Source organism: Dioscorea cayenensis, chromosome 19 (assembly GCF_009730915.1).
Source record: "Dioscorea cayenensis subsp. rotundata cultivar TDr96_F1 chromosome 19, TDr96_F1_v2_PseudoChromosome.rev07_lg8_w22 25.fasta, whole genome shotgun sequence".
NCBI lineage: Eukaryota > Viridiplantae > Streptophyta > Magnoliopsida > Dioscoreales > Dioscoreaceae > Dioscorea > Dioscorea cayenensis.
In genome coordinates, this window is record NC_052489.1 from 7,339,408 (window position 1) to 7,411,496 (window position 72,089).

At 33.8% G+C, this 72,089-nt stretch overlaps 2 protein-coding genes, 1 long non-coding RNA gene and 1 other non-coding gene across 5 annotated transcripts; 1 reads left to right on the forward strand and 3 right to left on the reverse strand.

Moving 5' to 3' along the window:
* Window positions 1-17,626: 17,626 nt before the first annotated feature.
* Window positions 17,627-21,706, reverse strand: LOC120283657. Of its 2 annotated transcripts, none has more exons than XR_005543307.1 (5): window positions 21,594-21,706; window positions 21,178-21,503; window positions 18,581-18,690; window positions 18,002-18,048; window positions 17,627-17,892 (listed from the first exon to the last, which is right to left on the reverse strand). It is a non-coding gene; the product is annotated as an uncharacterized LOC120283657 (long non-coding RNA). The 2 variants fall into 2 exon arrangements; XR_005543306.1 differs by having other exon boundaries at window positions 17,707-17,892; window positions 18,581-18,643.
* Window positions 21,707-23,822: 2,116 nt separating this feature from the next.
* LOC120250578 (putative ripening-related protein 1) lies at window positions 23,823-24,592 on the forward strand. The gene has a single exon (XM_039259406.1). It carries the CDS (start codon window positions 23,861-23,863, stop codon window positions 24,434-24,436), a length of 576 nt encoding a protein of 191 aa, XP_039115340.1. The 5' UTR covers window positions 23,823-23,860; the 3' UTR covers window positions 24,437-24,592.
* Window positions 24,593-40,147: 15,555 nt separating this feature from the next.
* Window positions 40,148-40,253, reverse strand: LOC120250955. The gene has a single exon (XR_005533283.1). It is a non-coding gene; the product is annotated as a small nucleolar RNA R71 (small nucleolar RNA).
* Window positions 40,254-60,736: 20,483 nt separating this feature from the next.
* LOC120284019 (secreted RxLR effector protein 161-like) lies at window positions 60,737-61,318 on the reverse strand. The gene has a single exon (XM_039290846.1). The coding sequence runs from the start codon at window positions 61,316-61,318 to the stop codon at window positions 60,737-60,739; it is 582 nt and encodes a 193-aa protein (XP_039146780.1).
* Between the last annotated feature and the right edge of the window lie 10,771 nt (window positions 61,319-72,089).

Genomic DNA, 72,089 nt, shown 5'->3' on the forward strand with positions numbered 1-72,089 from the left:
ACTCTTTTATCTATGTATTAGCTAGATGAGAAGGATCGGCTCAGATTCTATAGTATTGCATGATAAAAATAATCAAGTAAAATGATTTTGAAAGTCGCAATTGATATGTAAATAATCAATATTCATTGTGTATAATTTGTCTATTAAAAATTTTTGGAAATCCTAATATTAAATCGATTATAACATGTTTAGGTTCATATTATCTTGTTGATGGTGGTTACACAAATATGGATGGTTTTCCGCCCTGTGATAGAGTGTAGATGGTACCATATTCAAGATTGGGTCACCAGAGATCCTAGCCTCCAAATCATGAAGAGTTATTCAATTATAAGTATGCTCAAGTAAAACTGCTAGTAGAGATGGTTCGGGGCTTTTGAAGAAAATGATGGGGTATACTAGAAGTCCTTCATTTTCCCGGTGCGAGAACACAAATTCAAAATGATTTGTAGCATGTTGTTTACTACTACGTAGTTTTTATTCTATATTAACATGGTGGTAAATTGTATAAAAACTAAATAAATATATTTTTATATCTACATCCCCCTGAATTATAGGATATTATTTTTCATTGACATATCATATATATATTAGTGAACTCAAATAAAATAATTATTACCAGTACATGCACACACGTATCATCAATCTATATAAGTTCAAATTACCTATTTGTAAACAACTTAGTTAGTTTGTCACAATATGTATATATTTTTATTCTTCATTTTGCCAATTAGTTCTATAATATTTTCTTTTAGTAGATGGTTGAGATTGACGATTAACATTGTATATTTTTATCTTGCCTAGAGATTGACAACATGATGACAATATATACAACTATTTTCTAACTTTGAGTGAGGAGGGATAGTGAGAGAATAGCTATGAAGGAGAGAGTTTTGGCTAGATACAGTCATGCAAAAAGATGTAATAGGTTCCTATTAAGTCAAGTGATAATAATTGTATATGATAATTAAGAATGTGCACAAACACATTTTTGCATATCTTTGTGGAGGGGTACTTTTGAGTACACGGAGGCTTTGGTGCAACTTGGTAGAGTTACAATCGAGACAAGTTAATGTTTTAAAAATATACTAGCACACCACGTAATAGGAGTCTCCAAATAAGGTTCTCTTAGATCAGGCCAAACTATTAGTAGATATCATTATAGGGTCTTACGTGTTGTTATAATGTTACAAGATGAATTATTTGTCAAGCCATAACCAATTCAAAAATAGCAGTGAATTCAAAATAGAAATGAGTTCATGTATACTTTATTTGAGCAATGTAAAATATAAATTAGATGGCACCCTATAATAGTAGCACCAAATGTAGCAAATAGAACTAGGTATCGAACAAGGAAAGGTAGACATGCAACAAATGTCTTAGAAGTTTATACCAAGGATATGTACTCTTTTATCTATGTATTAGCTAGATGAGAAGGATCGGCTTCAGATTCTATAGTATTGCATGATAAAATAATCAAGTAAAATGATTTTGAAGCTCCAATTGATATGTAAATAATCAATATTCATTGTGTATAATTTGCTATTAAAAGTTTTTGGAAATCCTAATATTAAATCGATTATAACATGTTTAGGTTCATATTATCTTGTTGATGGTGGTTACACAAATATGGATGGTTTTCCTGCCCCGTATAGATGTAGATGGTACCATATTCAAGATTGGGTCACCTGTAGATGCTAGCCTCCAAATCATGAAGAGTTATTCAATTATAAGTATGCTCAAGTAAAAACTGTCGTAGAGAGATGGTTCAGGCTTTTGAAGAAATGATGGGGTATACTTAGAAGTTCTTCATTTTCCCCCATGAGAACACAAATTCAAATGATTTTAGCATGTTGTTTACTACACGGTTTTATTCATATTAACATGGTGGTAAATGCAGAGGAATTTGCTCCAATTATAGATAATGAGATGCCAATAGGAAAGGAACCATTAGTAAAGACTGTTGAGCCAAGCAATGAGTGGGCTGAAAAGAAAGATAATCTTGTGGAAGAAATGTGGAATGACTTTAATCCTAGGCATGATCAATAGTGTTCGATGAGTCAACTAATGATTGTAACTTTTGTTATGTGATAACCTTGTTGTGAATGTTGCTTAATTAGTGTAACCTTTTTTATATGTTTGAGCTACACTTGTTTGGCAATATCCATAATCATACTTAATTTTGTACTTTTATTTTTGCATTGTATAATATGGAGTTCCAAATGATTATATGAATGCCATGTTTATTGTTAAATTCGAAATCCATATTTGCTGACAGTGATTATTGTTTACTCTAAAATTTCCTCATGCAGAAGTTACAGGAAAACACTTGTTATTAGGTTGTTTCAACGGCATTTATTTTTTATTATTTTTTGCAACCACTCATCACATTCCTCCATAGGTTTGTCCTACTCTCATGCTTCTCTTTTTTGAAAGTTTGTTATAATGGTTGCATACTATTGCAATCTTATAAATGTCAATCCTCTGAAACTTCTTAATATTAAGCTTGGTTCAATAGTTCTATATATGTATATATATAGCTATGTTATCATAAAGTGTTTAGTACTTTAAATTCATTAAAAAGGTTATTAATTTTTTCAAGATAGTTAAAAATGGAGAATAAAGGCACTAGTAACATAGATATAAATAATGCGTTGACAAATGAAAAGAAATTGGACAAAGAATGAGGAAAATACCTTACTATCAATTTTGGAAGAATTAGTGTTGGCCGAATACAAGGGACATAATGGGATATTCAAGACCGGCACACATGAGAAGGCTACAAAAGAAATGACAGCTAGCTGTTGCACATACAAATTTCATTGTTATCTCATGCATTTAGCTAAATATCATGCATTTTTCCTAGTTTTTATACTGATTTCCCCTCTCTTTTGGTACAAACTACTCTCTCTAGTTGTTTTGATTTCAGAAAGCAAGAATTGGTTAAGAAACCCTGGAGACTAGGAAGAAAAACAACCTATCTGTGGTATGCGAGAAGTACTTGTGGTCTATAAATTGACTGGGGCCCAGCTTCCACCTTTGGCTATAAAAGGACAAGAAATGGGCTTTAGGGAAAGAGAAAGGAGGGACAAAAGGGGTGGCGACTGAAAAAAAAAGAAAAGGAAGTTCTGAAGGCTGAAAAGAAGCTGAAGAAGAAGAGAAGGGCTGGGAGACTGAAGATCGGATCCTTGTAGCCATTATAGGAGTCTTCTAAGCCCTGTTGTGCTGTGTCTGGCATACTCTTGTTCTTCCTATTTTCACTTTGTAACTGAGACAATGTGTGTGTAGAATTCTTCTTAGGTTTGGAATTAACCCAAGGTGGTATTTGTTTGATGTGTTGATACATTTTGTATGGATCTTTTATGCTTAAAGGTAGATTTCTTGAGTTGAGTTCTGATTTGAGTACACAGTTTGTAATTATGAAAGCATTACTTGCCTACCTTAGAGATCTAGGTTAACTGAAAGGATAACCTGGGTCTTGGAACCTCATTAATCACCCTGAACTTACTGAAAAGTAATTCTTGAGGATCTTTTGCTTAATCACCATGCTTATTCAGGTTTTGAAAGAGTTTATCTACCACGAAAGTAGGAGATGGCCCTACCAAGACCTAACTTGTTATCTCTTGAAAGAGAGTGACAAGTAGCTTAGGATTAATGCCCTTCAAGATATCTATCCACATCTAGTCCAGATCCAACACATTATTCATATTACACCTTGTGGTGGGTTCCCAAACCAAAGTCTATTTTAACTTGAAGTGTAATCGACAGCCCTATGTTTCTGCAGCCTTGATTGTGTTTTATTCCCTGCTTCTTGTTGTTCCCAATTCCCACCCTTTTTTATTGTCTAGATAACCCCTTGTTGCAATATGTTGGTAATCATACTTGGTCCTCGTGGGATCGATACTTATTTACTACTTGGCAAAACCGTGCGCTTGCGGTTGTGCAACACTAGCATCCATGGTTTAATTATTGCTATCAAGAAAGTGCTTTGATGATAAGCTAATAATGAATTTTAATAGCAATCTTTATGTTCAAATATGATACAATTTAAATATATTTATCTAGATGGAATTTGGATGGGGTAAATATATATATATATATACATGTGTGTGTGTGTGTGTGTGCAATATTTGTATATATATATATATATGTGTGTGTGTGTGTGTGTGTGTTTTCTTAGAATCTAGTATATGATAACCTTCTTTTTATCTAACAATCATCATAGACCATTGAAGTTTGAATTTTGAAAAAAATTCCTGGTCAGTTATACTTTACTTTTTTTAAAAAAATAGTTATAGTGCATCCCTAAGGTAGCAAACTTGACAACTTTGGGTTCCATCTCTTTAATAGACATTCAATGATGTACAACCACCACAAGAAAAGAACGGTTAACCAATGAAAAATTACCCACGGACATGTTCCTTGGAAATTACCTAGGAAAACCCATAAAATAACTAGGAAATATTAAAATCAAGATAGATCAAATTTACCTTGGAAACAAACACGGATTTACCCACAACTGTACCCAGGGATGTATACTTCCTAGGTAATCCATGGGTAAATAACATGGGTAGTTCCCGCCTCAAAAATACCTTCAGATTAAATAGGGAAAATTTACGTGGGTAAAAGTTCTATGGGTAATCCTTGGGTAAACAGGATGCATATAATATATCCATTAATTACCCAAGGAAAATTGTTTGTGGGTACTACTGTTATGGCTAATCCGTGGGTAATTTGAATGTTGAATTTGACTCTATAAAGCCACCCTCGAATTGCCCAGATATATTATCCATATGTAACATGTCCGTGGGGAATCCGTGGGTATTCAGAAATATAAATTTTGTTCCAAAAATGTATATAGGGAATCCCTAGGTAATATTTGTATGAAATTTAGAAATTTAGATTTTATTAATTTTCCAAATGGTATGATTATGATTCATGAGTAATTAATTTGAGAATAATTCGTGTAATGAAAGAAAAGAAAATTCTTATTAATTGAATAGATCAAGTTTAATTACGAATTTTAATTGATGTATATGCATTATGAACATAAACTTTGCTAGCTTTGCAATCTCATTTGGGATCCTTTGCTACTAGAAACCTTAGCACCGTTCTCTACTTTAAGTTACAAAAGAATCACTTTACCATGTTTGGTAGAGTATTTTCACTGGAAAGTAACATTGCCATGGGAGAGCAATTCCATCAAATTGAGGGAGAGTGATTCCCTCAATATATGGTGGGAAAATCATATTCTCATGGGAAAGGAAAGTGAAATTATTTTTTTTTTACTAAAACACCCTCAAACTTTTTCAAAATTACTTTCCCACCCAAATAAATATTTAAATAAAAATAATTAAATTTAAAAAAATTAAATTTTTAATCTTATAAAAATATATTATTGTTTTTTTAATAATTAATTTTTAAAAATATATTCTTGTTATTATTTTTATTTTAATAATTAATTTTTAAATTTATATTAATGTTATTTTAAAAATAAATATTTATATAAAAATATATTATTGTTACTATAATAATTAATTTGAATATTTAAATAAAAATTATTTAAATATTTAAATAAAAATATTTAAATATTTAAATAAAAAATATTTAATCTTATAAAAATATATTCAAAATTAATTTTTTAAAATTATTTTATATATTTGAAAACATATCATTGTTATTTTAATAATTAAAAATTGATTAACAAATTGTGTATAAGTAAAATAACACAAGGGCATTTATGTCATTATGCCAACAGATTCCCAAGGATATCTTCCAATACCAAACACAGAAATATTACTTTTCCATCAATTTAATCAAACTTTCCAATGCATACCAAACAAAGAAATAATATTTTCCCAGGAATTACTTTCCCATCAATCAAATTCCATCAAAACATTCCCTAAGTAAAGCACCAAACGCCAGGTGCCTACATGTTAGTGCCAACATGTGGCCCCTCTCGAGCAGACACGACATGGCCCGTAAAGTTTTTTTTATAATTTTGTTAATATTTCGTTTAGTATTTTTTTTGAAAGAGATATTTGTTTTTCATATTTTATAAATAAATCATAAAATTTTTTAACATAATATGCTGTAGACTTGTCAACAACTCAAACTAATCCACGACTTTCTTGTGGCTCTTCAATCACTGAACCAAGGATACCAGATTAAGTTGGCTTTCCCTTGTTCATAAATCAATGCTTAGGAGGTTGACATTTCAGTTGATTAAGTTCACATTAATTGCAGACTTGGAAACAAATCAACCATATCATAAAACCATGAATGTCAAACGGTTATTTTTTTATAATATTTACCTAAATTGGAAGAGATCAAATAACAATTACATGATCAACAAATTAACACTACATTAGGCATATAAATATAACTACTAATTATCACGCTCTAGTCATAACATACAACAAACTCTCAAGGATACAACAAACCATCCTCTCAAACATAACATATATAAATATCATTTTATGATTGTTGAGGGTTGTCACTGTAAATTCGTCTTCAAGGTTGCCAACCCTAGTAAAACACATCTCTCTCTCTCTCTCTCTCTCTCTCTCTCTCTCTCTCTCTCTCTCTCGCGTTGTGCCTCCATTGTGATTCTCAGGCGCCACTTAACATTGTTGTTTACAGGCCCGCTAAACACGGTTTGCCTCTTCATTTCCCTCTTCATCTCCTACAGTCGTTCTACTGCCGACACCAAGAACTCCATTTGATCTCTGTCAAGGCTCCACCCCTCTTTCTTTCCGTGTTTTTCCCTATTTTCTTGATTCTCCCCCCAATTTTTTTTGTATTTTTTTAAGAACACCCTGAAAATTTTTCTCAAATCTCTTGATTCTTTTTTTGAGGTCATTTTCTGAATTTTGTATGTCGGTGAATGCTGATCTTGATGATAATATGAATGGAGGTTTCTTGAAGATCTTATTTATTTATTTATTTATTTTTTGGAATTAAGGGCATTCTTCTGATTTGGTTGTTAGATGATAGGTGTTTGATATTTGATTCTGTTTGTTCTTCTTAAGATCATTATTGAAATCATCAGAGGTGTCGCTTGTTATCTTTGGCTTAGCAATGAGGATTTGGAAATAACCTAACAGCCCACCCAAAAAGCAGTAGAACATGTGTCCATAAAGCCTCACCGACATCTAATCAATAAATGGTAGGGGAAAGTGGTCCTTTCGAGTGGCATCATTTAATCACCTATAGTCAATACATACCCTCCAACCAGTAATAGTACAAGTCAGGATCAATTCATTCCTTTCGTTGGTGACTACAGTCATACCTCCTTTCTTTGGCACAACTTGGATGGGGCTAACACATGCACTATTAGAGATTAGGTAAATGACTCCTGCATCATATAGCTTGATCACTTCCACTTTTACAACTTCATTCATATTCAGATTTAGCCTCCTTTGAGGTTGTACAACTGGTTTGAAGATCTCCTCCATTTGGATCTTGTGGGTACAAAAAGATGGATTAATCCCCATATTGTTGGTGCCACCAATCTCCCTTTCTTATCGCTAGATAAATTTGAGGAAATAGTAACTGAAAGTCTAGCACCCTCAGGCAGAAACATGTACTCTAAATGATCGGGCAACTTCTTCAAATCAAGATCTGGTAGTTCCTCTATTGACATTTTCAATTTCTTATTCTGAACATTGATCTCTATCCCAGTATCTTGCTATCCCAAATCTAATAATTGTGCTTTGTCATCACTCCCTTGACATTTCTCTTCATTTTTTGCCAATACTGACATAATACTCTGTATATCTGAAACTTATAAAATTAGACTCACCCTTGTGTTTTGCTCTTCTTTCATTATATGCTCTCCTAGAGAACTGATGAAGTTATCAAGGGCTAAGGACCTTCCGCGAACGCCGCCAAGCTAGTTTTCACAACTACAATTTCTCCTCTTCAAGATGGTTGGGTTGAATCTCCCTCTAAAATCACTTCAAAAGCCCTGGAAATTCATCCCTCTTCTTTCCTTTGCATTACCTCACAAATAAAACAAAAGATGCCCTACAAATTCTCATCAAAACTATTTATACTGTGCCACTTACGGGCTGCTTACAGGAGTAAGGAAATGGCCATAAGGAGTTGGGGATGATGGGTCACAAGTCTTACAGGATCAATTACGGCCGTAAGGCTCATCCATAAGGTTTTATGTCTTGTGTTACGGTCCAGTTTACAGCCATAAGTGCAGGACCATAAACTTATTTGTGTAACCCTTGCGAGCACCCTTACGAGTATAAGTTGTGCTCGTAAATTCCTCTGGATCATCCTTCGGTCAAATTTACGCGTGTAAGCCCTGCCCATAAGGTACTTTAATTTGTCTTTATACTGCTCCTTCTGTGCATAAACATGCCCGCAAGGTTCTTTAGAAGAGGCTTACGGCCGTAGTAAGGTGCCCGTAAACAATCTTGTTTGCCTTGTCCTTCTTTCATTGCCGCTGAAAGAGTTCCATCTTCATCGTTTTGGCTCTATAACACTTCTTTTGGCTCTCTCTCTCTTTCTCATCTTTAAGTGTTTCCCAAAGGTTGAGAATGAAAAAACACACTATGTTTAGCATCGGATTTCACAATATACCTCTAATACATGCCTAATGAGTGTACAAAATGATATAAAATTATAAAGGCACAAATCAAAAGAATCCCCCAAAATAGTGAAATTGTCTACGAATGCCTCCATTATGTCTTCTACCAAATCATCAAAAATACCAGTCATATATACATCTCGGGAAAGTGGCAAGAACATTACACAAATTAAGTGGCATACAGCCGTATGGAAAAGTGCCACAGGGATAAGTAAAAGTGGTTATCTCTTGATCCTCTAGAGCAATTGGAGTCACAAAGCAGCTTGTCAAACTATCAAAAAAGCAAAATACATATGTTCTGATAATATTTCTAACATCTAAGCAATAAATGGAAGAAGAAAATGATCTTTTCTACTAGCATCACTCAATTGTCTATAATCTATGCACACTCTTTCTTAAGTGATGGTCCTTGTTAGAATAACTTCACTTTTCTCATTCTTGACCATTGTCATACCTCTTTTCTTCGGCACCACTTGAACATGACTAACCCAAGAACTATCATATATCGGATATATCACACAGGCATCAATTAATTTTATAACTTCTACCTTGACCACCTCTTTCATGTATACGCTTAATCTTCTTTGCTATTGAACTACTAGTTTGAAGTTTTCTTCTATTAGGATTTTATGAGTGTAGAAAGAGGGGTTGATTCTTTTGATATCAACGATCCTCCAAGTGAATTACTCCCTTATACTGCTTGAGTACATCCACTTGTTTCCTTTTTTGCTCAACTAATAAACTTGATGAAATAATCACCGAAAGCTTGGAATCTTTAGCTAAGAGCATGCTCTAAATGATCTAGTAATTTCTTGATTTCAAGCTCTGGAGGCTGCATAATGGATGGCTTCAGTTTTTTTATCCCCGCTATGAATCTCTATTCTGATGTCTTGTTGTGGTTGCCCCGAGTTTATTCTCTATTCTATACTTTTTTTTTTCCTTAACTAGATAAATCTTATCAAAGAATGTAGGGGAGTATACACTGTCACCACATAGGCTAATTGTATCCTGAACCAATAATAACATCACATACTGTAATTCCAAGTAAGATAAAGTGTGAGTTTCCCCCATTTGTTCAACTGGTCTTGTGTCACTCATACAAGGGATTTCACAAAATAATTGAGTGCTTCCTTTAAAGTAAGGTGGGCTTCACTCTGAGGATGTCTTGGCTCTAACTGAAACAATTATTCTAGTAGGGCGTTCATAGTCTTCATTTCAAATGCAATGCATGTGTCTTCTCAACTATTCTACCATATTAATTGATTGGATCTCCTCCAGTACTCCTACTGAGTAATAGTATCCATCTTATCATTCATAACTTCCAATTGGTGTGTCCATGCTCTAAACATGAACGACATGGCATGATTTCTATCCTTGATGACTTACTCCTTCATATACACTTAAAATAAGCAAGAGAACTTGAGTCAAAATAAATAAAAGAAGAAAAGAAAGAATCAAGAAAGAAAAAGAAAAGAAATGGCTAATATGATGGAATAAAAGAAATATTCCTAATATCTCTAAGATATTCTAGCAACGGTGCCAAAAACTTAATAGAGAAATGAAGTCACCTACTATATGCAAGTGTATGTGCCTCCCAAATAATACATAGTGTTGTGAAGCAGAGTTGTCGATCCGTACGGAACTAGATAATACTATTACTAACTCTAAACCAGAAAATTAACCTAATAAAAAAGTGGAGTGTAAATTTGAAGTAAAAGCTATAAACCAGACACACAGATAGAAAATACACCAAAACAAGCATAAATAAAAGGTGTACATGCATAGACTTCCCCTAGGTTTGTTAGGTCCTGGACAATGGCTGTGCAAAATCTTACAATCTAGTTGAACTGAGAAAGTTCCTAATACAAACTACTTCCTTTCGCAAAGTAAATAGTAATTGGTCCCATGTGATGTTCATGTAGACTAATTCATGACTGCAATACACTCTATGATTTTTTTCTAGAGATTGGTCCCATGAACTTTTTGTAGTAAAATAAGAATATCTTCATGAATCTTACTCCCCATAATTGCATTACGCATGGAATCCTATGCTAACTCACACAGAAGATTTATGGGAGGAGAAATCTCAACTACAAAGTGCCCTATTTATAGGTGGACTCATAATCTTCTTCAATTATGGTATATCTATACTAGGTGGATCTTTCGATTCATCACATATGTACAACAATCATGAATTCTAAGCTTTTTCTACAATAGAATGCAAGACAATTGAAACACATAATTAAATTCAACAACAAATAGATTACAATCAATCAATTAATCAATATAAAATCATCCAAAATCTACAACCAATATCAATCAAAATATAAACCCTTATTTCCATTTATGCCCAAACACCAAGAAGTTTGTTCTCCATTAGAGGAGAACACTCATACAATCAATTAGTTGAGAGGAAAATAAATGAAACCACGAAAAATCCCTATTCTCTCTTCACTGCCTTAGAATGCCAATGAACTTCCCACTTATCTTCCAGAAGCATAACTGAGAATGCTCCTCAATGGCTCCAATGGTTCCCTAGATGGTGGATAAGCCTCTCTCCCTTATTAGATTGTTGGAAAAACCTCTGAGAACCTCTCTTTCTTTTTATCTTTGCTTGGCCATCAAAACATGCCTCCAAAACCATCAATAAAATCTCTTATACCCAACCTTTTACAAGCTAATTATGCGCATAAGAACAAGGCCATAAGGAGTTGAAAATGATGGATTGCATGCCTTATAGGTATCTTACGTTCGTAAGTTCCATCTGTAAGGTATACTGTAGTGGTGTTATGGTCCAGCTTATAGTCGTAAGTGCTAGACTATAAATTTCTCTGAATGATGCTTACAAAATTCTTTATGAAATTATTTTGCTCCCATAAACTCTTTTAGATGAGACTTACAGCTTGGATTGTGGGTGTAAGTCCCTCTCTCTAGTAGTTATACTCCTCCTTAAGGGTATAAGCTTGCCAACAAAGTTCTCTAGATGAGGCTTATGGCCAAAAGTGTGGCTATAAAGGGGTCGTAAAGTGCTCTGTCTAGCTTGTTCCCTTGTTCTTGATATCGAGAGAGCTCGATCTTCTTCGTTTTGGCTCAATTGGTTTAATTGGTTTTATTCATGTTACTATACCAGTTTTACTGTAGTAGTTTACTGTAGCATTAGGGCTAGTCCTAGTTTGAGTATCGTCCCTGATTAGAGATTTTCCCACTTTTAATACGATTGTAGGAGAATTTGGTCAGAAGAAATTTTGTATCAATACTTGTATTAGATTAAGGGTCAATTGTCGTGACCATCCGATTGACCTATCCTAGGAATCTCTTGGTCAAAACCATCAGTTGCATGGTCTTAGCATCCTTCTCACTTTAGTAGCCCCAGGGAAACCACATTCGTAACCATTTTCACCCCTTGATTTTCACCCTCTTTCACTGTAGCAGGAAGGAGTTAGGAACAGGCCAAAAACTTAGTGTGAATTGCTACAGTGCCCGGGCTCTAAAACATCATTTTTGGTGTTGATTTCTTCCTCAATTGTGTCATTAAGCTCACTTGGGATTCCTTAAGGCCGGTAACATGAATAAAACCAATTAAACCACAAAAATGACATCAATTTATCAATTGATACATGAATAGTAATATATATATATATATATATATATATATATATATATATATATATCTATATATGTATAAAATACACACATTTAGGTATTTATCATGCACCAACTCAAACAATATATACCTACATGTAATATATCCTCCGCTAGTAGCCATGAACCTCGGATACTCTTTTATAACAATTTTCATTTCAGTTGATGCCATTAGGTAGTAATATAGTTTCTAGTATCATTTTATTTTAACAAATTTTATTATTTTGTTAAGTAATATAAATTGTACATGTTGTACCAAGTTTCTTCTTATTAGTTTTAGTAACTAATTTTTAATAATTACAGGGACAATGATCATATACTTTTAGTTTACTTCATCCTAAATAATGAAGATTACTTGTTTTGTATTAACTTTAGAATTGTTTTGAATTAACTAGTCTTCTATTTTAATTTCTATGTTATTGAATGTTTTTGTAAATTTTAATATTCATCCTACTCTAAGTGTGTGTTTGGATCAAGGTTTTGATTACCCAAGAATGGGAATGGGCATATATCCCAAGAGAAGCACATGTTTGGGGAAGTTAGGGAATGGGAATGGATTCCCAGGTCAAAGCAATAGAGGGATAGTCTTCATTACCCCCAAATGTGGGGATAATGGATGGGAATTAAAGGGAATTAACATCAATACCCTTCTCATATACATTTAATAACAACATATTTAACATACATAACATACATATTTAATTACAATTATTAAAATGGACAATAATATCTAAATATTTATAATACATATTTGCAGTAAGTAATTTAAATAATAATACTAATAATAAATATTTAATTAATATATGATAATAAAAAATAAATATAGTATTCAAAATATTTCACTAATAAGAATTTTGACATAAGTAATGTTTCAATATTATTCATTTGCACTAAGGGCAAAATGGTAACTTTACCACATACTTCTTTTTTCTTCTTCCCATTCCCAATGAAATTTTTTACCAACCAAACACAGTTCTCATTCTCATTACCATCCATTACCATTACCATTTTTTTTATTCTCATTCCCATTTCGGGATCCAAACGGCCCTATTATATTTTAGGATAATGCTTGCTATTGTTATAATTTTATGGAATTGAATTATTGAAATTATTATTTGTAAAATTGTACAGGTTTCATGCCCCAAACCTGGCTCGCCAGACCTAGTGCTTCAACAAACGGCTGCATACCCATAGGGTGAAACCCAATAAGCATGCAAGGCCTCAGAACTATTCTCAAAATAGAGAAATATAACCCCAAAATTATAACTTTTAAATATAAACTCAATATAAGATGTGTGAATATAAAGAGGCTTTCTAAAACAAAGTTCACATACTATTAAAAATATAACGACAACTAATTTAAAGGGGATCACAAGCTCTCATTGCCTGCCAAACTATTCACTCCTCATCTGAAAAAAAAATTAGCAACCAAATTATGAGCTTACAACCCAATAAGTAACACACTAAAAATATTGGGATCATGTGCAATTTCAATAAGTAAGCCACTAAAAACATCATATAGAACAAATATTTATCCAAAATATAGTTCATAAAACCAAAGTGGTTCACCAAATTACAATTTAATAACAAATAAAAATATATGTCTCCAAATCACTATGGCTAAAACAAAATTTTAGAAATCAATTGTTTACCCTCAGTGACTTAAGCCAGAATATCAGAGCTCATTTATTTACCCTCGGTGATCTGAGCCAAAATATCAGAGCTCATTAGTTTATACTCAATAACCCGAGCTAGAATATCAAAGATAGCTATTCTTCACAGACGGAACGGTGCAAAACTATAATTTTTTAACAGAGTCAGAGTTTCATGTGGACATGGTCAGTTTTTAACCCCGAGATAGGGTTAGTGTCTAGTTAAATAGAGACTAAACGTATTTATATCAAAATAACTTTGTTATCTGAAAAGAAAACATAATTTTAGAATTTCAGATAGCTTAGGATTTGTAGAACAAGATTTACAGGATAATTTGTCATGCAAACAAACAAACATATGCATGATCCCATCTCTTTATAGCATAATAATCCAGTTATTCAAAAAATAATACACTTGTTAAATCAATAATTAATTAACAAATATTTATATAATTTAATTAGTAAAACAAAATAAATGAGTAAATAATTAAATCAACATAGCTAACATAAGCTAATAATTAATCTGATAACTGAATAAGTAAATGCATAAATAAAATTTATAATTTATGAGTATAATGAACAAAAATTGGCATTGAATTCAAAACCCAAACATTCAAATAGTATATGAATAGTTTTAAAACAAAACCAAAATAATTAAAAAATTGCCGATAACCCAAAATTTTGCATATACATATATACAGATTTATATGTGGTGTTACTTACCTAATTAATGCCCAAAAAATACTCCTAAATCTTAAACCAAATCAAGGCTTTTGGCATGTCCTATATTTGGAAAGAGATTCTGTTAGTTTCAATAACAATATCTGATGATGCTACAAAGCTTAAGAGGCTAATAAGAAATTGTATTACAAAATGAGATTTTTAAAAGGGTACAAATGCAAAAAGTTCAATACACTCCCAAATATTGATTATTGCGAGGGTATAATAGCAATTACGCACTCTAAAGCATATGAACAATTCTATCATGACCATTGAGTACGAAATCCCTCATAACTTCACATATATTTTTTAGAATAATAAATTTCAAGATTCTAAAAAATGTAAATGCCTAAGACTATGACATATCCAAAATTCATAAAATTTAGAGTACTACTCAAATTATAGCATTCAATTTAATCTCAGCTATTTCTTCAAACTTATAATTCAGACATACCACTGTCAAACATGCATATCTCTCAGCCTATAATTATTAAATTAGTAATATTTTACTGACAACTAGAAAACCTAGTAAGGAGCAAGCTTTCTATTTTTCACCTTACCCAATTCAATCTTCATGACCATCAACAATACCCTTCAATCTTCATATTATGGACAAAATTCCATTTGAGACAGTTATACTAATAGGGTTATATCTCACAAACTACACATGTATAAAATCTAAACTTTCGTAAGTACTTAGGCAACATGAAAATCCACAAGTTTTATATATAATTCTATATCTAATTCAAAAGCTAAAGTCATGAAAAAGTCAATAACACTTCAATGTCTCCAGAGAAGTCTTATCCGAGGCTCCTGAATTAAAAGGCTATAACGTACAGAATACACATGAAAAAAATTTGAAATTTTGCAGTAAGCGAGCTAAGATTATGATCCAAAAATTTTAAATTTTGATCTCCCAAAATTAAAGAGGCAACTCTGCTATCCTAACAACAAATATCTGAATCTTATCCTCCAATAAATCCAATTCTTAACATAAGAAGCATGGATGGTTTTCCAAGTTGATATCAATTAAAATGATTAGAACAAAAGAAGATATCAAAGAATTTCTATTAGATTAACCTAACTATGAGAGCAATAGGGTTAGAATAAGGTTCTCACCAAACCCTAACCGTAACTAGTATCACTTCACAAACAATCAAGAAGGAGCAGAAACAAAAGAAATCAAAACCTTACATCAAGCACTCGCAATCGAGCACCCACGAAGATGAGCTCCTCGTCTTCGCCACTAGAACCACGTTGTGACGAGGGAAAGATGTGGTTCTAGATCTCACTTTTCTTAAACAATGATACTTGGTAAGAGAAGGGGTGAAGAGCGTGAGATCGAGGGAGGAGACGTGTCTAGGGTTTCAAAAAACTGAAAATATAAAATCAATAGCGAGGATTAAATATAACATCAATGGCTAGGATTAAATTAACAGGGATGGGATTCACAACAGGATTACAAAAACTACAACACTAGAATTTATTAATTGTTGCAATAATATTCTAAACTTTGCAATAAATATTATGAATCACTAGAACAGATATATAAATCTCTATAATAGATACCATGAAACTACTGCAATAGTTTTTACACAACCGCTATCATAGGTTTTACACAACCACTGCAACATATATTACCAATCCACTGCAAAAATATTATAACATTGTTGCAATAGATATTACAAAACCACTGCAATAGGTATTACAACACCGCTGCAATAGATATTATAAAATCAATGCAATAGGTATTAAAAAAACAACTACAATAGATTTTGTGAAGCCATTGCCCTATATAAAATAACCATTGCAAAATAAACTACTGCAATATATGAAGCAACTATTACAAAAGTAAAAATAGCTTTAAAAACTAGCTAATGCCAATTGGAACGTTTTAAGCAATGGTGTAAAACTAGTGCAGTAACCTATTACAGTTAGAGCAAATACAGCTTCTGCCAAATTGCTACAATAAGTCCTTATGTAAACGGTCTTAAGGCCTTTTGCAATGGTTCATAACCGCTGCAAATAAGCATTTATGTAGTAGTCTCTTCCACTACAAGAAATATAGGAATAGGCAACGGATTTTTCCGTCGCTAAGAACTACATTTCCGTTGCTATAAATATTTAGCAACGGAATTAGCAACGGAATCATTCCGACGGCTATTCCCAAGTCGCTATTCAAATTCCGTCGGTATGATAAAATTCCATCGTTATTTCTTATGTTGTTCTGATGGATAATTCCGTTGCCAAACACAAGAACTCCGTCGTTATTAAAATAATAAAATATTTATTCTTTTATGGTTCACAAAAATTCCGTTGCTATATTTCCGTCGCTAGTGTTGCCTAACAACGGACTATTCCGTTACAATTATTGTTATAGCTATGGAAAATTTTAGTTTAGCAACAATATTTTTCGTATTTTAGCAAGGGAATATCAGTCGCTATTATCTTATTTCTAATGAAATCCGTTGCTATGCCCTCATTAACTACAAAATTCATTATATTTCCGTTGCAATTGTTTTTGTAGCAACGGAATTTTGGTTGTTATTTTCTTATTAGCAACGAAATTCATTTTTGTTCCGTTGCTATTTCTCTTGTAGCAACGGAAGTTCGGTGGTTATTTTTCTTATTAGCAACGGAATTTTTTTCCATTGTTAATTTTCTTGTAGCAACAGAATTACAGTTGTTGTTTTTTTCTTAGCAACGGATTTTTCTTTTTTTTCGTTGCTAGTTTTTGTAGCAACGGAATTTTGGTTGTTGTTTTCTTATACAATTACAATATATGTATTAGCAACAGAATTTCTGATGCTATTTTTTATTTACAACAGAATTTCCATTATCATTTGTTATTTTGCAACAGAAAATCCGTTACTATTCTTTGTTATTAATTATCATAACTATTAGCTACTAAATTTGTTTTTCACACAACTTGCACAATTTATTGCACAAATAAAAAAATTACCCATACAAATACAAATAATACAAATGATTCACAAAAAAAAATCTCATCAAGTATCCATAATCCATCTTTTCAATCATACCAAAAATACCAAAATACAATTAATCCACACAAATGATCCAACATTCAATTCATAACAAAAATACAAATTATCCATACAAATGATCCAACACTCCATCACAACCATAAATCCATCATCAACAATTCTCTAATCCATCAATACACTTGTCACCAACAAACAAAGTGAAATAAGAAGTCATCATGAACATACATTGAATTACCTTGGATTTCTTTGTTCCCTCTTCTTGGCCATTGTCTTCCTTTATTAAAATCATAAAAATTTAAAATCCATCAAATAAAATTGCTATAAAAGTACAATTGTGAACAATAAACAAAGTAAAAGTAATATATGAAGGTATATTTAATTACCTTGAGTTTTTTTTTTGTTGCTCTCTTCTTGCCTCCAAGATCTTCCTCTATGAAAATTATGAAATTTTAAAATCCATCAATTTAAATTGCAAGTAGAAATTTATATGTAAAGCACTAAAACTTAAGAGAAGTAAGATTCAATTTATACCTAAAATCATTTACTTGTTGGTGGAGGAATAAATATATATATATATGATTAGTACTAAAGTGATCAACCATATTTACTCTAACTAGTATATCATGCAAAGTATAATCACTTTTAATTTTCATAAACACATTAAGTCACCATAAACAATAAATAAATACAATCAACTCAAATCAAAACATTAAAAATTAAAATAAAAGATGCAACACACACAGAGACAAACATGAAAACTTCAGTTGGCCACCAACAAAGAGAATCACTACCCATTCATCAACTTCCACAACATGAGATTTGTTTTATTCTTGGCATCATGCATGTTGAAAGCATATAAACATATATATTGTGATTATTATGGCCATGCATTTACTTTACTTATAAAATAAATAAATACATAAATAAATAAATGCAAGAAAATGAAGGCAATTTCAACTTACCAAATATGGTTTCCCTTCAATTGTTCGAGTAATGATGACTTTGTGCAAAAGAAATTCCAAAATCTTCACTCACACCAAAGAAATAGAAGATGTCTTCAGTGAACCCTTCTCTTATAGATGAGAAAATAGAAGATGAAAATTGAAATTTCAAACAAAATTAAATAAAATTTACAAAAGACATGCAGTGAAAATAAATATAAACTAGGGGCCAATGAGTTTTTCTTTTTAAACTACCCAATACCAATATAATACCAATAAAATGTATATAAATATAAATACTCTTTTTTATCTAAAAATAATTATAATCTTAAAATAAAAACAATTCTTTCAGTTTAGTAATAATCAAGTTCATATATATAATCCCTATTACAATATCTTTTATTTATTATAATATGTATAGTAATATTCATTTAATTTATGAAAAAAAAGGAAGAGAACATAACTAAAAAATATTTATAAACACTACAGAAACAATACATTAACTTCACTGCAAAAATAATATATTAACTTAATTAGAAAGACAAAGTCAAAGAAATTCCAAACTCCATATATAAAATAAATAATTTATAATAAAAAAATATTCTAATGAAAAATTGACCCCTATTTCAATAAAAATTGACTTTCTTTTTTTAATTATTTTTTTAATCTGATAAAAAAAGGTGCATTGTTCACCGCATATATGGGATTACTCTGATTTTTAAACAAAAGTCCACATTGTGTATATCATAAAATTAGCAAAAGGGCTGGAATTACAGGTGATTACCTGAGTAAAATAAAAATAATCGATTAAAAAAAAAGAACCCACCAACGAGCAGGTCCTATGCATAACCGCAAATAGTCCGTGTGGCCACCGGTTTACTAATTAAAAACTGTAGTTACTAATATTATATATATTTATATATAATATTTATAAAAATATCACAATTAAAACATTGTAAATTAACTTATACCCTATGAAATAGAAAAAAAAATCCAATTCTTTTATATGTTTATCTACAAACAGATAATCTTAATAAAATTAAGAAACACAAATATATCTATAAATATAAATATATATAATATATATATAATTGGATACGCATGCAATGTATATCAGTAAGTTTCTTCAAATCAATCTAATTTGAAAATTTAGTAAAATTTCACAGCATCAATTTGAATGTTTGTGAAAATTTTAATATTGGCTCTGACCTGCCTGTACAAGTTAACTAAACAAGGTAACAGAAAAAAAAACATGAAGATTCCACATTGAGACCTGGTAATCATATTAGATCTATGATTTAGCATTCATATCATATCTTCATCCACTTGGTTCTGTACATCATGCTTTTTATAATTACATCAATTTCGATTCTTCATACATCTATTAATTGTACTTTCTTGTTGATTCAATTTATGTATAGTCAAATTATCATATACTGCTGTAATAGCTACAATTTAGCAGTGATGATACTCTATAGTATAAGAGGAACATCAATCTCAATACTAGTACAATTATACTTCTGTTTACTTTACATTCTTCTTGGTTTTACTTGTTAATTATATATAATTTATCATCTAACAATCATACATTGCTCTTAAGAGCTGTAATTTAGTAGTGGCGCGCTTCCTGACTTTGCAGTTAGATCTATAATTCTATACCTGTTCTATTTCTTCATATGTTTTTGTCTGGAAAACTCAAGTTCATATAAACACTAACCCACATGGTTTCAAAAGTCTACAAAGTTAATGTTTATTACTAATCTTAAATTGATACAACTATAATATGGTGTTATATAGTTCAGGTACCAAATAAAGTTTGAATGTTGATTGGAACAAAATTCCATCTTATTCAACTTTAACTTATTAATTAATGATGTTTGTTAAAAATTATAACTAAAACAATTTCAAGAGAAAGTAAAGTTATTAACATAACAATGAAAGACATAATTACTGTTTTACATGAAACTAAACAGCCATCTAATAAATGATAAAACAAGAACATTTCAAAAGTAGCACCAATAAAGCTCTATGGTCTTCTGTTAAGATACACAAGGAAATAGTGAAGCTAGCTTAGGCAAAAATTTTACAACTTAGCATACCTACATTAAGACCATTGATGATTTAAACTTTGCAATTGAAAGCACAACTCATTTTAACCCCCTGAAACTAACAAACTCAAAGTATGACTCAAAAATTTCTCACTAAGAAAAGATTATACAAAATTTTCCACCCGATTTATCTCCTCTGATGCAAACTCTTCTGTTTGACTCAATATGGTTCTTTTTCATGTGACAACTCATATTTTCAGATGGATCATGGATACCAAAGAGAACATAAATAGAAATGACAACTTGCATGAGAAGTTAAGCTAGCTTCACCCCCACACAAGTGCCATCTCTGCTCATTCAATGTATTAGAAAACAAACTTATAGATTTTATAGATTTGGCACAGTCCAATGGCAAAATCTAATAAAAAACTCAGTAAATCTACAAATGGCACACAACACTTTGATGAACTTCTTGAATTAGAAAATAAAAATATTAAACGCAACTATACATGAAAATCAAAATAGATTTCTTTCATGTGGTGATAAAAGGACTAAAGGAAGGCATGGTACCAACGGGGAAGCGCTCGTCGGTGTTGCGTCTCGCCGGAGATCAGAACGCCCACTCCAAACCCGATGAATAATAGCCCCAACCCAAGCAAGCACACGGCACCCAGGAGTCCCCGATGTAGGCCCCCCAAGCACGCACTCCGATCGTTGCACTCACAAACCCCTGAGCACAGTGACAGCGAGGACGAGAAAGAGAGAAGAGCTCTAGAAACCAAGACCGTGGCGCTGCGATTAGGGAGTTGAGTGGGTGGAACTTCACGAGGATGTGCTGGAGGACGCTAATGGCGGCGGAGTTGTTGATTGGCGCGCACTGGAGTTGTAGATCAGCACTGCGATTAGGATTAGGGTTGGGTATTAAACAATAACGAAGAGATTGAAGTTGGATCAAGGTGAAAGGAAATGGAGATAGAAGCAATTACCGAGAGGATGAGGGATGAGAAGCTGAGAGACGGAGAAGGGAAGCTCGTGGATCTCACACCGAAGCCGACGAGAAGAGGAGAGAAGAGCACGGGAAGAGGGAAAGGACAACGATGCAACAGGGTTAAAAAGATGTTAATTTTAAGGTTTTTTTTAAAAAAATTTTAATTAAGAAACTAATTTCAAATTTTAATTAAGAAACTAATTTCAGATTTTATTAATTATTGTTTGATTAGAAATTAAGTTCAAATAATTTTTAATGCACATCAATTTAATGGCCAAGCCAACTTCTTTTAATTTGATTTTTTTAATATCCGATGATATAGAAATTCAAAATAAAATATATAATAAATTTGGATTAAAATCTAAGGCTAGGAGTGAGCATTGAAAAGGCAAGATTTAACTGCTTTCATGCCCATTTATAGTTTATCAATTTCAGAAAATCTTGACAAAAATACAATAATTCAATTAATCATCCATAGGACTATTTTTAGATATAAATAACACTCAATATTTTACACATAAAAGTATCACTAATAATATTCTACCAATTTTCTATAACCCCTAATAATTATTAACTTTTAATATTTTAAATATTTAATCATGTACAATCAAACAAATATATTAATTAATTAATATTATTTTTTTATAAAAAATAAACAAATTACATCAGGGCATTCATTAATATGAAATTAATATTTTTTTAATATATTTATATCATCAACTACACTCGAGATTGAAATATACTGTTTATTACTTATTTATTATTAAATTTAAAATTTATTAAATATTTATTTTTTTAAGAAATAAATATATATATATATATATAATTTTTTTTTAACAAAAAAGGGATAAACCTAATCAAACCTTTCATACCCTCTCTCTTTGTGACCCTTTATTTATTTCTTTCTTTCCTTGAAATTAATTATTGTTTGAAAAAAATCCAAAGAATAAAGGTTTATTCTTATTTTTATTATTATATAGAAAAACAAACTCAATTTGAGACTTAAGTTTTTTTTCTTCCTTTTCATTTATAATATATATATATATATATATATATATATATATATATATATATATATATATATATATATATATAAGTTTGGAATAGATACGGTCTTATTCCGTTGCTATTAATCTAAATTCCGTCGCAATATTTTAAAATTCCGTCGGTAATGTAATAGAAATAAGTTGAACTTCTGAAGCTTTATTCCGTCGGTAATCTAATGCTGATTCCGTTTCCAATACTTACAAATAGCGACGGAATGAATCCGTAGCAATTTATTAGCAACGGAAATATGCGGGAAAATTAGGGCGCGTAAGCTCTAGCAACGGAATAGCAACGGACTTATTTTGTTGCTACATTTCCGTTGTTATTAATCACACTTTCGTTGCTATATTATACAATTCCGATGGTAATGTAATAAAAACAAGTTGAACTTCTAAAGTTTCATTTCGTCGGTAATCCGACGACGCTAATTCCGTCGCTAATGTTTACAAATAGCAACGAAATAAATCCGTAGCAATATTTCCGTTGCCTATTCCTGTATTTCTTGTAGTGTTCCAAGTGATCGAGCACCATGTCAAAAGCCACCATCTAGGTTCAACTTGACTCAAGAAAACTAAATGTCCTTTTTGTGATCTATTTAACAACCTTGAACACGCTATAGGGCATCTTACGTATCATAAAACTCATATTTCGAGAGAGTATTGATTCAGTGCTATTATCTACCATTTTATTTAATCATATTACTTATTTCATGTACAATAAATTATTTCATTTCCTTCGAGCAAAAAGCTGATATCTTGTTGTCAACCATGCATGAGAAATACTTCCTTTTAAATTATATTACAATTCCTATCTTAACTTTTAATTTTCGACATAAAACAAAGGGCACAACAAACGCAAACATCAAGCAGCACCAAAAAACAGAACACATGTCATGGTTAACATTCTTTTACAGTTTGGAAACAAGCGAAAGGCAATCGCCACGTTACAGTGTACACATCCAAAAATAATTAGAAATTTGTGAAACAACTTAACCTCAAGGCACGTCCAAATTAATGCATGCATCGTGCAAGAGACGTTAATCTAACACTACTGCTTTAATCCCATGCATACGTTGATAATGAGAGGTGGACAAGTGCTTGTACTACTACTCAACTCGCGCGTGTATCATAATATATATAAATACCCCACCTTGGTATCTCAAATGGTACACCACCTTTAACAAGTACATTTGGTACCAATTTTTCTCTTATTGTAGCAATGGCGAGTGCAACTCTTAAGTGGAGTATGTTTGTGATGTTCTTGGCTGCTGTTACTTTTGAGTATGGTGATTGTTTCCACCACATTTCTGTGTTAAGCGCATGCTCTCCTAGTGGATATTTGCACGGCAAAACTGGGCATTGCAACACCGAACATGATTCTGATTGTTGTAAGGCTGGTGAATTATACCCACAATACCGATGTTCCCCACCTATAACTGGAGATACACAGGCAACCATGACTATTAATAGCTTTGCAAAAGGAGGTGACGGTGGCGGCCCATCAGAGTGTGACAACAGTTACCATAGTGACGATGAAATGGTTGTCGCTTTGTCTTCCGGCTGGTATAATCATGGTAGCCGTTGCCTGAAGAGCATAAGGATCAATGCTAATGGAAAGTCTGTCTTGGCGAAGGTGGTTGACGAGTGTGACTCTGTCAATGGTTGTGACAAGGATCATGATTTTCAGCCTCCTTGTCCTAATAATATAGTTGATGCTTCACCTGCGGTATGGAATGCATTGGGGATCCATGGTTCAGAAGTTGGTGACTATGACATTACTTGGTCCGACGAATGAAATGTAAACATGTGATGCCAACCACATATGCTATATTACCTTGGCTACCATATTATATCATCCCACTCATCATACGCCAAAATATATCACTTGATCGTACTCATGTTAAAGTATGATTTTCTAAATATTCAACATGAATGATAAAGTATATATTACTATTAATTTCAAACATGCATTTTTTTTTTCTTTTTTCTTTTTTTTCTTAAAAAAAAACAATAACGAAAAGTGCGAGAAGACTTATGCATACTAGGAAGACCCAGGAAGGCCCAAGAAACTGAAGCAAATGAAGGGATGAAGTCAGTAACAGATGCAAATTAAAGCTATTAGGGGAAAAAGTATTAAAAACTGGAATACTAAACATAACTATGATTCGCCACAATTCCAACTCCTGCCTCAGAAGTATTGAAGTACTAAAGTGATATTTTACGCCTAGTTTTGTTTAGGTGCAAGAGTGGAACAAGTGCATATATAAAACCCTATGCTAGCTGAAACCTGCAAGAACCATCCGGTTTAATTTAGTTCAGCTTATACAAATGGACTTTTTTAGCCAATATATATAATCACGATGTGCACCGTGACCCAGAGCAGTGCGGGGCTGGGATCTGCCGCCCGCAGGCCGGGCTGGGCTATCATTAAAGTAGGTGGCCCATGCATGCTACTCTTGCACAATCACCACGTAGGCTGTGCCGGTCCAGTTATGGGTCAATGATTTTATAACCTGTGGCCCGAACCCAAGAGCTGTGTCTAACAAAAGAGAGTCCATTCACATGAGCTACGAAACTTTGGTTATAGTATTAGGAATATTTATATTTAAATATATAGATAATAATAAATGTGTATAAACTTCAATGTGAATTATCGCAAGGTAATAAAAATTTATTCTCTTAAATATTGAAACACAAGGTTTCATGAATAATTAGAAACATGCTTAAATTCGATAACAAAAAGTAGAGTAATCAAATCCTGAAGTTAGTGATTATTTTTCACTAACAACGTGATAAATTAGGCCCGATTTTAATAAAAATGAGACATAGACAAAAATCATAATAATTTTTTAAAAATTAATTTTATTAAATAATAAATTATATAATAAAAAATAAAAATATATAAATCATTATTAATAATTACAATAAATAAAATATTGATCATATGAACATTTAGAGATTTGAAATCTATCTTTAATTCTTTGTTTAATTTCATGCTAATGATAATTAATATAAGATTATGTGGATAACATAATAGTAAATAAAAATTTAAAATATTATTTTTTAAAAAGATCAGGGATTGTCCATGGCAACTTTGATTTAAAGTAGAAGAAATACATAGATTTTAATTTCTCTTATATTAGAAAAATACACAAACAATTTAATTTAATTAGCTTTGATTTGGAAACAATTTAAGTGCAAGCTTTTTAATTTATTTTTTTAATTATTATAAATTATCTTGATTCGTCTCAAAAGTTATTAAGATTTTTTTAAAATTATTTAACAAAATAATATAGTAAAGCTTTTAATAACTATTCATTATGAAAAAAATTATTAAACAAACCCCAACTTGTTTGAAAAACAACAAAATAAAGTAAGGGTATTTAAAGACAAAGTTAAACGGCACCCTTTATATTATTTTAGTATTATTTCAAATCATTTTTAAAATTTTTTTTATTATTCCCATATATATACCCCTTTACCACTAATGACTAATCTCTCTCTTCTATTAAAAACTCCTCCAATTGAAAATTACTAAGGTTAAATTTTTATTTTTATTCTTTAATGAATTAAATTTGCATGCTAATAATTATTTTATTTAGTAAATTCATCCAACTACTTCAATTTTATTATATTAGTTAGTAGTTAATTTATGTCTATTTTACTTACCATGATTAATTATTTTAGTTTTTAGTTATTCTAGAGTAATTTAATGCAATTTTTTTCCTAATTTCCTTGTTATTTCGATTTAGTGTTAATTTACTTTGTTTACTAGTATTTTTTTATTAAATTTTATGTTTAATAAATGATGTTTAAAGTTTAAATTATTTTTTGTTTGATATTTAATTTTTCTTATGTTTAATTAGCCTTATTTAAAATTTTTGAAGTTATATATATTTAATGTTCTTTGAGTATTCTGTTATTAAGCTAAATTTTCGATTTTGCGCATAACTCCCCATGATTCTATAGCCCTAGAAATATTTAATTTTGTGGATTTTATTTTCAATGTTATTTTATTTATTTCATAATTTCATTTTTTTCTATAATTCTTTTGGAAGGTGTAATTTTAATAATTTTGTATTTTGCTTTTTTTTTTAATTATTTTGCTTTGTTATTTAATTTTTCTTATAATTATTGGAATTGTTTATTTTTTATTATGTTTGTTATTTCATTTTTTCATATAATTTTGTAATAACTGTTTATTTTAAATATTTTATTTACCTATAATTTTAGTTCTCATTGATTTTATTTTATCAACTTTAGAAAAATTAAAAATGGCATCATGTGGTGGAAGTTTGAAGGGAAAGAGTGTTGTTGGTTTGGCTTCATTACCTACCCAAGATAGCAATGAATGGCAAGAATATGAAAGTCCGGCCGAGGAGCCAACATTGTCTACTTTGCCTTCAAAGATTGGAGGAACAAATCCCACAACAGAATCTACCCTTAATTAAATCCAACATTTTTAAAGTGTATTTTACAAAAAGGTTGGCAGTGTAACACATGCTAAATGTAATTATTGTAATTCCGAATTTAAGCATAGCAAGGGAGCATGGTATGACACATTTACTGTACATGTGGAGAAAAAACATCTTTACAAGTTAGAACATCCTCAGACAAAATCTAAAATATGATTCACCGTAAACGAAGCTACGGGTTTTCACTCTTCTTTATTTAGGTTTTCTCAACCAAGATATAGATATAAAATCATTGAGAACATTTCTGTGGAGCACTTGCCATTCAACTTTGTGGAGCAATGCCTAGTGTAAGAATGCATCAATGAGACATTATAACCAGCATGCAAAAAGGTTTCAAGGAGGACTATTCAAAGAACAATTTTCATACAATACAAACACCATAAATAACACATTTGTGAGTATTTTTGCTCTTGTTCCTCTTCTATTTCTTTATGTTCTGATATATATATACCGATGTATTCAATGAAAATTCTTTTATTGGTATTACAGCATTGGATTGATGACTTGAGGAATATCCAAAAATGAATCATTGCTTTTAGGGTATTCAATGAGGCCCATACCACTGATAATATTTATTGGATGATTCATGGAATCATCAAAGAATATGGCTTGACATTTAAGATCAATTTCGTTTGATAGTGCTTCTGCTAATACTAGCTCAATTAGACCTTTAAAAGAATATTTGAGACATCCATGTGGGGGAAAATATTTTCATATTAGATGTGTTTGTCATGTATTAAACCTATGTGTGCAAACCAAGCTAGAGTCTCTAAAACAATTTGTAGGACCAATTAGGGATGTGGTATCATATATAGGAAGGAAGATGACTCTCATGAAACAATGGTCTCGTTATTGTAAAATAAATAACATGAGGGCCAAAGATTTCCTAAAACATGTTAAGACTAGATGGAACTCTACTTATCGACTTCATAATGCAATATTTCCTTATAAGACATTGTTGACTGCTTTTGTTAATGAAGCTTTGCCTGATTTAGTTTATTTGAATATCAATGGAACATTTCTACTAGAGTTACGGATTTACCTTTTATGTTTAATACATGTACAAATTTATTTTTTCATGTTTATTTCGCATTGCGCATTTATTCTTATATGGTGCTATTGAAGTTGCTGAACAATTGTGGAAGTTTAGATTATATGCTTAATTAGTTGTGGGCCTTATGGAAATGAAGCCTAAGGGGTTGAGCTATTATAGGGGCACACCTCCTATTGCTTTAATTGGATTTGTTTCAAATCCTAGGCAGAAGTTAGAAGTTTTATCTACATATTTAGAGCCTTATTATAAGTTCTTAGGGCTTAATGGAGGTCAGATTTCCCAATCATGGGCCATGAGTGAGTTAGAGACTCACTGGTACGCATCAGAGTCTAACATCTTTATAGATGTTAGTGTAATTGTTGATAATGTTAAGCCACAAAGTTTTAATCATATGAGAGATATTGCTCTAATTATGGCCAAGTAGTTCCACAGGTTACAACTGAGGCAGTAGGACAGTCCAACATTAGCGTAGGAGAATCATTTCGGAAAAGACAAGCAAAGAAGAATTCTAGGGGTTTGTAGTACATAGAGGTCGACTTGTACTTGAACACTACCTTTTGGGTTCTCTAAAGACATGAATGTAGATATAACCTTCAATAATCTTCAGTGGTGGCAAAGTAGTAGAAATCTGTATCCTATTATTTCATTAATTGTAATGGATATTTTTGCGTGCCCTATGTTTAGAATAGCGTGCAAGCAGACTTTCAGTACAAGTGGAAACACGTTGGACACAACACGTTCATCGTTGTCGGCACCAAACATTGAAATTCAAGTTTGCACAGATGATTAGAAGGCTACACATATTTGACAACAAGAAGCAGAGATGGGAAGTTCAAAAGTGAATGACTTTTTCTTCACCGATAACATGATAAGCACAACAACAGCCCCCGACACTAAGTGATAAGTGCTTGTGTGATATGAATGCCAAGCATTCTTTCCTTATGTTGAGCATTACTTTTCTCAGGTTTTTACATTAATATGTGTGTTTTTATGTTACTTTTATGCAGGTATGGTTGTGAGGCTGAGTATGAAGGAAATAGGCCAATGTGGATCATAATGCACCTATTTTGGAGGAGATCTTGCTAAGGTTCAAACGTGAAAATATAGGACAGGTGTGAGATGCTAGAGTGTGTGCGAACCTCCTCGCATTTGAGTGAGCACATCCATTTGGAGGGGCACAAAGGCAGTCATACTCGAGCATTCTGTCTTATGCATATAAGAACAGGAGCTCCACCAACATATATATCATTGAAGAAGCAAGTGATTCACGACATGAACGTGTGCCCGTTTGCGTTACCCCGATGAAAGTATGGAATTGGGAAGTTATTCAGGTCGAAGACTGTAGCGAAAGCACTCGTAGCGTAGCTGCTCACAGCCTGCCGAGAAACCAGAGAAACAGAGAATCCACACGGGCGTGTGAAAAATTATCCACGCCTGCTGTGAAATTCCCGACGGGCGGGTGTATCGTCCCACGCCCTGTGGAGTTGCCCTGATTCGACCCTATTTAAAAGCCGATTCATCCCGATTTTTGGTATTCTTTTTCTCCATCTTTTTCCCTAACTTGCGAGAGGGCTTCGGCTAGGGTTTCGAAGGGTATTGGCCAAGGTTTTGGAGAGGTTCTACGGCTCTGACATCGTGATTCCATTAGAAAGAAGGTTGGTAGGGGAGCTTCGATTGAGGCGTATCCTATACCGGACGAAGGAATCCTTGGACGACGAGTAGAGGACTTTCCACAAGACCATCGATCACGACCATCGAGGGGTTTCTTTTATGGATTCATTGCTTTTACATTCGATTTCTTTGATTGTACTTAGCTCCATGGAGAGCTAAACCCCTAGTGGGTACTTGGGTGATTGTGAACCCTAGGATGTATTCGCTTCATTGAACTTCTTTATTATGTTTTCAATAAATTGATGTTTATTGTGAGTTCCAACCTTGAATGCTTGATTGTATGAACATTTCCCCTAGAGTGACACTAGGGTTGAGAGTTCTTGTTGGTAACCTTGTGAGTGAGTGACACACCACGAGCGTTAGACAAAGCTAGGTTGGAGAGGGTTGAGAGGGTGAGTCGAGAGGTACAGGAGCGTCCCTTTTCCGCTCCGACGTGATAGATTCTACCTCCGTTCCTCGAGTTCTTTGCGCCCATAATAGAGTGAATGGTCTAAGGGATGAACCTCCGCTGGGGCCTAGTTGCGCGTGCAATGGAGTGAAGCGTTGAGGTGATCTTAGTATCTAGGGCTTAATTGTGGCTAGGGACCTTCCGCCTGGACCAAAGGGTTAGGTCTAAATCTAGGAAGAGATTTATCACTTGGAATCCCTAGAGCTCATTGCAACTCTATGCGAGTGCGAGGTGTTGAGATTGTTCGATTTCTCCTCCGGGACATGTATAGAGTTAGGCATAGTTGACCTTAGATTTGGGACTATGTATGTAAGGATTTCCACGACTCACCATTGCATTGATTAGGAAGCATAATAGAGAGTTCTTGCACTTGAAGTGATTATCCTAGGTGAAGCATCATCCAAGTACCCCATCTTTATCGATTGCCTTGCCTCCTCCTTACTTTTGCTCTCTTACTTGTTGCTTTTAATTTCTGAGAATTGAATCATTACCACACTTATCATTGTTGATACTCCACATAGCTAAGAATCGAATTAAGTGTCTTTACTCCCTACTCCCTGTGGATTCGACCCCGCTCACCCGGGATTATTACTTCGACAAACCCGTGCACTTGCGGGATATACGCAAGGGGACCTTGTCACTAAGCAATAGCTAGAACCTGACACCGATGAATAAGTAATTGGATGATAACTCCAGTCTAAGGTAAGACAACTACATTGGCTTTGATTCCTCTTACACCCAATACGATACATAACCAAATTAATTTGATTAATCAACAAATTAAGTACAAGCCATGACTTTATAGCTTTTATTTTAAATTATTTAAATGTTACCATATTATGTGTATATATAATTATTTTTATTTCTTTCTATTCATGGAAATGAACTAATTAAAAAAAATATAAAATTAAAATATAAAAAGTTGAGCGGCTATGGTGGTGGACATCACTTGATCTAGACAACACATTAGATTCAAATATAAATATATAAAAAATAATATCATTTTCTTAATAAATATAATTACATCTCATTTTTAAATTTTTTTTTTTAACAAAAAAAAAGGAACAAAGTCCTAGATGTAAGCTTTTTCTTCTTGGTTTTGCCATTTAAACCATCTCCCCTTAACAAGGAGAAGAAGTACCAAAGCTAAAGCTCGACAAGCTCTAAGAAAAAGATAAATCTTGAATTGAAGCTCTTCCTCAATAGTTCTTTCGTTGACAATCTCTCTTTTTCTTTATTTTCAGTTATTTTTTTAATAATTTTTATGGATTTGTATAATTTTCTCTTGGTTTTGTTTGTTAATTTTATAAGTGCTTTGAGTTAATTTTTTTTAGTGATTTTCGAATGATTTAAAAATATTTTCTTAATTTTTTAAGTTTTACTTGAATTTTTTTTATATTTATATGTTATTACTTTCAAAATTATATGGTATATAATTTGTTTTAAAAAAAACGGGAAGGTTTTGGCCAGGCCCGCCGATTATAGGGATGGCCTAGGCCGGGTGCGGGTCACTAGAATGTGACCCGTAACTCGCCAGGTCTGCCAGGCCAACCTAGCTCGTCGGCTCTGCACTGTTGGCCGGGCTGGTTCTGGGTTGGGCCTGCAGGACCCGGTTACCCGCCCCGTGCCCACCTCTATTTGACACCAATACCGCGGCTTGGCCAATTTAACACAACTACCAAAAATCTAAGGGCATAAACTATGGAAGTTATGAAAAACGAATTTTGCTCATAGGTCATTGTCTCATACCTTGATGTTAGCCTCACTGTTAGGAGAGTTAAACCACAAATCGTCCCACTTATTATATCAAACTGCTTGATTTTATTTGATTTAATGTTTATTTTATAGAGATTTAAGAAAACTTTCAGCTTCCATTGGGCCTCATTAGTGGGTCAAATAAGTGAATGGAGCCTTTGAAGATCTCCTTATGAGCTTCAAAAGGCAAGAGCAAAAAATTCTCAAAGAGAATTTTCACCTTGTATTGGATCTCATCAGTGGATCAAAGAAGTGAATGGAGCCTTCAAAAAGCTCTTATGAGCATGAAGAAGTAAAGGGCCCGTTTGGTACTTTGCATGGAAACACTTTCCATGCAAATTATTTCCTTGCATTCATTTTGCCTGCATTTACTTTCCCTATAAAGTAACAATACGTTTTTTTATGAACTTTGAAAATTGCAATTGAAATACATGCAAAATGAATTCCTTTGTTTGTTATGAATAACCTTTCCATGCAAAGTTATGTTTATTCTCAATTTTACCCTTCAATGAATATCAATTATTTTAATTTTAACTATGTTTTAATTTTCACATTAATCAATGGTTTATATATAGAAAATTAAGAAAATTGCTTATATACCCGGCAAAAGTAGATATTTAATTCTTGCTTTTCTATATGAGAAATATGATTGCCCGAACTTTATCCAAGAGGCATGCTTCCTATATGAATTTTGGCAATCTTTTTATGGATAGATCTCACCTAAATAAAAGGTATTGTGCATGTTTCTTTCAATGATTTTTCAATAAGAATCTATTATCAATAAAACAATATTAAAGGCAATAAAAAAAAAGATTATTAAAAAAATTACAAAAAATTATATGACTTACTGAGATTGGCTTGCGCTACGGTTTTGAAAAGGAAGACGGTGGAGAAATTCTTCGCTAAAGTTAGGGTTTTTAAAAACAAGATAGGACAAAAGACAAGAATTTTAATGTTAGAAAAGGGTGAAATTGGAATTTTACATGTCTCCTACTTTCCCACCAATGATGTAATCAGTTTCACACCCCCTCCCCCTGTAAATCCTTTTCATTGGTCAAAGGGAAAGTAATTACAATTTGACCATTACTTTACATGGTCTTTTTTTCAACCAAACATATGAAAGTTTGTCACAACCTCAACTTTACAGGGAAAGTTGTTACTTTCTCCTATACCAAATGACCCCAAAATGTTCATGAGGAGAGTTCCTACAAAATTTCAAAGAAGCCCTTGCCATTTATAAAATTCCCAATTCTCTCTCTTTCTCTCTCTCTCTCTCTCTCTCTCTCTCTCTCTCTTTTAATTTTAACCCCTCTCATTGATAAACCATATGACCAAGTATTTGGTATAGCCATGCCTTCGAGAATTTTTGAAATAAATGTGAATCCTAAGTTTGTTACAACAAATCCAAAATTTGTTACAAGAACCTATTTTATCACTTTATAAATTCCTCTGTAACCCAATCTCAAATCAATGAACAATGGAAATATTTTACATGGTATGAGAGAGTGAGAGTGACCAAAATGCCTAACAGTTCCATTTCAACCACCTCTTCACACACCCATTCTCAAAACTTTCCCACCATTCAGTAGCCAATCTCCATTAAGCTTACATCCACAAACTATCTACTATGGATCACTCAATTAACTCCCATACTAAAATATTATATCAAGTTTCAATTTGTAGATGGTACTATGATTGCACCATCTTCCACCATTGAAGATCATCCTAATCCAACATATAATGAATGGATAACATATGATCAACTGGTGTTATCATGGATTGTGAACTCACCCTCAGAATCGGTCATGTAACATGTTGTCGAAGTTATCATGGCTAAAGAAGCTTGTAAAATACATGCAACTACCTATGCATCTAAATCCCAAGCTCAGGTGCATCAAATATAAAAGACAACTTTATTATCTCCAGTGGAAGAATGATGATATACCAGTCTTCAAGTTAAGAGCCAAGTAGTTGTATGGTCAATTCTATTCAACATCCAATCTCAAAAGATGATCTGGTGAATGCAATTTTGAAAGGATTGGGACCAACATACCGCCCTTTTGTACGGAATATTAAGGTGTGTTTCTAGCTTATATCCTATAAAGATTTGTTTGGGTTGTTATTATTTGAAGAACTTCAATTGAAGATTGACCAAGATACATCTTGTGATGTTCTTCCAACATCTCACTACTCATCTAGAGGAATGAACCCCCAAAGAGGACATGACCATTGATGTAACAGAGGTCATGGCTGTGGACACAATAGAGGTCGAGGCAAAGACAGAGACTCCTTCACTTCACCACCACCAACTGTGTAATCAAATCCACCAACCCACCCAACTACAATACAATGCTTCAATTACAGTGGTTATGGACATTTAGTACAGTAATGTCCCTCACAACATACAGATAATAGTCATTCTGCTCCTCCAGTTTTCAATTATACTTCCACTTCTAACAATTCAACTTACAACCTACTTATGGATTCTAGACAGTGAAGCCACTCATCATATAACAAATGATCCTATGAATTTGGCAATACATTCAGAGTATTCTGGGATGGAAGAGGTTTCTATTAGCGATGGTCATGCCATTTCAATTTCCCATATTGGTTTGTCCAATATGTTTTTAGATGATAAATTATTTGATTTGACAAAAAACTCTTCATGTGGCTGACTCATGTCAAAATTTAATTTTCATAAGAGAATTCACAAAGGATAATGATGATTGTTTTGAATCCTTTTGGGATTATTTTGAGGTGAAGGATATTCACACACGGGAGGTATTACATCAAGGACAACTTGATAAAGGAGTATACTCTCTTTCATTTCAACATCAATTGTCTTTTCCTCAAGCTCATCTTTGCAATTGTCCAACTTGGCATGCAAGACTTGCTCATGAAAATCTAAGGACACTGGTTGTCGCACTTCAACAATCAAACAAAGTTAATGCCTGTAATAAAGTGCTCCATAAGTGTGTTGTTTGCAGTGTTAGTAAAGCACATAAGCTTCCTTTAAAAAATCTAATCTACAAGCTACCAATCAAATAGAATTAGTAAGCACAAATGTATGGGATCCTGCTCTAGAATCTTCCTATTTATGCTATTGTTATTATATTATTTTTGTTAATTGTTTCACTAAGTTTTGTTGGGTATTTTTTCTCAAAAATAAATCAGAGGTATTACAATGCTTCATTAAATTTCAAAAAACACTGGAAATACCTATAGATAGACAGACCAAATAATTACAATCTGATGGTTGAGGAGAATACCAAGCACTAAAACCTTATTTGGAAGACCATGGCATTTCACATCGCATTTCATGCCCATTTACACCTGAGTAAAATGGCTTTACTGAGATATGACATCGACACATTATTGAAACTATGTGTGCCTTGTTATCGCATGCTTAAGTCCCTATAAGTATTGGGATTTCTCAATTGCAATTGCAGTTTATATAGTTAATCAACTTCGTCAATTAACTTTGCAAAATAAGTCACCTTTTGAAGTGCTCCATGGGAAAAGGCCAGATATAGATTTTTTGCATGTATTCGATGACTATCGTTGTTATTTATGGCTCTGACCCAACACAAACAAAAAAAAAACTAGAACCAAGATCAAAGCGATGTGTATTCTTGGGGTATAATGTCCAATATAAAGGATATCCATGTCTTGAAGTAATTACAAAAAACATTTTAATGTTACGGCATTGTCTTTTTGATGAACAAGTTCTACCATTCACCAAAGATGTTGATTTCTCAAAGCAATGTGTTCCAAAGGACAATACTGCTGGAGTTACTATCACTTTTTCAACTTCCATATCCAATGATGTCATTTTATAATACTCATCAACAAAGAGCTTCATCATCAATTCCACGTGACACTCTCGTAAATGCATTAAGTGGGTCCCAAAATAATGATGACAGCTGCACTCCCACAAGCAATGCTCTTGCACCTACTTAAGAAGATGCCTAAAGTCCAACACCTTCCAATCAACCCTTTGTGGCATACGAACAACTACATATTGTATCTATTGTACATCCAGTGCAACCTCCATGTTCATCAAGAACAAAACCAAGGAATCAGTACCTTCTATTAACACTCACCCTACACTAATGTGTGCTAAAACTAGGCATGCAAAGCCTAGAAGTTTAAGCACAAACCTTCAAGAATCAGAAACTACATGTTATTCAGAAGCTGCAAAACATAGGATTTTGAGAAAAGCTATGGGGATTGAAATTGATGCTCTTGTGAATGGAACTTGGGACTTAGTGCCTCAACATAATGCCACAAATATCCTTGGAAACAAATGTCTTCATAGAATTAAGAGCCTATCCAATGATGATATTGATCATTATAAGGCTAGGTTGGTTGCTAAAGGTTTTCATTAATGCTCAGGAATTAATTTCAATGAAACATTCAGTCCATTATTAAACCCACCACAATCCGATTATTATTTTCTTTGGCTGTTAGGTTCAATAGAAAATGGATGCAATTGGACATTTCTAATGCCTTTCTCCACAGAACTTTTGAAGAACTAGTGTTCATGAAACAAATACAAGGATTTATTGATCCAAATTTTCTAACACATGTTAGTTGCCTACGCAAAGCACTATGGCAATGGTTCAAAGCTTTGACAGCAATTTTGATTCATTTTGGATTTATAAGCTCTAAGGCTGGCACCTCCTTATACATCCATCGACAAGGTGGCAAACAAATTTATTGCTCGATGATGAGGATGAAAACAACAAATTCATGGATAAAGATTCCACCCACAGTGGAAGGCAAATAAATAATCCCGGCAATAGTGCCAAAAACTTTATGAACACTCTACAAGTGCACAGATCGTTACCAATAATAAAGTGGTACCCCATAAAGGGGTAGGGTTGTCGAACCACAGGGACTGGACATCTAGTACTAGTTAATCCTCTAATGTCTAGTCAAACTGAAAGAGTGATAAAAGGTTTAACTACTAAATAAGATTAAAGAACGAAGGGATGGAAGAACCAAGTAGACTAAGGTTGAGTTTCGAAAACAAGATAGCAATGCCCCGGGATGATTCCTATGCGGCCAAGATACCGACTTGAGTCTAATAAATACCAAGGTACATTCTAAGATCCTTGTGGATGCTCAAAAGATTTGTTGCATCTACTGCTATCAAATGCACCAAGTCTTGCAAGTGTAACTACAGGCTTCATACACGCCAAGTTTTGCAACTACACTAGTAATCATAACTATGGTAATCCACACCGCCAAGTTTTACACAAGCATCTATACAATTCAAGCACGCCAAGTTATGCAACACATGAATTACACAAGAAAGCAATAGAACTCTATAGACATTAAAACTCAAGTAGTCAAAGTATAAGAGACAATATAGTTCACAATCCCAAGGCACCGTGGAATGGTTAGCCCCTCATGAATTCATACAAATGAGAGAAGAAGATAAACATAAGAAAGAGAGATATCTAGACTTCCCCCTTTCACAAGATCTCTTCAAATGTACTTCAAGAACTCCATGGAATGGGTAACTCCACTTCTCCGGCATCTCTAACTCAAACTTGGTCTCCATAGCTTGTGTGGTGGTGGCGGCTGATCATCATTCTCTTGAGAGCTCCCTTGCTGGAGAAGAAGTCTCCCTAGATAAAGATGCCTTCAAACCCTAAATGTGGGAGATAAAAAGAACTTTTCACGCTTAACACCGTCTGAGCATGGTCTTGCTCAAACCGTGCTAATCTTGGAGCTTCTGAGCAAAAAAAGAACTAACTGTATCTAGAGAAAATCACGGGGAGAGCACGATCGTGCTCTCCCTGTGCTTAGCTTGAGCACGCCCATGAAAGGAGCATGCAGACTGTGCTTCCCTAAAAGAATAAGTAACTCTGATCCATGGATAATCATGGGGAGATAACAGCCCCAATCTTCACCCGTGATTGAGCTGAACAACAGGGGACTTGCATCCAAAGCTATGGGGAGATGGTATGCCCGTGCTCTACTAGTGCTTGCATTGGACACTAAGAGAAATCATCTTCTTTGGTTGATTTTATCCTTGATTTCACTCCATATGTATTTTGAGCCCTAAAAGCCTATAACAGAGACAAACATAGCTAGAATAGCATTATTCATAGACAAAAGGTGCTAAAAGACAATCTACAGAGTGCATTGGAGGTATGCAAAATATGATATGAAATGCACTCATCACTTGATGTATTTCAATAACATTATTATAACCTGCAATAACAATATGCTTATAGAAGTTGTGATAAAGAACTTGCAAGTAAAGTTCTCAGTGAGAAACCTTGGGGGAGTCTGTTACTTCTTAGGAATAGAGGTGGCCCAAGAACTGGGAGTACTTTTCTTTTCCCAAAGAAATTACATCGGAGACCTCTTACAACTAGTTCAAATGGCTGAAGCAACCCCATTGATGAGTGTATAATATTGATGAATTTTATATCATTTTGTACACTCATTTGGCTTGAATTAGAATCATATTGTGGAATTCAAAGCTAAGCCTAGTATGTTTCTTATAGATGAGAAAGAACCAAAAGAAGCATTCCAGACCTTAAACAAAGAAGTTGGAGCTCTCTCGGCATCATTTGACAAAGGATAAGGCAAACTAGGTGGCTTACGGGTAGCTTACCACCTTCCTTACGGTCGTAAGTACTTTCTATAAAAGCTTGTGGCCATGCTTATGCTTGTAAGGAGGATTCAGAGCCAAACACGAGGACCTGCAAGGTTTATGCCTGTAAAGACCATCTAGAGGAGTTTACACCCACAGCTTACACCCGTAAGGGAGGTCACAAGAAGTAGCAAAGTGAAGTAAATGTGCTTTGTGACAAGAAAAAATTCCCACCTAGCATAGACATGTGATGATTAAAGAAAATTGTGAGTAAGCCTGGGTACAAATTACTTTGGAGACACTGTCTTCCTCATTTCTCTTAAGTGAGTTAATGATTATCTCCATGCTCTATGCAATCATGTGGAGTAGATTTTGGAAGAAATCACATCTCTACTTTGTATTCGGATTAGGGATAATCTCTCTTCACAGGGGAGATTATCTACTCAAGAAATCATCATTAGCTCATAGTGAGATTTCTTAGAGTGTTAATATGATTGTGTGGATGTCTGTATCAGCTCTATACTGAGTCAGTTACCCTTTACCCTCGAAAGAGGGGTTTAGTATAATTCTAGAAACCTCTCGGTTCAAATAGGATTGCATACATTGACAACCTTTGTCCTACACTTCAAAATTCTAGAGGAATGCTATGCCCAAGCATCGTTTGTTCCCATATTTCTCTCCTATTTTTTTTACAGTATTTCTTGTTTTTGTTTTCATTGATTCATACACGTCACTTTGTAAATTAGGATATTTTTTAGAACTATAGCTATTACTAGTATTCACTTTCTTCATTGTGAACCAACACTCTACTTTATGCACACTACTATTATGTGATCGGCACATACACTTGTGTCCCGATCAAGTTTTTAGCGCCATTACCGGGGAAGAATAATAATATTAGGAATACTTGAAATTCCATCATTTTAGCCATTTCTTTTCTTTCATATTTGTTCTTCTTTTGTTTTATTCTTTTCTTTTCTTAATCTTTTTCTTTTGTTTGATTGTGGTGTATGCAACCAAAAGACAAGTCAATAAGACTTGTAGAAGGCAAGAGTAGTATAGAGAGGGTGATTGGAACCTGATTGTTGAACGAGAAAGGATCTTTGACAGTGAGTATAGAGAGAGGATAGTTGGCAACATGGCAAATCAAGGGAACTAATAGAGGACCCTTTCTGATTACTCTCATCCCACTCTTGAAGGTTCTTAGTCTAGTATAGTGCACCCACCAGTTATAGTAAACAACTTTGTGCTCAAGCCTGCATTTATACAGATGGTTCAAAATTCAATATAATTCCATGGATTGTCGGACTAGGATCCCAATGGTCATATTGGAGAATTCCTCGATGTATGTAACATCCTTAACATAAACAATATCTCTAATGATGCCATCAAACTCCGCATATTCTTATTCTCTTTGAAAGGAGAGTCACGCCTTGGGAGAAGCTTGTCGAGCTATCTTGGCCAGTTATTTCCCACTAGGAAGAACAACCAAGTTTCATCAAGAGATTACCTCTTTTACATAGCTGGATTCAAAATCATTGTTTGAGGCATGGGAGAGATTCAAGACTTGTTAAGGAAATACCAACATCACAATTTCCCCGAATGGATGGAAGTTCAGATATTCCATCAAGGCCTCAATCAGAGTACAAGGTAGCTAATAGACTAAATAGGAGGAGGATCACTTGGCAGTTGGAGGTAGCCAAGCAATTGATTGAAAAGATAACCATGAACAACTACCAATGGAACTTAAGAGGCAAGTCAGTTGGAAAGCCCACCGGGATGATAGAGGTCAACGAGGTTATAGTGCTAGCCACCCAGTTAGAAGCCCTGAGCTGAAAGACTGATAACTTGTCCACTCAGAAGTTGGTTGTAGTTATGGTTTGTGACACGTGTGGGGGATGACGCACTTCGACAGATTGCTCCATTATCGAGGTGGTACATAGACCCATCAAGCAAGTAGACTTCATTGTAGTGCCCTCCAATAGCAAGGAAACCTCTATAGTGGCACTTATAACCCAGGATAGCGAGACAACCCCAATTTCTCTTGGGGAGATTAAGGGCAGCAGCAAAAGCCCCAGCCAGGATATCCTCCTCACCCATAGTCCAATCAAAAGCCCTCACTTGGGGAGGTACTTACTAGGTTTATTCAAACCATAGATACTAAGTTTTAGCAGTCCGACTCCAGATTTCAAAGTATAGAGTTGATGATGAGGAACTAGTAAGCTTCTCTTCAGAATTTAGAAAATCAGGTGGGGGCAAATTGCAAAACTATTGTCCGAGCATCCTTAAGACAGTCTACAGAGTAACACCAAAGCAAATCCCCATGAGCATGATGCTCAAGGCTATCACTCTTAGGAGTGGTAAAAAAGTGGCGATGAGCCTAGAAAGGGTGATGGAGAAAGAGAAAAAACCAAAAATTGAGATTTCTGAGAATCCGACGAAAGAGGGAAAAGCCACTCCTATTATTAATATGAGAACACCACCACTGGTGAATAAGTATGATCCCCACCTCCTATATCCATTGAGATTGAAGAATGATCACGCGGATGAGCAATTTAGGAGATTTTTGGATTTGTTGAAGCAATTGCATATCAATGTACCATTTGTTGAAGCCCTCTCACAAATAAAGTACACAAAATTTCTTAAGGACCTATTGACAAACAAGTGGGAGTTTGAGGAGGTTTCAACAGTTATGTTGAGCGAGGAAAGCTCGGCATTGCTTCAAAAATTGACTACCAAGGAGTTTCGTTGTCCCTTGTAACATTGGTGATTTGGTGATTGAGAAAGGCCTAGCGGATCTAGGAGCTAGCATTAATGTCATGCCTTAGACCAAGAAGGCTTGGACTTAGTGACCTTAAACCTACTAGGACAACCCTACAACTAGTGGATCGCTCAATTAAGCATCCAAGAGGAATTACAGAAGATGTATTGGTAAGGTTGATAAATTCATCTTCCGGGTTGATTTCATGATTTTAGATGTAGATGAGGATGTTTGATAAGCATTACTATTCCTCTAGAAAGATATGGTAGATATATTTTCAAATATGTATTGTTATATTCAGCCAAATCTTATCTTATTGTTATATTTAGCCAAACCTAAATATAATCTTCATTTCATATGTATCATTCTATTATAAATATAGTTAGTTAGCTTATCATTATCTTCTTTTCTTGTAACTCTATATATAAAAAGATATTCATCTACAATATTAATTCATTAAAATCAAATACCTTTTTTTCATCATATTCATTTAGCATTGTTTTACATGGTATCAGAGACAACTAAATTTTTCTGATCATTGACATATTTTTTTTTCTTTCATCATGACTACTCCCAATCTTTTGGCTGCTACCACCACCAATTTGGTTCTATATCCCAGAATTGGTGCTACAACTTAACATTGAACTTCACGAATTAAAGAAAAATGATATGACGGTTTCCAAATATCTAAAAAAGGCAACAGGCTTAGCTAATGAACTGGGTGCTATTGGTCGGCCTCTTTCAAGTTCCTAACTTAATGCGGTTATCTATCACAATATTGGATCTGAATACCACGGCCTTATCACAACCTTGAATCAATGTCCTTCTCCTATTACCTTTCAGGAACTTCATGGTTAGTTAATAGAACATAAAATTTTAATTCGTAGCATGCAGGAACCACACCTTGCTCATGTTGCCTCTTGCCAAACTGGTCCTTTGATGCAACCTCCTTATCCCGCCACATATAATGCCTATGCTGCACATTGTCCACACGGGTACATCTTCTTATCCTTCACTATGTTCCACTAAATTATTTCAGTTGAAAAATGTGCTTCATGTTCCACAAATTACCAAACCACTACTTTTCATTCTAAAATTCACAACTGACAATACCTTTGTCCAAAGCTATTGATAGTTATTCTTCTTATAAGTTAGGAAAGCTAGCTCGAGTACCTTTAGCGTCAGTTGAATACACTAGTAGTTTCCCATTTTAGATTATTCATTCCGATGTTTGGGTTCCATCTCCTGTGCTTTCAAGTAGCGGTTCTCATTATTTTGTCTTATTTATTAATGATTTCACTAGATTTACATGGATTTATTTTCTTAAAAATAAAAGTGATGTTTCCCAAGTTTTTCTTGATTTTGAGTCTTATGTAAATTGTCAATTCAATACTTCCATCCAAGATTTTCATTCGGATTGGGGTGATGAGTTTCAAAAATTAAATAAGTACTTCACTAGAGAGGGTACAGTTCACCGTATTTTATGTCCATATATGCATAAACAAAATGGTCTTTCAGAAAGGAAAATACGACACATCATGGATACTGGTTTAACTTTATTAGTTCATGCCCATGTTGCCTTTAGGTATTGGTCTTATTCCTTTCGAACAGCTATAAATTGTATCAATCTACTACCCACTCCCGTCCTTCAAAATCAATTTCCTCATGAAAATTTATATGGTCAACCTCCCAAATATAATGACTCCAAAATTTTTGGTTGTGCCATTTATCTGTATCTTCACCAATATAATAAAAATAAATTTTCCTATCGTAGTAAAAAATGTGTCTACTTAGGTAACACTTCAGATCATGCCAAATATAATTGTTTAGATATTAATAGTAACGGGGTTTATCTAGCAAAACATGTAGTGTTTGATTAGACTTTTTTCCCCTTTCAAACTCAATCTCCTCTAGAAAAACCACATATGGCTCCTTCCTTATCCACTCCTTGGCTCAGCATACAACTCCCTTTCAATTCAGCTACAGGTATGTCTCCTCTTCTTTCTTTTTTTTTTTATTTATCAGGCTCATCTCCACCACTTATTCCACCCTTATCTCCCTCATCTCAACATCCATCAACACTAACTGCCATATCTACTAGCCAAAGTCTTACTATTGTCCACCACACTTCCCCATCCCCATCCCACACTAATATTAATCATGCTCCAGCTAGCCTTAACCTAGTTAATGATCTCTCTTATTATGATCAACCTCCCACGACCACCACTCCTCCTTCCCCTCTTGAATGCACTCACAACATGCAACTTCGTCCTTCCACTCTCTCCAAACGTCAAGCCTTGATTGCTATTCAAGAAAAATCAAAACTTAACTTTTTGAACATGAACCACGGACTTTTTCACAATCTTCAAAACATAGTGAATGGAAAATAGCGATGTCCCAAGAAATCAAAACTCTACATGATAATTCCACATGGACACTAATTCCCAAACCTGGTCATGCTAATGTTATTGCTAACAAGTGGATTTATAGGATAAAACACAAAGCTGATGGCACCATTTATAGATACAAAGCACGATTAGTGGCTAAGGGATTTACTTAAATGTCGGGTATTGATTACAAAGAAGCATCCAGTCCGGTAGTTAAAGCTTCCTCTATTAGACTCATTCTTTCCCTCGCTACGATGCATCAATGGTCTATGCATCAACTGGATGTTGCTAATGCCTTCTTACATGGGCATCTTGATGAAGATTTCTATATGGCTCAACCACAAGGTTTGTTGATTATGCTTCTCCATCATCTTCATTCTCTTCATTTTATTTCTTCCAAGGTTGACACTTTACTGTTTATATATCGACAAGGAACTCATGTTGTTTTCATTCTTGTTTATGATGATGACATTATAGTTACAAGCTCCTATTCTTCATTGGTTACAAAATTTATTTCTCATCTACAACTTGAATTTCCTATCCGAGATATGGGATAGTTGTATTACTTTCTTGGCATTGAAGTTGACATTCCATCTCATGGCACTAGTTTGTCACAAAGGAAGTATGTAGGGGACCTACTGGAATGCCGTGGTATGTCTAAATGCAAACCATGTTCTACGCCAATTGCAATCTCTCCAACTCTATCGAAGTGTGATGGTCAACCTTTGTTACAAGGTGATGATTACCAAAAAATTTTAGGGGCACTTCAATATGTCACCATTACTTGCCCTAATATTGCATTCAGTGTTAACAAACTTTGTCAATTTATGCATGCTCCTACTAATATTCATTGGAAGACACTCAAATGCTTGTTGCATTATCTCAATGGTACTAATCGACTGGTTTATATTTTCCAATTAAGTCATCTATTGCCTTGCATTGTTATATGGATAGTGATTGGGGTGGTGATACTGATGATCAATGTTCTACAAATGGATATGCAATTTTTCTCAGCTCATCTTTAACTTCTTGGTTATCTAAGAAGCAACCTATGATAGCAAGGCCTTCTACTGAGAGTGAATACAATGCAATTACCAATGCTACGTATGAACTTATTTGGTTAAAATCTCTTCTTGGTGAACTTGGATTTGATGTTTCCTCTTTTACACATTGGTGTGATAATATTGGAGTAACAAATTTGAGTTCAAATCTTATTTTCATGCTAGAATGAAACATATTGAGTTGGATTACCATTTTTTTAGAGAAGATGTTGCCAGAGGTTCTATTCAAGTTTGTTTTCTGTCTTCAAACAATCAGCTTGCTGATCTACTCACCAAACCCTTGTAGTATAATCATTTTTAGTTCCAATGCACAAAACTTAGTCTTCATAATATGCAAAGGTTTACAGGGGGCTGATAAGCATTACTATTCTTCTAGATAGATACGGTAGATATATTTTTGGATATGTATTATTATATTTAGCCAAATCTTATCTTATTATTATATTTAGCCAAAGCCAAATCTAATCTTCATTTCAAATGTATTAGTCTATTATAAATATAGTTAGTTAGCTTATCATTATCTTCTTTTCTTGTAACTCTATATATGAAGAGATAATCATCTATAATTTTAATTCATTAAAATCAATACTTTTTTTTTCTTCATCATATTTTTTCCGCATTGCTTTATAATGTTGAGGTACCATTCATTCTTAGTAGGCCCTTCCTAGCTATCTCTCAAGCCCTAATCTATGTGAGAAATGGTAGAATAACTCTTAACGTTTGGGATAAGGAAGTTACGTTTGCTTCATCTGATGCTATGAAACATCCTTCTACTTCATATGATACTTGTTATTGAATTGACAAGACTGATTCGATTATTGATGAATGTGTGCAGGAATTGTAGCACAAGAGCCTTTCGAGGAGTCATTGGATGATCCTCAAACTGAAGTGACAACCACTTTGCTTATAACTTTGGTTGAGGAATACATGAGCAAAAAGCATTGGCATGAGGTCACTTTCCCCAAGAAAGGCAAGAGAAAACATTCAACCAAGGAGATAACACCTGAGTCAGTCAACATCATTGGTAAGTTTCCCATTTTCTCCGATCTTACACTTGGGAACTATTTCAAAGGCATTCATATTGTTTGTTACCCTAGTCACTCATTTTATGCTTCCCATGTCTCATTTGTATTTAAGCTTAACGGTAGGAAATAAGGGAAACTTTGTTCATTTTTTTAAGGACTGCTTATGGGCTACTTACACCCATAAGCATGGCCGTAAGCCTCAAACAGAGAGCATTACAGGCTTATTTAAGCCTGTAAGCCACCTTACAAGGGGATTCTAGAAAGTCTTATGAATGCATTTATGGCCAATAAGTCATAATAACCACAATTCAGAGGTTCCTTATTGGTGTCTTACGCCTGAAAATGAGGCAGTAAGAATCATCCAGAACACTTTACGGGTATATTTTAAACCATTATGGAGAGTAACCTCCATGGGGTATGACCTAGGTTTCTTACGGGTACCTTACGCCAGTAAGCCAAACTGTAAAAGCAAGTTCGAAGAACTTTATGGGCTATAGAGTAAACACTCTTATAATTGTAACCTAGCTTGTAAAGGTGATGTACCCTTACGAGGGAGGCCTTATGTCCATAAGCACCAAGTAATTGTTCATGCAAAGAGACTTATGATCGCGACTTACGCCTATAAGCACCTAGGCTTTTAGCACCTCCGGTGACCTTTAAGCTTCATTTTGAATTCTCTTTTCACAGAATCTTAGTCGCCAGTGCCATTTTCTCCTCCCATTAACTTCCCCATGTGCTCCTCTTGTGTTTTCAAGTGTCTTTGAATGGGTTCGAACTATTTTTCTCCGATTCTAGCCAGTTGATTTTATCTCTTCTTCTTTGTCTCAAATGTAACACTCATTTTCTTGATTTATGAATTGAATGTTGGATAATTCTCTTGAAAATGATTGCATGCTTATTTAGAATTGTTTAATAGATGTTTTGGATGTAATTGGTATAAAACATTTGAGCCCCAATGTACAGGAGGGGTCCTTACGGCCTGAGCCCGTGGCTAACGACCGTAAGGTTGCCATAAAGTTGACTTTCCCCCAGGCTTATGGCCGTAAGCCTCCCGTAAGTATGCCATAAGCACTATTGATTTAAGAAAATTTCGTATTTTTGTGTTCTAAACATCGCATTTTTCTTTTGCAACATAACTAAAGAAAAGAAGGTAGCATCATGACCGCCCAAGAGGGGTTGGACCAAGGCTTCCACCTCGGGTCCAGCCACCAAGGAGGAGACATTGACCCCTCCACCAATGATTCCCTCAGCCCCCACATTCTCTGATGCTTGCTTCCAAGAGCGGTTCACCCGCTTGAGGATGAAGCGGTTTGGCGAGTCCCGTACAGTGGATTGGCCAGTCCTCATGCAACTGGGGCTCTAGGAGGAGGTTAGGTGAATGATGCAATGGGAGGATGGAGCTGACTATTTTCCATAGAGGTTGGTGGGTTTTGACCTGCCTGGAATGATCTGATTCCATGTCTTCTGGGAGTAGTGGACACTAACACACATGAAATTCTCTCTACTGACAGGGTTGTACGACATTGACTTTCCCCACACCCCATAGTATAACCAACTCATCGATTTCCCTCTAGGTATCACCAACAAGGACGTGTGGCACCACCTAAGTAAAGGCAGGAGCTATGAGTCAGGCCTCATTCCTTACTCGTCTGGCTCTCAGGTATGTACATTTGGTCATCGCCCAATCTTTTGTTGGGCGAGGTGATAGCACTAGAGTGATGGGGCGACGGGAGTTCTTATTCATGTTCAATCTAGTTGAGCACCACCCCATCTACCTTGGCTATGTATTGGCAAATTACATTGCTTAGTAGGGCCAACACATACACCTAGGTGCGATCTTTGTCGTCCCATACATTACATGACTCATTAGGGATATGGGGCTAGGAGATTGGCTCCAGGGCCAGGAGATCATAAATGGACCAACATCCCTCAGCATGGATACACTGTAGCTGATGGGGATGGTCATCCGTCGTGGCTCCCGATGGATCCACAACTAAACCCCTACCAAGTAGCCACCAGCAGGGGGTGAGGATGCGGATAAGGAGTCGGACAACAAGTCTAGCAATGACTCATCCCTTCCATCAGCCACTACACCGGTGAGTGCAACCAACCCTACAACTTCAAGACGAGGATCTAAGATGTAGAAGCTGTCAGCTGAGGTGAGATAGGTACAGGAGGACCAGCAGGCCAACTAATCGACACTTGCACAGATGTAGACCGATCTTGGACGAGCTCTAAATATTCTTGCTAGATTGGTCCCTCCCACGGCTCCAGCTCCTCTAGCTACAATCCTTCCATCATCACCATTTCCACCAACGGATTCAGCACCTTCGGACATCACCGAGCATTAGTATGCTTTTCTTTCATTTTGTATTTTTATTTTCTTTGTATTCTTCATTTAAGGCAAGGGTTGGCCCTTCCTAGTTTGTAATTATTTTTTAGACTTTTAGTGGATTTTATTTTCTGTTTTTATTATTTTGTTTTTGTTGAGCTTTAATGTTTTCTGATATACTTCGCAGGAGGGATGCTCATTTGGTCATTTCTTGACCTTAAGTGGCCTCCACTACTTGGGTACTTTAACTTAAACCGAAGAAGTACTCATTTTTCCACTCACCTCCTATTCTTGTTTACATTGTTTTGCATGCTTATTTTGCACACACATTGAGGGCAATGTATGATTTAAGTGTGGGGGAGGGGTTTAAGATTCATTGTATTCTTTTACATGCCAAGTTGTTACTTATGATGGTGCATTTGAAATGTAGTGGGAGTTTCTTAGTATTAGGTTGTACACATGCGAGTTTGTTCCATTTTGAGTTTTTTTTTTTTGTTTTGCACTCTGTTCTTGGCTATTCACTTAATTAGAGCACACAACTTCTCTATTGTAACAACTTAGACCGTGTTGGACTTCATGTAGTTTAGTTCATTTTACTTCACGTAATTAAATTGAAAAATTTTTTGCAGAATTGAAAGAATTTGTTTGAAAAGAAGAAGAAAAAGAGAAAAGTTAGGAAACCAAAAGAGCTACTCTTGATAAGTCAGATACTATGTATACCCTAACGAGAAAAAGAGCTACCTCTTTAGGAGAGTGAAAGCTACCATATTCTACTAAAAGATGTGGAAAGAGCTACCTCTCTTAAGTGTGAAAGACGCTTGACGAGGCCTCACGGGAAAAGGATACCTTAGGAGTTGTGTGAAGCTACTACCTTGTAAATAAGTTGTTCATGAAATTTTTGCTGTTGAAGCCCTCTAGGTCAAAAGAATTGAAGTAAAGAGTTGTAACACTTACATAATGATAACCTTGAATAGAGTGTTCACTATTTTTGAAACTTCAAGTTTTTAGCATTCTTGTATAGTTGAAACCCGAACTACTTTCGAAACTCCCCAATTCTTGACACCCCGAGGTCTTACACTTTCTCCACTTAGTTTGTAATGTTGTATTTTTTCTTGAGGACAAAAAAAAAACTTAAGTGTGGGGAAATTTGATGAGTGTATAATGTTCATGTATTTTATATCATTTTGCACACTCATTTGGCTTATATTAGAATCATATTGTGGAATTCAAGGCTAAATCTAGTCTGTTTCACATTTTTAGGCTTTGGGCAACAACTACAAATAAGAGAGAACCAAAAGAAATATTCCAACCTTAAATGAAAAAGTTGGAGCTCTCTTTGCATCATTTGACTAAAGACAAGGCAAATTGGGTGGCTTACTTGCAACTTACGGCCTACATTACGGCAGTAACTACTTTTAGAGAATCTTGCGGACATGCTTATGCCGGTAATTAAGATTCAAAGCCAAACTTAAGGACCTTACAAGCAAGGCTTATACCAATAAGGATGCCCGTAAGGACCATCCAAAGGAGTTTATGACCATAGCTTACACCTGTAAGGGCGGTCGCCAGAAACAGCACAGTAAAGTTTATGGACCAGCTCTTACGATTGTAAGCTGGACCGTAACAAAAACATAAGACCTTACATACAGGACTTATGGCAGTAAGTGACCCCGTAAGGCTCATGCCCCATCTTCTCTAGCTCCTTATGGCCATGTTCTTACGCCTGTAAGCAGCCCATAAGCATATGACTATAAATAGATTTTTTGAGGATTTTTTGGGCATTCTTGGATTTCTTTGAGGCTATTCTTAGACGCAAAGTTAGGAAGAAAAAAGATATATCTCCAGGGCTCAAGAGGCTATTCCAAGGGAGATTTGGATCCTCATTTAAGGGGATTGGAGATCACAGCCGTCAAGCTCACCTTGGCAGCATTCGTGGAAGCTTTCCTAGGGTTTCTCTAGTGATCCTCCTACGGCACGATTGAGAAGGGATTTTCATGTTTTACATGTTTTCTCACATATCTTGTATCTTGAATGCTTGCCCTCCATTGATGGAGGATTAATTTATTAGATGTTTGGGTATAGTTGAACTCTAGGGTTTAAATTTTGACATTGGTTGTTGGATCTTATGATTTAAGTGTTTTCCTAATTGCAATCATCTCTATTTGAATCTAATAGTGTGTTTGAATGCTTGGTTGCTAACGAGGCAAAAGCCCTAGCTATCATACTTGATTTTTTTTGTGACAAAAAAAAAATTTCCACCTAGCATAGACATATCGTGATTAGAGGGAATTGTGAGTGAACCAAGGTATAGAGTACTTTGGAGATTCCGTCTCCCTCAATTCTCCCAATGAGTTAATGATTATCTATGTTCTTTTTGCAATCATGTGGAGTAGATTTTAGGAGAAATCTCATCTCTACTCTGTATTTGGATTAGAGATAATCTCTCTTCAGGAGGGAGATTGTCTACTCAAGATATCATCATTAGCTTACAGTAAGGTTTCATAAAGTGTTAATGCGATTATGTGGATGCTTGTATCAACTCTGCACGGACCCAATTACTCTACACCCTTGAAAGGGGGTTTATTATAATTCTAAAAATCTCTCGGTTCAAATAGGATTGCATACATAGACAACCTTTATCATGTACTTCATAACCCTAGAAGGATGCTATGCCCAAACATCATTTTTTCCCTTGATTTCTCTCCTGTTTTTTATAGTATCTCTTGCTTTTGTTTTCTTTGATTCACACACTTGTCATTTAATTAATTAGGCTATTTTTTGAAATTAGGGTTATTACTAGTGCTCACTTTCTTCTATGTGGATCGATACTTTGCTTTACGCACACTTTTATTATGCGGTCAGCATGGATACTTGTATCCCTATCACCCATTAGCAACACCAGCTTGTACTTAACATGCTAAAACTCAGGCTGATGTCTTTCATAATCTAATCTTATACCAAAGCATAGTTAGTATCCTACAATCCCTTACATTTACACAGCCTGAGCAATGTGTCGTACGTTGTTAACCAAGCATCACAAAGAATGCATAATCCAACTGTGGATGATTGGGGATGGCTAAACGCATTTTGTGTTACTTATGTGGAACACGTCACCGTAGTTCATTGCTAAGAGAAATGATGCCTCTTTAACTATATGGTTATAATGATGCTGACTGAGGAAGTAATTTGTTAGATCACAAGAGCACATCTGCCTTTGATGTTTATTTTGGATCAGATTTGGTCTTGGTGCTCATGAAAGTGATGAGTGCACTTTGTGTACATGTTTTCATGCCCTAAATCTATCATTTTACTTGTTCTCAAGTTTTCTTTTATGGATGAGCATTGCTATTTTGGGTATTTTTGTTATATGTGTAGGAATAGGGGGGCTCGATGCAAACTAGAGTGAAATCGGAAAGAAAACGAGTGAATATTCAAAAAAGAGTTCAAGTACTCAAGCTGGACACAGGCTGGACACGCCCGTGTCATGCCCACTGAATATCTCAGCTTGTTGTGATCCAGCAAGAAGTCTTTGTAGAAGGGTGCTTCCCAAGCTTGACATGGTGAGGACACAATCGTGTCCATGCCACTGAAAACCCCAGGCCAAAGGCAATTTAATCGAAGAATAGGCAACACGCGCTGGGTACTTCTGACACGCTTGTGTCACATCATCGCACGGTCAAGACACGACCGTGTTCCTTCCACTGAATCTTCCAAGAAGTGGCATGCCATATCACCCATTTCCTCCTCGACATGACACGGTCGGGACAAGCTCGTACGATGATTGTGTCGAGCCCGAATCTCCTCTTTATAACTCTAGTTTTTAGGGTTTCCTCTTCATCTTTGTTCGGGGATCTTTTTCTCCACCAAGAGGACACTGATGAGAGCGAAGTTCAAGCTTATCCACACCTTCTAAGGCATCAAGGAGTGAGTCGGAAGCACAAAAGAAGTGGTGCTAGTACACAAAGCTCGACATTGGAGGCAAATCTCAAAGAGAAGGGAGTCATGTCTTCTTTCTTTAGATCAAGTGTTATCTCCTCCATGTTGTACCCACCCATGAGGGGCTAGCCGGCCACGGTGCTCCAGGATGGGAACTTTGTCGCTTTGTATGCTTAAACACTTATACTCTTCTTGATTTACGGAATTCTTTTGGTTCTTGTGTTAAATCTTGTATTACAAAACTTGAAGTGCTTGATTTACGTAGTTGCATAGGAAAAACTTGATGGTGAATTGCCACAGCTGTTGTTGCCCTAGGCAATGACATAACTTGGTGAGCTTGAATCCATACTTGTCTTTACAAAACTTGACCTAATTGAGAGCCTTAGTTGTAATATTTCTTTTAAGCACACACTAGAACCTAAGAATGTACCTGGTAAGCCATGAGAGTGAGTGAAAATCACTTAGTGCTTAGGAAACACCCTGGGCCATTGTTCTCTTGATGTTGACACTCAATCTAGTTGCCTTTTATCTTCATCCGTTCCCTTCTCCTTTACTTCTTTATTTTCCGTTTTAGTTGAAGTAATCTTATCACCAATTCATTCTTCACTAGAGATCAGTGTTGAGCAAGTACTTTTAGTCCAGTCCCTGAGGTTCGACAACTCTACCCCTCACGGGGCACCACTATATTACTTGTGTGCAACCCGTGCACTTGCGGAAAACACATCCGAAAGCAACGAACAATCGCCCGTTTAACCACTGATGCTGAATACCAAACTCTAGCCTCCTTGGCATCTTAAGTAACGTGGGTCTAATCTATTCTTGGTGAATTGGATTACCTAGTTACAACTCCCCAATTGTGGTGTAATAACATATCTGCTACCTACTTAACTACTAATCCAATGTTCCATGCTCAATCCAAAAACCTCAAGATTGATTTCCACTTCGTTCATAACAAAGTAGTCAAGTGACAACTTCATGCATGTTATATTTCAACAATTGACCAATTAGCGGGCATCTTTACAAAGCCCTATCTAAAGCTCGTTTTCTGGATCTCAAAGGCAAGTTGATTGTCCAAGCTCCTCCCAGTCAACCTAAGGGAGGATGATAAACCATATGACCAAGTCTTTGGTGTAGCGCTGTCTTTGAAATGCGAATCCCAAGTTTGTTACAATAAATCCAAAGTTTGTTACAATAACTTTTTTTTTTCATATAAATTCCTCTATAACCCAATCTCAAATCAATGAAAAGCAGAAATATTTTACACGCATTACATTTTGCAAATGTCTAAATTAGACATTGAATTCTTTTTTTTTCACAAATTTAGGTATTTATGTAATTAGGCGTTCTAACTTTCACCTTTCACATATTTTTATTAAATTTTACAAATACACCCTTGAACTCTTATTTTTCACATATTTTCATAATTTTGCATGTAGACCCCAATTATTTATTTATTAATTCCTTTTACATTTTTTTATGAATTTTTTATATAGGCCCCTAATTTTTTTTTTGTATTTTTCTATTTTCTATAAATTTGCAAATATACCAATAGATAGTCCTTTATGTTTTTGCATTTTCTTCACATAAACTTGCAAATGAATCCACGATTATCATTTTTTTTTTACTTTCACTTTTTCATTAATTTTTTAACCCACATTCAATTTACACTCTAGCCCAGTCACCCTTCTCATAATCATTCATCACACTAGACTTATTTTCCTTAAGCCTACAAAAAATAGTGTTTAAAAAAATGGAGAACAACATTGACAACACACACGTATTTACTTTTATAATGAATCCACAATGAAGAGACATATTTACTTTTATTAAGAAACCTTGGCCTCATTGTTAACAACATATTATCTAAAAAGCAATGGAGAACAACATTGACAGCACAACCGTATTTCTTTATTTAAACAGATTAATTGAGACATGTCACACCCAGGTCCGACCCTAGGCATAGACGACCAAGGCCTATGCTTAGGGGGGCCCTAGATTTTTATTTTCTAAAAATATATATTTAAAATTTTTAATTATTATCATCTCATCTCATATAATTTTTAACTTTTTTTAATTACAAAATTAAATTTATGATTAACACCCAATAATTTAATAGGGCCCTATAATTTTTTAAATACATTTAAAATTTTTATTAATTATTATCTATCCACATAGTTATGATCTTGAAATTTAAATTTTTTTAAACAATAAAATTTATCTTAATTGATTCATGATGATATCATGATGTAATAAATTTGGTGGATCTTGAAATTTAAATTCTTTTAAACTATAAAATTTATCTTATTTAATTGATTCATGATGATATAAATATGCAATAAATTTGGTTTTATAATATTTGTGATGGCTTCATAATCTATTAAATGGATGAATAATTTTAATATTGGGACTTGAATCTAATGTTAGTATTGTAACATTAGGTTGTAACCTTACAATCCTAACATTCTAACATTCCAAAATATTAAAAGAGAAAAGAAACAAACAAACAAAGCCCCTACACTTCTATTTAAGTGGTTAAACATATCATTGTAATATTTCACCAAAAAAAAAAAAAAAATCCTTTATTTGCTCTTGGTGTTGAAATCCTTGTATTTTCATAGTCAAACATTTTCATTAGTTGTAATCAATATCAATTTTCTTCAAAGAAAAGAGATAATGTTTCAATTTTATTTAATTTTAATAATTTTTATAGTTTATATGTATTGTTTCTTATTTTTACTATCTCAAGTAGTTGATTGGTTTTATTTTTATTTTCGTATAGGGATTGTGGAACGATTAAAAAAAGGGTTACTTCAATCAAGTGTTTCTTTTCCATTTTTTATAATATTGTTGTTTTCATGACCTTTTATTATTTGTTTATTAGAATGTCTACCACAAAATATGAATATGGATATGAGAAACTAAAAGGAAAAAAAGTAGAAGAGTTAATTCCATCTCAAAAAGATGCACTTATAAAATTTGTTACTAGTAGTAAACAAAATATTATATCTGATGAAAATTTAGAAAATAAACCTATTTGTTACAATGTGTTGGAAGTAGACAAAACATGCAATGAACAAAATCCACATAATAGTGACAATATTGAGAGTCCTTTAATTCTAGTGAAAAGAATGAAGAAAATACATTTCATATGGATAATAATGAATGCCAAAATGAAATATCTTCACAAATAGAATTAGATTTATATAATCCTGGAAATTGGAAGGATGTTAATTCTAACTTGAGAGATTTAATTGTTGAAAAGTGACCTATTAGAGATATAACTAGTAATGTAGATTTTCCGAAATATGAGAACTCTTGACATTTTTCTATTATACATTACACTCACAAGTTGCTAAATGGAGAAAGACATGATAGGAAATGGCTAGTTTATTCAAAGAAATTAGATAAAGGATTTTGTTTTGTTGTAAGTTATTTTCAAATTCATTAAATTCTCAACTAGTTAATGATGGGTGCAATGATTGGAAAATCTTAGTGCTCGACTCAAACAATATGAAACATCTAATGAACATGTTATTTATATGACTGCTTGGATAGAATTGGAGGTACGATTACAGAAGGAAAAACAATTGATAAAAAATTGTAAGATCAAATCAATAGAGAAAAAGAACATTGGAGAAATGTATAATTGAGAATTGTTGTAGTTATGAAAACTCTAGCAAAAAATAATTTGGCATTTGGAGGGTCAAATGAAAAATTTATGAGGATAGTAATGGAAATTGCTTAAGTCTTATTGCAATGATTGCAGAATTTGATCCAGTGATGCAAGAGCATGTTGAACGTATTCAAGCTAATTAAATACATGATCATTATCTTGGCCATAAAATACAAAATGAATTGATTGATTTATTATCAAACGAAATAAAAATGATAATTGTCAATAAAATCAGATAAGCAAAATATTTTTCTGTCATACTTGATTGTACTCCTAATATAATTCATCAAGAACAAATGTCTCTCATATTAAGATGTGTAGATGTTTCATCGGTTCCAATTAAAATAGAAGAATAGTTTATAGAATTTTTAAAAGTGGATGATACACATGGCAAAGGAATTTTTGAGGAGCTCATGAATATAATGAAAAAGTTTGATCTTAATATTGATGTTATAAGGGGGCAAGGATATGATAATGGGTCTAACATGAAGGGAAAACTTCAAGGTATACAAAAACTATTGCTTGATATCAATTCTAGAGCTTTTTATACACCATGTGGTTGTCATTCACTTAATTTGTTACTTTCCAATATGGCTAATTGTTGTTCAAAAGCAATTATATTTTTAGGAGTTTTACAACGTATTTATTCAGTTTTTCCCTCTTCAAAAAAAAATGAAAAATTTTAAAAGATCATATTCCTAGTTAACTATTAAGCCACTATCACAAACTCGTTGGGAAAGTCGTATTGAAAGTGTTAAAGCAATTAAGTTTCAAGCTCCTGAAATAAGAGATGCTTTACTTGAGTTAGTGAAAGCTAGTGATGATCCCAAAACAAATAGTGAAGCTAATTGTTCAGCTGCAAATGAGCTCAAAAGGTTTGAATTTTTTGTAGTTATTTAGTATGATTTATTATTTGTTGTTAATATTGTTAGTAAAACCTTACAAGACAAAGACATGCAAATTAATATTGTTATTAATCAATTAAAAGCTTTTCTTGCATTTCTTAAAAGTTATACAGAAAATTAGATTTGCAACAACATTAATTTCAACTAAAGTAGCAGCTGTTCAAATGAATATACAGCATGTTTTGTAAGAAAAGAGTAATTCGTAGGGAAAAATAATTTGAGGAAAATGATACTAATGAGGTAACACATTTTCCATAAGATGATTTTAGAATTAATTATTCTATTTGTGTAGTTGATCAAGCTATTTCTTCTTTTGAGAGTAGATTTGAACAATTTAAAATATATGAAGATGTTTTTGGTTTTCTCCATGATTTATAAAAGTTAAAGCTTTTAGATGATAATGTCTTAATCTTGAAGGTTTTTTAAAATAAGACACATCTTTTGATATTAATGGTTTAGATTTATATTCTGAGTTAAAAGTTTTGAAAGAAGTTTTTCAAAAAGAGGCATAATCACCACTAGTTGTTCATAATTTTATACAAAAGTCAAACTCATTTCCAAATGCTTGCATTGCTTATAGAATATTATCAACTATACCTATTATTGTTGCTTCAACAGAAAGAAGTTTTTCAAAATTAAAGTTAATAAAATCATTTTTATAGTGGTCAACTATGTCACAAGAAAGATTAAATGGATTGGCCATTATTAATTTGGTATCTCAACTGGAATATCAAAATTTAATTGATAATTATGCATCTCAAAAGGAAAGAAAAGTGAAATTTAATCAATTTTTTCTTTGTTTTTTTATGCATTGCAAGTAATTAAACAAAGGACTAGAGGTATATCTCCAAATTTTTTCTAGGTTAATATTTTATTTACCATAATTATTAATAGTAATTTATAATTTTTTATTATGTAATTTATTATTTAATAAAAATAATAATAAATTCATGATTTTGTCTAGGGCCCCATTTTCACTAAGAAGGGCCCTGGTCTAAAAATATGTGATGTTAGCAATAGTTTGGGGGTTATGCAGAGAAATAAAAGAAATTATCTTCTTCTTTCTGAGTCCTTTCTCATCATCTATCTTCTTTCTCGTGATTCTATTCTCTATTTGATCTATCTTCCTTCTTGTATTCTTTCTTATTCTTCTCTTCTTATTCAGCAACCATCAAATTCTGCCCTTTTGCCTTCACTATGAGGCTCAATCCATCTCTATTGGAACCTTGGTGCTCAAACTAGACTCGAACCACCCAGGACTTGAGTTGAGGCAAAGTATTCTCGCTCAAGCTTAGCTTGATCACTCCCTAGTTTTGGTATGTTTTGATGTTTATTTCTCACTTTCCATTGATTTCTAGTGTCTTCTAAAAAAGCATTATAGGTGTTTGATAAAATGTCTGTGATGTGTTTTTGCTCGTTTTAATTGATGTGATTGTTATGACCATTCACTATTTTTATGTTATAAAGATTTTACAAGTTAATTTGTTATAGTATGCAGATTGACTAAATTATTAGAATTCTCTTCAAATTGTCTACCTTGACCAATCACCCTTTCTAGGGCATTTGATGGTTACTGTCCGCAAGTGCACGAATCACAGCAAGTAATAAAGTGGTCCCCATGAGGGGTTGGGTTGTCAAACCTTAGAGATTGATACTCCTAGTACTAATTACTTTTCTAATCTTTAGCCGGTCAACAGTGGTTTGGAAGTGATTAAATTAGAGTAAGATAAAGGAGAAAGATGGGAAGGAAACATGGACAAAGGTTGAGATCTTGCAACAATAAGAAGTAATGCCCAGATTAATTCCCAAGTGTATTAGTGTACTGACTTGCTTCCAATGACTATCATGTACATTATAAGGTTCTTACGTGTGCTCACGAGCAATGTCATATCTATGGCTCTCAAATACATTGAGTTTTGCAATTGTAACTACGGTTCTCATATACGTCAAGTTTTTCAATTACACAAAGCAATTACAACTATGGCAATTGACACACGTCAAGTTTTATAACTACAACTACGTAAATCAAGCACATCAAGTTATATGACACAAGATTTAACATAATAACATAATAAAACTCCATAGTCATTGAAAACAAATAAATCAAAATACACAAAGCAACATGGTTCATAAAAATGGGGCACTGTAAATGACTAGCCCCTCATAGGTTCACACAAATAAGAAAAGAAAAGAGATATAAAGTAATAAGAATTCATGACTGCCTTTTCCATGCAAAATCTCCTTAAATGTGCTCCAAAGAACCTCTTCAGTAGCTAAGCCTCACTTCTCAATGTGCCTTCAACTCTCCCTTGATCTCCCTAGAAAGTGTGGTGAAGATTATTCATGGCCTCTTTCAATTGTCTGGAAGTGGAGAAGAAAACCTTGGCCAAAATGCTCCCCACAATGCCTTAGATTTGGGCTTAAAAAGCACTTTTAGGGCCAAGTATGGCCTAAGCATGGTTGTGCTTAAGCCGTGCTTTTCTCAGGAATTTGGCAGAAATGACTAAGTGTCTAGACAGTGTAATGCACAGGTAGAGCACTGTCGTGCTTAGCTCGTGCTCCCCAAAAGCACGCTCGTGAAAGGAGTAGAGAAATCATGCTTCTCTTAGAGCATAACCGTGCTTGCTTTGTTGCTCAATCCTCCTAAAACCAGCAATAAGCACGGCTAATAAGCACAACCGTGCTGAGGTTATGCTTAGGTCGTGCTTAGCTGAACACTTAGAAATTTATGTTCTTTTGCCAATTTTTGCTTTGAAACATCTTCTATTGTTCTAAAACCTATCATTCTACACAATAACAACAAGATACCAAGAATAGAACCAAAATATACACAAATAATGCTAAAATACAAGAAAAATGTAAATTGGAGGTAAATAAAATATGATATGAAATGCACTCATTAGCATTACATTCAAATTTTGTATATTATTGTTATGTGCTACAAAATTGTAAATTTAGCACACAAGCTTTGGTCATTGCTATTTATTTGAGGTGGTCAAGCTTGATGTAACATATTTATGCAAATAGGAAATATTAATGATTGAATTAACAACCAGTAATGTAACTATTCTTTTTGGTTGGTGTTCTTACTCTGTCTCTAATTGTCAATTATAATACAAAATGAAATTATAAGTTGTTGTATTTTCTCTGCTATGTTTATTTTCAATATATTTCTGAAGCATAAGAGGCAGCCCATCCATCCCACTAAAGTGATGCTAGGGTCCTACATGAAGGCTGTTTGTATGACTGTAGTATTATTATAGGTTAGCTATTTAGGGTGTATCTAATGTAACAGAATTGCTAAATAAAAGGTAGCTGAATAAAGCTCGTGTAATATTTTTCCTGCTAGCTCAGAGGTAATTAATAGAACAATTGTTCAATGTCTCATTCTAATAAAATTAGGTACTAATTACATTGCTTATTAATAATTTCCATAGGTCCTAGACCAATTACTCATGGATGAAAACAAACTCTAGCTAGAATAAACTAAATCACTTGGCCTAATTTAACCAAGTGTTTTGTTAGGGTTTTGGTTTCTTAGGTTTGTGTTGCTAGTGAAAGGAGAAGATGGGAAGCCTTGCTTTATTCTCCTTCTTCATTCATTACCATTGTAAATCATTGGTTTGTTACATATAAACCAAACTCGCAATGAACCCCACATGGGCCATAACAAAATCAAGAAAGCATAAAAGACTTGTCTAACTACTCCTAATTAAAGCCCAATAGACATATAATCATAAACCCTCTATTTTGATACATTCAAACACAAAACCAACTCAACCAACATATAGTAACAAAAGTATTAAATTTAACACTCCCCCTTAATACTTTGAATGACAGACCCAATAGTTCCCTTAGATAAATAACTTCTCACTTGAAAGTGCTTTGGTGAAGATGTCCGCAACTTGACTATTAGTCTTGACATGCATGATGAGAACTTGATCACCTTCAACCGCTTCCTAAATATAGTGATACTTGAGGTTAATGTGCTTCGTTCGGCTATGGAAGATGGATTTTTTTTGACATTGCTATTGCAGATTTGTCATTACAAAATAGAATGGTGGCCTTATCTTGCTTCTCCACCATATCACCAAGAACATTCCTCAACCACACAATTTGTATTATAGCTTCAATTGCTGACACATATTCGGCTTCCATGGTGAAATGTGCTACTCTTTCTTGCTTTTTAGATGCCCATGAGAATACACTTGATCCAAGTGTAAATGCATAACTGGATGTGCTTTTCCAGTCATCCACATGACTGGCCCAATCACCATCGCAGAAGCCAAACAACTTAAATTTCTCATTCTCCTTCTTTTCATACATTAGCCCAAAATCTTTTGTACCTTTAATATATCGCAACACTCTCTTTGCAACTCCAAAATGTATTTTTCTTGGGTGATGCATAAAACAAGACAATAATCCCGAAGCATACATGATGTCGGGTCTTGCAGTAGTAAGATATAATAGTTTTTCAGCCAAGCTTCTATAGAGTGCCGCATCGGCATCACCACTTCCATCTTCTTTCATCAATTTTTCATTTTTCAACAATGGTGTGGATACCGGATTGCAATTCTCCATCTTGAATTTTGAGAGAATGGATTGGGTATAATTCTTTTAAGAAATTAATACACCATCATTTCCTTGATCAATTTCAATGCCCAAGAAGTATTGAAGCAACTCCAAATCATTTATCTCATACCCCTTCATCATCTCATCTTTGAAGTCATGCATCATCTTCTCATCATTTCCGATAACAATTAGATCATCAACATAAAGAGAAACAACAAGCATACCGGATTTCCCATGCTTCATGTAGAGTGTTGGCTCACTTGGGCTTCTTCTAAATTCATTATTCATGAAGTAAGTATCAATTTGACTATACCATGCATGGGGTGGTTGCTTTAAGCCATAAAAGACCTTCATCAACTTTTACACTTTTTTATCTTCATCTTCAACCACAAAACCTTGCGTTTGCTCAATATACACTTCTTATTTAAGCACTCCATTCAAAAATGCCAACTTCATATCAAGTTGGTATAATCGCCACCCCTTGTGCACGGCTAAGACAACCAACATCCTTATTGTTTCATGTCTTGCTACTAGTGCAAACATCTTTTGATAATCAACTCCGGGTTATTGTGTGTTCCCCTTGGCCACTAATATTGCCTTGTATTTTTGCACCAAACCATCCGATAAACTTGTATTTTATTATACATATTTGAGTTTTGAAATTTTGAAACTTTTATGATCCCTATATTTTTAGTGGGTACTTATTGGGTTGTCAAACTCATAATCTATTGTTAAATTTTTTTTTAGATCAGGAGTTTAATAGCTCACTGAGAGTGAACAAGTAGCAAGCCTATCCCTAGTCTAGTTAAGATCAAATCTTTGTCTGTTTGTAAACTCTAAGATCTGTATTGTGGAATTTTGTATTTTTCTTTTTTTTAAACTTGACCTTTGAACTTTATAGTATTGTTTGATTGTATATTCTATTTTGTAATAGATTCTGAGGCCTTGCATGCCTATAGTGCTATGCACTACAGTGCTATGATTAGTTTGTTTTGGCTTTGTAGACCCACTTCAATTCAATCACATCTTTTTCTTTTGGTTTCTCCACCAATTCCCAAGTGTTGTTTTTTACAATCATTTTTATCTCTTCCTCCATTGCATTTCTCCATACTTCATCTCTTGCGGCTTGCTGAAAGCATTCCGGTTTTATAACACAAAAATTACATGTGGCATAAATTTCACTTAGATTTCTCATTCTTATTAGTGTTGAGCTTACAGTAGAACTTGAGCTGGCATTAGTTGGAGATTGAAGTTGCTCTTCTTTCTCTTCATGATGATCTTTATCTTGGACAATTGGTGGCTCTTCCACTTTTTATTGAATTGCCATGGGCATATTTTGCACACCTTTCTCCTTTCAATCCCACTTGCCATTTTCATCAACAATCACGTCTTGACTTATTATTACTTTATTTCTCTTCAAAGTAAAGAGCCTATAGCCTTTTGATTTGGAGCTATAGCCCATAAAAATACATTTCTCACCCTTTTCCTCAAGTTTATGTCTCATTTCTTTTGGGACATGAGCATAGAAAATGTGACCAAAAATCTTCAAATGATTCACCAATGGCTTCCGACCTCCGGACCATGCTTCAAATGCAGCCTTGCTCTCAACCGCCTTTGTGGGACATCGATTTAACAAATAAACCATGGTGTAGATTGCTTCGGTCCAAAAACTTGAAGGAAGACCTTTCTCTTACATCATTGTTCTTTCCATCTCTTTAATTTTTTTATTTTTCTTCTTAGCAACACCATTTTGCTCCGGTGTAAAGCTCACCTTCAATTCTCTTTCTAGACCAACATCTTCACAAAATTTGTCAAACTCCTTAGAGTTATACTCACCTTCTCTATCACTTCTCAACATTTTTAATAATTTGGCCACCTTGTCTTTCAACCATCTTGTGGAATTTCTTGAAGATAGAGAATGCCTCCAATTTTTGCCTCATGAAGTAGACCCAGCACATTCTTGAGTAGTCATCAATAAAAGTTATAAAGTATTGATTACTGGCATGTGAAGGTGTCCTCATGGGAATACACACATCATAATGAATAAGCTCCAACTGTGCCTTGGCCATCCAAGCTTTCTCCTTAGGAAATGGGTCTCGATGTACTTTACCAAGTGCGCATGCTTCACAAACATCATGCTTTTCTTCAATAATTGGTAGGCCATATACCATCTTCTTTTTGCTCAACAATTTCAAGCTTTCAAAATTTACATGCAAACCTGTTTATGCCACAATCATGGTAGATCTTTGATACATGCCTTCAAAGTAACATCTTCGGCAGGCTTGAGAGTGAGTGGAAAGTTTCTATTTTTCTACATTCTCACATTGGCCATGAATTTTCTTTTCTTCTCTATCTTGTCATAGATTTTGCACAATCCACCTTCAAAATGAACCAAATGACCATGATCCATAAGTTGCCCAACACTTAGTAGATTTTGTGCTAAATTCGGGATATACAACACTTCATGAATCAACATTCAACTGTTCTTTGAAGAAACGACAATCGTGCCCTTTCCTTTTGATTTCACAATGGCACCATTAACCATAGTGATTTGAGTAGTGTTGGTTGTATTAAGCTTGCAAAATATTGACTCATCTCTGGTCATATGATTGCTACACCCACTATCAGTATACCACACATCATTTCTTTTATCAACAACTGCTTGACATGCATAGAATGTGCTTCCATCGCCACTCTTCTCTTTAATGTAAATGGTTTGCTCATTTGAATAAAACTGGCAATCTTTTTGCATGTACCCAAACTTCTTGCAGTTGTGACATTGGGGCTTTTCCTTGAACCAACAATCTTTTTCAACATGAGAGATTCTCTTTCAAATATTATAACGAGTTTGACTAACTTGGTTGCCTTAATTATTGTTTCTACCACCTCCTCTTCCAAAAGCACCACAACCTTTACCAAATCTACCACCACGAGATGATCCTCTAGTGCTTGGGCTTGGCTTGGATTGTTCCTTCACATTTAACCTAGATTGGAAGGCACTTTCAATTGATTGTTCGGTGTGCCTATCCAACCTTTGCTCATGCATCTTAAGTAACCCCATTAGGTCATGAATGCTAAGAGTAGAGAGATCTTTGCTTTCTTCAATGATGGCGGTAATGTTGTTGTATTTTGGAGAAAGTCTAATAAGGACCTTCTCACATACCGACATTTCGGTCAAGATTTCACCCAAACTCTTAATTTGATTCACTATTACCATCACCTTTGAGAAATAATCTTTTAGGGCTTCAATTTCCCTCATTTGCAAATTTTAAAAATTCCTTTTGATAGTCAAGAGCTTCACGGATCTCACCTTGTCTCTACCTTGAAACTCATTTTGCAAGATCTCCCATGCCTCCTTAGAACTTCTCGCCCTAATTATTCTTGGAAAAATATTCACGGAAATAGATTGTTGAATCAAAAATAGAGCTTCGGCATCTCTCTTTCTATTCGCCTTCAAATCTTGTTTGTCCGACCCATCGACTTCCACCTTTTCATCATAGCCTTCCTCCACAATTTCCCATAGATCTTGTGAGACTAAGAGGGTTCTTATCTTCAATCTCCGAAAATCATAGTTCACTCCATCAAAGACAAGTTGAGAACCTTGCTAGAGCCCAAATACACCACCATTGCATGTCATGATGATCTCCACTACAAAACCTTGCAATCTCTTGCTCTGATACCACTTATGTTGGCCAAATTTTGCCAAGGATTTTGTAATGGTTTTGGTTTCTCAGGTTTGTGTTGGTGATGAAAGGGGAAGATGGGAAGACTTTCTTTCTTCTCCTTCTTCATTCATTACCATCATAATTCATTCTTTGTTACATATAAACCAAACTTAGAATGGACCCCACATGGGCCATAATAAACATCAACAAGACATGAAAGACTTGTCCAACTACTCCTAATTAAAGACCAATAGATATATTATCATAAACCCTCTATTTTGATACATTCAAACATAAAACCAACTCAACCAACATATGCTAACAAAAGCATTAAATTTAACAAAATCTACATCAACATTATGTAAAAATGACTATGATCTCAGTTCTGAGAAGACCAAAATTCTAATGTCCATTAGCCACTAATACCAAATATCCATTTCCTTCCAAAGTTCCAATGTCAATGTTGTGGGAGATACAAGTAACATCTCTGTTTGAAAGTTAAGATTTGCTTGGTTACCTTAGTGGAAAAGAAGTTGCTCCACCTCAACACAAGCATAGGCAAAAAACACACAAATCACAAACCCCAATTGCGCTGCTGGAGTTAGAACAGATCTTCTTCTTAAATCTTAGATCATGGCACTACCTCTGAAGATGTTGCTAGATATGTAGTTGGCTTAAACACTGCCACTGAATTTTGAAAGACATGCATTTATCATTTCACCCAAAATCCAATGGTGCAAGAATTTTATTTACTTACAAAACTACAATATGGCAGCGTTTGGTTGAATGTAACTATAAATATAGTGAATTTTCAGTTATAATGTAACTGAAAATATATGAATTTTAAAATACAGTGCAGTCAAATTCGATGTTTGGTTAAATGTAACTGCAGATGCTGTGTTATAAGATTTTGTATTTGGTTAAAGAAATTTGTAAATTTAGAATTAAAATATTTTATATACCAATTATTTTAATATTATTTTAATAATTTTAAGTATCTATTAATTAGTTTAACTATAAATTTTATTATTAAATTAGTTATTAAAATTATTATTATTATATTTATTAATTTTTTATAATATTTTGTAATTTTTAAATTTAATTATTAACCCAACAAAAAAAATATTTATGAATTTTTCATACATTTTTACATGTATAAATAAGTTATTAAATAAGTTATTAAAATAATTATTAAATTTATTATTAGATTTTATAATTTTTATACTCAACAAAAGTATCCATGAATGTTTGACAATACTTGTTTTCCCCTAATTTGTCACATATAAGTCACAAGTTATGCATGTGAAGAAGTTTAAAAACAAGAGATTTGGGTTTACGCCCTCATTGGATGTAATCTGAGTTACATGGGATTTTAGAATCATGTGAACCAAACACTGGATTTCTAAAAACCCAGTAATTTAATTTACATATAACTCAAAATCCCTCCAAATAAACACTACCTATAACAAAAATGAAAGAGTTTGGTATATGTAATGCTCCAACTTTTGACAATCCTACCTTCATAATTGCTTGGCGGCCTACAATATCTCATACTTACCCATCAAAATCTGTCCTTAAAATAAATAATATTATCTAACTAAAGATTAATTGAGAATACATTTGAATTTTCAAATTATCATGTGTTCTTCTGCAGGTAGTTGAGAATGCAAGAGAGGTTTTCCTAAAAATGTACTAGTCCATTGTTTTAGCATTAAAATCAATAGTTGAAATTGTTATGAAACATTAATTAAATTGGATGCCTATTAATGTTTTAACTCTTCATCTCCTCAAACTCCTAAACCTTTCATCTTCTAAACTCCTAAAACTCCAATGAATTTACGTCATCACATGTCTCTTCCTTTACCTACATTTATGAGGAAGTTTAATAAGGTGTAACTTTTTATATTCCTCTTAGCCTATAAATAAAGGCTTTGTAATTTTGTATAATGCATTGATGTGATAAAGAAGTAAATAAGAAGTTGGCTATGTCTCTCCTTTTAACATATATATTGTTTTGGTTTGCTTTCTTTTGTTTTCGTTTTAATATTATAACACTTTATCATCATGAAAGCTCTACTTTTCAAGCTTCGAGGTAAATTATTTTGATCTTATTTATCAAAGATCTTATAATGGCAGTTAATAGACTATGCATGCCTTTTATATTCATATTTGCTTCACAAGAATTTAATTTTCATGATATTTGATACTATTTGACTTATCTTATTGTTATGTGTTAGTATCAATATGTCGAATCTTGAGAAACTTGAATTTGTGGCTCTTAACATTATAGGGAAGAATTATTTATCATGGGTGTTAGATGTTGAAATTCATTTGGATGCAAATGGTCTTAGAGACACAATTAAAGAAGGGAATAAAGCATCCAACCAATATAAGACCAAAGCCATGATCTTTCTTTGTCACTTCTCCATGAAGGATTGGAAACTGGATACTTACAGTAAAAGACCCAATTATTCTTAAAAGAAAGATATGACCACCAGAAATTTGTAATTCTTCAAAAAACTCGTTATGATTGGATGCATTTGCTATTACAAGATTATAAAACTGTTAGTGACTATAATTCTGCAATATTTAGAATCAATTCTCAATTGAAATTATGTGAAAAAATTACTGATGAGGATATGTTAAAAAAAAACATTCTCCACGTTCATACATCCAATGTGCTCCTATAGCAGCAATATCATGAAAAAGGTTTCAAAAAATTCTTTGAATTGATTTATTGTCTTCTCATGGCGGAACAAAATAATGAGCTATTAATGAAGAATCATGAGTCTCATCCTACTTGTTCGACTCCATTCCCCGAAGTGAATGTACCGAAGCACAGCAACTACAATTATGAACAAACTCGTGGACATGGCCATGGTCGTGGTCATAGTCGTGTTCTTAGTCATGGGAGTGTAAATAATCGAGTTTATTATCGTAGTGGTCATTTGAAGAATCCATCTCCCCACTTGAAGTGGAATAATAAGGAAGAGAAAAATGAAAGAAAAAAAGTGGGCAAACTAGTAAACATGTGGATAATCCATACTATCATTGTGGTGGCAAAGGTCATCGGTCTTGTACCTATCGTACGGCAAAACATCTTGTTAATCTTTACCAATAATCGTTAAAAAACAAATAGAAAAAGATCGAGACAAATTTTTCTTATAAAGATGGGAGTTTAATTAGTGATGGGAGTATGATCTAAAATAAATAAATAAATTTTATTTCTTATTAATATCAAGTGTGTTTTTCTTTTACAAAGACAATGAATAATTGATTTAGTTATTTTTCATATTTTTTTAATTAGCATTTTCTAGTGTTAATTTCTTTTCTTGTTATGTTTTAATGAAGTATGAGTATCCATTTGGTTAACAACAACATCAATGATGAAGATATGTGTCTCATTGAAAGTGAAACAACTCACACCATCCTTAAAGATAAAAGTACTTCTCTTATTTAGTAATGCAAGAAGCCAATGTCAACACTATATCAGGTAGTACAAAGTTAATTGAAGGCTCCGGAAGAGCTAATTTGTCATTACCTGGAGGAACAAAATTTTATATCAATAATGCATTATTTTCTGCCAAGTCGCAAAGAAGCTTGCTAAGTTTCAAGGATATCAGCTGAAATGGATATCATATTAAGAGAACAAATAAATGAAGTATTGAATATCTTTACATTACAAATTTGATCTCAGGTAATGAATGCATATTGGAAGAATTACATGCATTTTCCCCTGGTTTGTACTACACATATATTAGTATCACTGAAACATATGTTATCATAAATCACGAGCTTATAAATACATTTATTATTTGGCATGACCAATTGGGCCATCCCTGATCGATTATGATGTGAAAAATAATTGAGAATTTATGTGGACATTCGTTAAAGAACCAGAAGATTCTTCAATTTAAAGATTGTGCATGTGATGCTTGTTTTCAAGGAAAGTTAATTACTCGACCATCACCAGCAAAAATAGAAAATGAGTATCTTCTATTTCTGGAATGTATACAAGGTAATATTTTTGGGCTAGTAGACCCACCATATGAACCATTTAGATATTTTATAGTTTTAATTGATGCATCAACTAGATGGTCCCATGTATGTTTATTATCAACACGCAACCAAGCATTTGCTGGATTGCTTGCTCAATTAATTCAACTACGAGCACAATTTCCTAATAAATATTTCTTGATAATGCTGGTGAATTTACTTCTCAAACTTTTAATGACTATTGTATGTCCATTGGAATTGATGTTGAACATCCTATAGCACATGTTCATATGCAGAATGGTCTTGCAGAATCACTCATCAAGCATTTGCAATTAATTGCAAGGTCATTGCTTATGAGAACAAAACTTTCAATTTCTTGCTAGGGACATGCTATTTTGCATGCAGCAGCTTCAATTCGTATCAGGCCAACAAGTTATCATAATTACTCCCCTTTACAATTGGTTTTTGGTCAAGAATCTAATATTTCTCATCTAAGAATTTTTGGATGTGCGGTTTATGTTCCAACTGCTCCACCACAATGACTAAGATGGGTCCTCAAAGGAGGTTAGGAATTTATGTTGGGTATGAGTCTCCATCTATAATAAAATATCTATAATCATTAACAAGAGACTTATTCAAAGCTCGATTTGCTGATAGTCATTTTGATGAATCAATTTTCCCAACATTAGGAGGAGAAAATAAACAGCTAGTAAAAGAAATTAGTTGGAATGAATTATCATTATTTTATCTTGATCCTTATACTAAATAATGTGAACTAGAAGTTCAAAAGATAATTCACTTAAAACGATTAGCTGGACAACTGCTAGATGCATTTACCGACCAAAAGAAAGTGACTAAATCACATATACTAGTTGTTAATGCTCCAATCAAAATTGATGTCCTTGTACGACAAATTAATATCGCAAATGAATCCAAGGCACGCATGAAGCGTGGCAAGACTGTAGGTTCCAATGATAAAAATCCTCGAAAAAGAAATGGGCTAAGAGTCTAGATAGCCAAATTGAGGATACAATAACTCCAAAATGGTCTTTAGAACAGTCTCCAAGTGCATAAGAAGCACAGATACCTAGCTGAAATTTGTGAAAATAAAGAGATCTCAATAAATTACATTGTAAATGGAATAAAATGGAACCTAAATGATGTCAACGTTAACAATATTTTTGCATATAATATAGCGCTAAATGTGATAAATAATGAAGATCATGAACTAAAGTCTGCTGAGGAATGCAGACAAACATATGATTGGATGTAGTTCTTACACCTAAAAGTGTAAAGCCAAAATTAAACTCACTTGGAAATTGAAAAGTTTTTTGACCTGTAGTTCTTACACCTAAAAGTGTAAAGCCAATTAGATACAAATATATATTTGTGCGTAAACAAAATGAGAAAGGTGAAATTATAAGATATAAGGTATGACTTGTGGCTCAAGGATTTTTGTAAGACCTGGCATTGACTATGATGAAACATACTCACCTGTGGTGCATGCAACTACTTTTCGATACTTAATTAGTCTGGCAGTACATGAAGGACTCGATTTGTGTTTGATGGATGTTGTTACATCTCATTTATATGGATCCTTGATAGTGAAATATATATATATATATATATATATATGAAACTCCCTAAAGGTTTTAAAATGCATGAAGCATGTAATTCAAGTTCTCGAGAATATTATTCAATTAAATTAAATAAAGTCATTGTATGGACTAAAACAATCTCGACTCACGTGGTATAATAGGTTCACTAAATATTTATTAAAATAAAGATATAAAAATGATCCTATTTGTCCATGTATTTTTATAATGAAATATGGAAATAATGACTTTGTTATAATTGCAGTTTATGTTGATGACTTAAATATTATTAGAACCCCAGAAGAGCTTCAAAAGGCAGTAAATTAATTAAAGAAAAAATTTGAGATGAAGGATCTTGGAAGAACAAAGTTTTGCCTTGGATTGCAAATTGATCATCTGAAAAATTGGATTTCTGTGTATCAAGAAGCTTATACTGCAAAAGTATTGAAATGATTTTATATGGATAAATCACATCCATTGACTACCCCGATGGTTCTAAGGTCTCTAGATGTGAATAATGACCCCCTTTTAGATCTCGAGAAAATGATGAGGAACTACTTGGTCCTGAAGTGCCATATCTTAGTGCAATTGGAGTATTAATGTATCTTACTGGTCACACAAGTTGGTTATGCAGATGCTGGGTATTTATCTGACCCAAATAATGGCTGATCACAAATAGTATATTTATTTACATGTGGTGGTACAGCCATTTCATGGCAATCTATGAAATAAACTGTAATAGCCACATCATCTAATCATGCAGAAATTATATCAATATGTGAGGTAAGCCGGGAATGCTCTTGGTTAAGATCTATAATTCAACACATTCGATGGACTTGTGATTTGTCTTCCCGAAGAATGACCCCAATAGTCCTATATGAAGATAATGCTATATGTATTACCCAACTGAAAAAAGGGTATATTAAAGGGGATAGAATAAAGTATATCTTACCAAAATTCTTTTTCACTCATAATCTTTAGAAGAATGGTGATATTAGTATTCAACAAGTACGTTCAAATAATAATCTAGCATATTTATTTACCAAGGCACTTCCCACTGCAATTTTTTGAAAAGTTAGTCCGTAATATTGATGTTCATCGACTCAGAGATCTCACTTAATATTATCATGAGGGGAAGTTAATACGGGTTGTACTCCATTTTCCCTTAACAATGGTTTTTCCCATTGGGTTTTTCCTAGTAAGGTTTTTAATGAGGCAACAATTATAGCGTATATTAAAAGATAATGTACTCTTTTTTCCTTCACTATATTTTTATCCCATTGGGTTTTTACTAGTAAGGGTTTAATAAGGCATTTCAAGAGGGAGTGTTATGAAACATTAATTAAAGTGGATGCCTATTAATGTTTAACTCTTCATCTCTCCAAACTCCTAAACCTCTTCATCTTCTAAACTCCTAAAACTCCAATGAAATTACGTCTCAGGTCTCTTCCTCTGTCCATATTTATAAGGAAGTTTAATAAGGTGTAACTTTTCATATTTCTAGCCTTTATAATTTTGAATAAC

Excerpts from the sequence above, each read along its gene's own strand:
- LOC120250578 (XM_039259406.1), top strand. The coding sequence starts at position 23,861 with ATGGCGAGTGCAACTCTTAAGTGGAGTATGTTTGTGATGTTCTTGGCT.
- LOC120284019 (XM_039290846.1), bottom strand. The coding sequence starts at position 61,318 with ATGGAGAATTGCAATCCGGTATCCACACCATTGTTGAAAAATGAAAAA.